Source organism: Triticum aestivum, chromosome 5A, assembly GCF_018294505.1.
Source record: "Triticum aestivum cultivar Chinese Spring chromosome 5A, IWGSC CS RefSeq v2.1, whole genome shotgun sequence".
NCBI lineage: Eukaryota > Viridiplantae > Streptophyta > Magnoliopsida > Poales > Poaceae > Triticum > Triticum aestivum.
In genome coordinates this window covers 4,318,341-4,390,124 of record NC_057806.1, presented here as the reverse complement: position 1 = coordinate 4,390,124, position 71,784 = coordinate 4,318,341, and the positions used below count along the sequence as shown (strand labels likewise).

The window sequence follows — 71,784 nt, the reverse complement described above, 5'->3', positions numbered from 1 at the left end:
AACGAAAGAAACAGAAGATCGTCATGAACATATATGCATACAGAGAGAAATGATATCGACCACCTCTCCTTCTCCGAGAGATTGGTCGAACAACAAGTTCTCGTATATCTATCTGACACTACCGGCTACATATATACAATAATTATCTCTTACAAATATAATCATACGGACTCAGGGTCCACATAGAATTCTCCGTTTTCAGGGATCACGTGGTCAAGAAAGAATGCCACCAATTCCTCTTGAATTGCTCGCATGCAAGCTGTTGCTAGGAGTTCATCCCGCTTCCGAAACATCTAATTTAAAGAAGGGGGTCAATACATATATATATGAATGAATGAAACTCAACACAAATGATGGTAATAAAATAAAATTGTGAATGTTGTTATTTATGTACTTCATATTTTTCGTCAGTGTAGCCCCGCTCACAGGTCGTGCGGCGGATGGACTCGCAAACGTAGTATCCACAGAAATCATTCCCTTGTTCCTGCCACAACCACTTTACAAGAAATAGAGGTTAATCAAACTGATAAGCAAGAATGCCAAATGGTATTGATGAAACTAGCGCTTGAATGACTAGTAGATGCGCTTAAAATGCTACTATAGTACTTACTTTTGGGTGTCTAAATTGCAGCTCCTTCGGCAGTCCCGGAGCTTTTCTGGTGAATTTTCTCCAAACCCTGCCGGACAAAGAAAACAATTACTTGATATATCAGGAAATGAACAAAGTTGCTGATATGGTGGATAATGATCGATTTAACTTACTTCTCGAGTATTTGAGTCATGTCTGCATAGTCCTGGGGATCTTTTCGTCTTGAGTCTAAGACGGTTACTAGTCCCTGGTTAAGCTTAATCTCTAGGAGAATATAGTGGAAACTGCACACGCATGCATAACTCATCAATTACATTACTATAACCTTGACTAATATATAAGGGAAACCGAATACGCACAAGACAGTAACACTCACTTGAAGTTGTAAGGAAAGAGTATTATATCTTTGTTTTCATTTATTACGAACGATCGTAGCAAGTTGGCCTCGGTAGCTGCGGCATGAAATTTAACCTGAGTTGCATCTATGAGATATGTGTTAATGAACCCAATATCACCAACTTGTCTTTTCTTCAATTCGGCGATCTTCAATCTGCATAATATAGTGAGGATGATTATAAATACATGCAATGAAAGAGCTAAGCTATATAGAGAAACTTAATGACAGAAGTAGTACTACTTACAGACAGTAGCAGGCGACCGTTGTTTTATCGAGGGCCAATTGATTGAAAAACTGATAGAACTCCTCAAATGGAACAGGCAACAGTTCAATTCCAATGAGGTCATGCTCCTTTTTAACTTTCACATACAAAGTACTCCTCCCCCCAGACTCTCTACAGATTTTCAAGTACCAATCATGCAATCTTCGCATCATCATTGATAGAGATCTTTCATCTTTGACGAGAGGCTTCCCGTACTCATATCTTTGTATCTGCACGTCCATGGGTTCATAATGTACATCGTCAGGCAGGTAATCTGCAAGATTGCTATAACCGGGCACCATCCTCGGATCATTAGCGATGTTGTGGCTAGGCACCTTGAGTGGGGGGCACGATTGCTTCGCTTGTTCGCCGAGCTGGGCAATTTGTTTCCCAGCTCGTCGTTCTTTCAGCCTTTGATCACTGACAGTACTTCCCGACCGCTCCGCTTCAGCAAATTCCTTTCCAATAATGCGCTCATAGTTTCCTTTCGGCGGAGACTTCGGTGGTTTTGTCAGGGCAGCTAGAGTGCGCTTCACTTTCACCGGATCTACCTTCTCCTCCGGAGGTGGATGTCTCTTTGCTCTCAACCCTTGAAACCAGTCATCCACTTTGGTTCGCGCGATCTCAGCGTTCTCCTCCGGGGTCCTCTCATATGGTAACTTCTCTGGAGTCTTCAGAGAAGGACCCAATCTGTATGTCCTCCCGCCTCTGGTTGTACTGCTAGACGCCGACCGAGCAGACGGAGCGGTTGTCTTCTTTACTTGCTTACGAGGCGGAGGAGAAGGACTACGACGCACCGGAGCAGCTGGAGCGGCGGCAGGTCTCTTCCGCCCTTGCTGACGAGGCGGAGAAGGAGGAGGCTGGCTGCTCGGGCGCGTCGGCGCAGACGGAGAAGGAGGCGGAGTGCTGCCACGCGCCGGAGAAGGAGCCGGCCGAGGGCCCTGATCATCACTCGCTGGAGGAGGAGGCGGTGGAGGAGGCGGAGTGCCCTGACTTGCCGGAGGAGGAGGAGGCGGAGGCGTCTAGTTTGGAAGGTTGATGAGCTCCTTCCGCCATAGGCATGGAGTCTTCAGAGCAGACCCCAGCCAAGTCTCCCCTTCACCGGTAGGGTGGTCAAGCTGGAGGTCCTCAAATCCCTCCGTTATTTCATCCACCATCACCCTAGCATATCCTTCTGGAATCGGCCGACAGTGAAAAGTTGCACCGGGTTCAGTAGGATAAACAGAGCCAACAACCGCCTTGACCTTCAAATTCATCCATTGCGTCATAAGGTGGCAATTTTGAGACTCCGTTATAGCATCCACGGGATAGCTGGCAGGAGCCATCAAGGCATGCTCCGGCTGAAGTAGCTCGGTGGAAGCCACACTGCTTCTGCGCTGAGATGGCGGGGTAGCTTCGGGGGAGGCTTCAACAGTACGTTTGCTGCGATTTGCTTCTCGTTCCTCTATCGCGTCTACCCTTGCTTGCAGCGCCTGCATTTGGGTCTACTGCACTTTTTTCCTCCTCTCATGGGATTTGTAACCGCCTGCGTCCGGAAACCCAACCTTCCACGGAATGGAGCTTGGCGTGCCTCGTGTCCGTCCAGGGTGCTCAGGATTCCTGAGGGCCATTGTGAGCTCGTCGTTCTCTCTGTCTGGAAAGAACTTCCCTTGCTGCGCTGCTTCGATATACTGCTTAAGCTTCCTGACTGGTATGTCCATTTGATCGTTTGTCCAAATGCACTTCCCTGTTACAGGGTCCAAGGTTCCGCCAGCCCCGAAGAACCAAGTCCGGCAACGGTCTGGCCAGCTAATTGTCTCTGGTTCGATCCCTTTATGAACCAGATCATTCTCAGTCTTGGCCCACTTAGGCCGGGCTACGAGGTAGCCACCTGACCCCGTGCGATGGTGAAGCATCTTCTTCGCAGCATTTTGCTTGTTTGTCGCCGACATCTTCTTACTCTTTTCCGATGTCTTATGGGCCACAAATGCGGGCCAGTGATCTCTGATCTTCTCATATCTGCCCTTGAATTCTGGTGTCTCATTATTTTCGACAAACTTATTCAGCTCTTTCTTCCACCTCCTGAATAGTTCTGCCATCCTCTTAAGAGCAAAAGACTTGATTAATTTCTCTTTAATTGGGTTCTCTAGATTATCCTCTGGCGGTAGGGTGAAATTTGACTTTAGCTCAGTCCAAAGATCATTTTTCTGCATATCATTGACATAAGACACCTCAGGGTCTTCTGTAGCCGGCTTAAACCATTGCTGGAAACTTATCGAGATCTTGTCCCTAACTAGAACCCCGCACTGAGCAACAAATGCGCTCTTTGTCCGGAGGGGTTCAATCGGTTGGCCGTCGGGCGCGATTGCTATGATCTCAAACTTTCCATCCGAGCTCAACTTTTTCTTCGGGTCTCGTCTCTTTACCGAAGTTGTGCTCGATCCGGAGGGCTAGAAAAAAGAACAAAGACTTAATTAATATGTGTACATACCAAAACAATGAATGTATCAATCAGCTAGTCAGCACAGGCTTAACTAATATATCACTACAAGAAATATGTCAACTTATGACCTTCTGTCAGTGACCCTCGAAGAATTGGTCATAAATTTATGACCATTTTAGACCAATTGGTCAAAAGCTGTTCAGGGGCTTCAAACCCTAAACCATTGCGACCATTTTGGTCAGAAAGGTCGTAATTTCCTTACACGAAATGGTCACAAAGCAAACAGTGCTAGTCCGCTGCCTTATTTCTAGTTGTTAATGACCAATATAGATGGTCATAGCCTTGTAGATTGTGGTGGGTTGTGATGACTAGGCGCCATCTCATCAGTTTTGCCTATGTGTCATGTCCATGTGGCAGTTTTTGCCCTAGGTTTATATTTCTATCATTCCCAAAATTCCCAGAAAAATCTCATAAATTCTTTGGGTCATATCTTCATCAAATATGTAAAAATCCTTCCTTGCCTAGTTCAAAACTAATTCAACAATATTCATTTTCCTATTATGTTCACAACAACACTTTATGAAGGAAGTGCTATTTATATATTCTTGATTGCCCTAGGAATTTTTGGGCACTCTTTCCTATCCAAATCATTACTGCATGACAAAATTCAGCTCCATTTGCCTAGCAAATCTTCCTCGGCAAATTTCCAAAGCTTTTGTCCACCTAGAAGCATTGTGAAGGAAGTACCTTTTTTATATCTCTAAATGACATGAAATTTATACAGTTTCTTCATATGCCCAAATTATCACCCTCCTCCAAATTGTAGCTCGGTCAAATCATCTATGTAAGCCCAGGTTCAATTTATATTTTATGGCCAAATTGGCACGTTGCAAAGCAAGTGTTATATAGACCCCTCCTATTACCCTCAAACTTTTCGGGCACTCTTCCATACCCAAATCATTGCCACATGATAATATTCAGCTCAATTTTCCAAGTAAATCTTTCTCGGGAAATTTCCAAAGTTTCTACCTCGAGAGAAGCTTTGTGAAGTAAGTACTAGCTAGGCTTACCCAAATGATCTGAAAATTGACCAGCGCATGACCATACCTAAGTAACTTACCTACACCAATTTTGAGCTCATTTCATTCATCCAATCTCTCTCACTAGTTTTCCCAAGTTTCTGTCCATAGAAGAGCATTGTGAAGGAAGTACTACTTTGGCATGTCCAAATGGTATCAATTTTCTACAATGCTTTCCTATGCCCAAATAACCACCCTCCACAAAATTTCACCTCAATCCATTCATTATTTTGAGCCCATCTTCAACAATCATATTTTTGTCCAGCGTGGTACTTTGTAAAGCAAGTACCACCTAGGATCCTCCTTTTGAGCTAAAAATTTGTGAAGACATTCTCCTTAGTAGATGATCATCCTCAGCCAAAACTCACGTCCATTGGCCATGTGCATTTCCTGTACCGCTAATCAAACACTTGGCTGCTAATTCATGTTTGAGCATCGATCGGTCTTCTCGTGAGAATCTTATGTTGTAATTTTCTTCCTAGCACCAACCTGGGGAGTGCCCAACCCACTAGACATGCCTAAGCCGCCCAGAACACATGGCAACATTACGGTCACGCGGTGACCACGCGACGGGCATGCGAGTTTACGCGCTCTAGAGTTGGGGCCCTCGGCCACCGCCCAAACCTCGACGTATCGCCACCAAACCATGTATTTATGATTAAATAGGTCCTTATGTAACTAGAAATGATTTTTGGAAAAAATAAATAGCAGACTATGAGGCAGCTGCAGTTCAAATTTGACCCGCTTCCACCTGAATCGACGGAAATTTGTCTTTTTCACGAGAGGTGGATCAAATTTTTTTACACCCAACCATTTTGTCAATTGTGCATTAAATATGGCCTAGTATTTTATAAAAATGATTTGGTCCAATTTTGCAACAATTATTTGGTAGTTCCTTCACAAAAAAACCTCCTTTCGGGCACTCGAAAAATGGAAAATGGTTTTTTCGTCCAACGAAAATGAAAACTTCCTTAGGCAACATTATTTGCCATTCCAATATTCACCCTTGTGCACAATATGAGATCATTTGAACAAACTATGCCATGAATGTGGCCATAAGATTGATCATTTGGTTTGAAAGCCATTGATCTCCACACATGATAGCTCGTTTCTGAGAACACTTTTTTAAAATAATTGCCATATTACAAGTTTGTTATTTTTCCTAGGAACTTGGCCACATATGATGAAACAATGCGAAGGTTTCCCAATTTTTTGATTTTTTTTGAATTTTTTATGCCCGTTTCAAAATGCGGTCAAAACGGCGGGAATGACCGTTCCTAGCTAGTGGTTGAATATTGGAATTTTGTTGGTGTTTATCTGATTAAATAGATACTTATGTACCTAGAAATGATTTTTGGAAAAAATAAATAGCAAACTATGAGGCAGCTGCAGTTCAAATTTGACCCGCTTCCAACTTAATCGGCGGAAATTTGTCTTTTTCACGAGAGGTGGATCAAAACTTCTGACACCCAACCATTTGGTCAATTTTGCATTAAATATGTCCTAGTATTTTACAAAATTGACTTGGTTCAATTTTGCAACAATTATTTTGGAGGTCCTTCACAAAAAAACCTCCTTTCGGGCACTCAAAAAATGGAAAATGGTTTTTTCGTCCAAAGAAAATGAAAACTTCCTTAGAAAACATTGTTTGCCATTCCAATATGCACCCTTGTGCACAATATGAGATCATTTGAACAAACTATGCCATGAATGTGGCCATAAGATTGATCATTTGGCTTGAAAGTCATTGATCTCCACACGTGATAGCTCGTTTCTGAGAACACTTTTTTAAAATAATTGCCGTATTACAAGTTTGTTATTTTTCTTGGGAACTTGGCCACATATAATGACACAATGCGAAGGTTTCCCAATTTTTTGATTTTTTTGAATTTTTTATGCCCGTTTCAAAATGCGGTCAAAACGGCGGGAATGACCGTTCCTAGCTAGTGGTTGAATCTTGGAATTTTTTGGTGTTTCTCTGATTAAATAGATACTTATGTACCTAGAAATGATTTTTGGAAAAAATAAATAGCAAACTATGAGGCAGCTGCAGTTCAAATTTGACCCGCTTCCACCTGAATCGGCAGAAATTTGTCTTTTTCACCAGAGGTGGATCAAAGCTTGTGACACCCAACTATTTGGTCAATTGTGCATTAAATATGGCCTAGTATTTTATAAAATTCATTTGGTCCAAAGTTGCAACAATTATTTGGTAGGTCCTTCACAAAAAAACTCATTTTGGGCACTCTGAAAATGAAAAATGATTTTTTCGTCCAAAATAAATGAAAAATTCCTTAGGCAACATCATATTACAAGTTTATTATTTTTATTGGAAACTTGGTCACATATAATGACACAATGCGAAGTTTTCCCAATTTTTTGAATTTTTCTGAATTTTTTATGCCCGTTTCAAAATGCGGTCAAAACGGCGGGCTTGACCGTTCCTAGGTAGTGGTTGAATCTTGGAATTTTTTTGGTATTTCTCTGATTAAATAGATACTTATGTACCTAGAAATGATTTTTGGAAAAAATAAATAGCAAACTACGAGGTAGCTACAGTTCAAATTTGACCCGCTTCCTACTGAATCAGCGGGAATTTGTCTTTTTCACCAGAGGTGGATCAAAACTTTTTACACCCGACCATTTGGTCAATTGTGCATTATATATGGCCTAGTATTTTATAAAATTGATTAGGTACAATTTTGCAACAAATATATGGTAGGCCCTTCACAAAAAAACTCATTTTGGGCAATCAAAAAAATGGAAAACTGATTTTTCGTCCAAAGAAAATAAAAGATTCCTTAGGCAAAATTGTTTGCCATTCCAGGATGCACCCTTGTGCACGATATGAGGTTATTTGAGTAGACTATGCCAAGAATGTGACCATAAGATTGACTATTTAAGTAGACTTTTTAAAAGTAATTATCGTGTTAGAAGTTTGTTTTTTCCTAGACACTAGATCACACAATGCAAAGGCTTTCCATTTTTTGATTTCTTTAATTCTTTATGCCAATTTCAAAACGCGATTAAAACCATGGGCATAACCGTTCGTAGCTGCGGATGGAATCTTACAAAACTTAAATGGCCAAAAAAGGCTAGAACGATTGGAAATGCATACAAGTTGGTTATCATCATCCATAAAATGTGGTGTAACTTGAGTGAAAATTTTAGTGGTTCCATTTTGCAAAATATTATTGGTAGTTGCTTCATAAACCCCTTTGTTTTTAGCACTTAAAGACTATATTTTAAATTACAGCCATAGTCTTCAACCAATCAGGACGTCTCTCCCGGATCACCCTACCGTAGGCGATCTGAACCGTCCGATTGTCCCTGATCTAACTGCAGACTTGACCCCCCACCGTCTCACCTAACTAGCCCTAACACAACCCGCACCACTCGTCCTCTCGCCCTCCTACGCACCCACAGCCGCCGCCCTCTCCCTCCCTCAGATCTCGATCCGATCCAGATCGATGCCGCCACCCCTCTCTAACCCTAGCTTCCCGTCGCCGGCGGCGACGCCCTCCCTCCCTCGCCTTCTCCTTCTTCCCTCCTCACGGCCGCCTCCACCACGTCACAAACCTCGGCGATGGCCTCGTGTAGATCCGATCCTCCCCTGGTCCCATCCCCAGCCCCGCCCGGATCCACCGTGCTTGTCCACAACCGCCGCCCCCACCCTGCCGTCGATCTCGCCCACGGCGGCCGCCACCACCCCGCCGTCATCCTCGCCCAAGGCGGCCGCACCACCCTGCCGTCGACCTCTCCTCGATCATTCCCAGATCCGCCCAGGGGCTGGACCTGGAGCTCATCTCCTCCATGGCATCGGCTTCCAGATCCGCCCATGGGTTAGACCTGGTGCTCCATCTCCATGGCGAGTTGGCTGCATCCCCACGTCTGCTTCCGCTCGATCAAGGACGCCATCCGCGCGTGCTTCTGCTGCTCGTATAGGTAAGGCAATATGTCGATTTGCTGTTCTCCCCTCGACTTCCCTTACTCTACCTTACGTGCTGTGTTATAACGCCCTCAATGCGGCTATATCTCCCACGTGTCGAAGCACGACTTAGAGGCATAACCGCATTGAAAGCAATGTCACAAGTGAGGTAATCTTCACACAACCCATGTAATACATAAGGGAAAGAGATACATAGTTGGCTTACAATTGCCACTTCACACAATTACATGAATAAAGCATTACATCATCCAGATACAATCAAGGTCCGACTACGGAACCAAAATAAAAGAAGAACCCCAAATGCGACAAAGGTCCCCGATTGACCCCAACTGGGCTCCACTACTGATCAACTAGAACGAAACAACACAAAGGGCAAGATCTTCATCGAGCTCCTCCTTGAGCTTGGTTGCGTCACCTGTTCGGTAACATAGGCACCTGCAAACTGGTTTTGGAAGTATCTGTGAGCCACGGGGACTCAGCAATCTCGCACCCGCGAGATCAAGACTATTTAAGCTTATAGGAAGGATGGAGTAATGAGGTGGAGCTGCAGCAAGCGACTAGCATATATGGTGGCTACAATCGCAAAAGAGAGCGGGAAGAGAAGCAAGGCACGGTCGTGAAGCTAGTAGCGATCAAGAAGTGATCCTGAAACTACTTACGTCAAACATAACTCCAACACCGTGTTCACTTCCCGGACTCCGCCGAGAAGAGACCATCACGGTTACACACACGGTTGATGTATTTTAATTAAGGTCAACTTCGGGTTTTCTACAACCGGACGTTAACAAATTCCCATCTGCCCATAACCGCGGGCACGACTTTCGAAAGATAATACCCTGCAGGGGTGTCCCAACTTAGCCCATGACAAGCTCTCGCGGTCAACGAAGGAATAGACCTCCACCTGGGACACTCCGATCAGACTCGGTATCCCGGTACAACAAGACATTTCGACAGGGTAAAACTAAACCAGCAACACCGCCCGAATGTGCCGACAAATCCCGATAGGAGCTGCACATATCTCTTTCTCAGGGCACACTCAGATGAGCGCTCCATACAACTAAAACCAAACCTCGAGTTTCCCCGAGGGGGCGCTGCACAGGACTCTAGTTCGGACCAACACTCAGAGGAGCACTGGCCCGGGGGGGTTAAAAAATGATGACCCTTGAGTCTGCAGAACCCAAGGGAAAGAAAAGGCTAGGTGGCAAATGGTAAAACCAATGTTGGGCATTGCTGGAGAAGCTTTACTTAAGGCGAACTGTCAAGGGGTTCCCATTATAGCCCAACCGCGTAAGGAACGCAAAATCCGGGAACATAACACCGATATGACGGAAACTAGGGCGGCAAGAGTGGAACAAAACACCAGGCATAAGGCCGAGCCTTCCACCCTTTACCAAGTATATAGATGCATTAATTAAGTAAGATATATTGTGATATCCCAACAAGTAAACATGTTCCAACAAGGAACAACATCTCCATGTTCCAACAAGGAACAAACTTCAATCTTCACCTGCAACTAACAATGCTATAAGAGGGGCTGAGCAAAGCGGTAACATAGCCAATCAACGGTTTGCTAGGACATGGTGGGTTAGAGGTTTGACATGTCAATTTGGGAGGCTGACAAGCAAATGGTAGGCATCGTAGCATTGGCATGGCAAAAGAGCGAGCAAACTAGCATAGCAAAGATAGTAGTGATTTCGAGGGTATGATCATCTTGCCTGAAATCCCGCAAGGAAGAAGAACGAGTCCATGAAGAAGACAAACGGACGTAGACGAACGGATCCTCATAACCTCGACGTTATCGGAACCAACCCGAAGAAGCAAACACCGGAAAAGAAGCACACAACATAGTAAACAACCACCACATGAACATGGCATGATGCGCAAACAAGTATGATGCATGTCCGGTTTAAATATGCATGGCATGGCATGGCAAAGTGCACAATCAATCCTACAAATTAAATGGAGCTCAATATGCGTCGGGATGCATATTGACAAAACACCACATCGATTATTTAGTTCTCTCTCGTTTATGTACCCCGACAATATTAAATGTTGTTAAACATGGCAAGAGAGTGAAGCAAAGCAAAACTACCTATCTAGTCAAGTTTAAATGAGGCCGGGAACAACAAACAACAATTCCGGTAAATCCCCATAGCATATTTTAGATTTGGTACTGTTCTGCCCTAAACATAATTTTAGAGTTGTTTAATATGCAAATAAAGGTCACCATGATAAACTAGGCAAAATTCTACCCCATTTACATATAAAGTTTATTAAATTCGGAGTTACGGTTATTTAGTTATGAATAAAATCATTTCAACATGGCATAGGGGCAAATTAATGCAAACAGCATTTTAAACATTATAAACATAGATGAAAGTTGGATATTCTTAATCTACACAAAATTCTGATCAAGTTTCATATATAAAACATTTTAATCCGATGCACGGTTAGTGAGTTATTAAATGCATGAACTAGGGGGACTAAACTGTAAAACTGGCAGTCTCAGGAATAATAGGAAAAAATTCAGGCGCTGAAAAAAAAACACATGACGGGCTGAATCTGGGGCAAGCCCAACAGTGGTAGGCGCTGGGAGGCAGCTCACCATGGGCTCGGCCCGGTTCGGTGGTAGAAGGGAGGCCGGCAGGGGGTGCTCAGCTGGGCCTCGCGGGCCGTTCGGTGGAGAGGCTGGCCGGAGCCAAGCCTGCGGGGCTGGACTGGCGAAGGGGAGGCAGGCTGGGCCTGCTGGATCTGGCTTGACGCCAGGGAGTGGGCGACGTGGAGAGGGGCCGGCTCGGGAGGAGCTGGGCCTCGGGCGAGAAGACCCAGGCGCGGGCGACGTGGATCTCGTACACGCTGGCGCTGGGACAAGTCAACGAAGGTGCGGCGCCGGTCTTCTCGTTCACGAAGCAGGGGATGCAGGCGGCTTGGGCAGCGAGGGCGCAGAGGAGCGGCGGCGCTGGCGGGGGCTCCTCCTGGATCCGCGCGACGAGGAGGAAGACGGGGCGCTCGTGCCCGAGCTAGCGAAGCAGGACGGCGGCGGGCTACGTCGATCCGGCCGGGGTCCAGGTCGAAGTGGCTCCATGGTGCGGCGGCCATGGCGTTCCCTGAGAAGAAGGAGAGCGGGCGGTTCCTGTCCAAGGCAGAGAGAGAGATCCCTGAGAGAGAGATGAATACAGAGGGAGGAGGAAGAACGAGGGAAGGAGGGTAGAGAGGGGACGCGGGGTTCCACTGGTAGCCGGCGATGGCTTGCTCCGGTGGCCTCGGCCATGGCCTCGTCGGCCGGCGGGGTTGAGGAGAAGCTCGGGAAGGCTCCTCTCCCAGGAACGAGAGGATACAGGGCTCCAGGAGCGCGAGGCCCTTGCTCGGGAGGAGCTGGAGGCGCGGCGGACGAGCGCTGCTCGCGAGGTGGATCGACAGGCAGATCTGGAGAGAAGCGGGCTGCGAGGTGATTTTTTTGGATTGGGAGGATCCCGATGAGGAGGAGACAGGAAGAGTGGCGGCGCTCGGGAGGATCCCTAGAAATTAGGGATTTGGTCTGATTATATAGGCAGGGGACTAGGTAGGGACTAATCCGGTCCGTCCGATTATAATCGGGCGGTCGTAAATAAATAGGTTAGATAGCCCGAATAATAAAATGAAGATATTTTGCAGATGTTTGGGGATGATCCGGACACAACGGTAACGACTGTCCGAGTCGGGTCCGGGACAGCTTTCGGGCGCTCGCGTGAGGGGTTCGATGCACTGTGCAGAGAGGGTTTCGGACCGCGCGATCGCATCGGGCAACTCCGGAAGCGAAGAGGGGAAGGGTGATGGACTAGGTGGGCTGTGCAGACGGTCTCGAGCTGGGATAAGAGAAGAGAGGGAGGCCCGGCGACTGTTTTCGGAGACCGAAAACGTCCGACGTTAGACCGGCTACTATTGCCGCTATATTTATCCGTTGGGACGTCAAACGGACTCCGAATGCGATGAAACTTGGCAGGCGGTCTACTGACAACAAAACGACACCGCATGCCAACTTTCAACCCATTTCGAGAACATTTTCCGGCCACTAATAAAATAATATTTCGGACGTGCCGCGGGCGCGTGCAAGTGTGGTTGGGCTCAGAACAGACAACGGAAGGAACGAGGAGACCGGGACGGATGCAAGTTTTTAAAACATGATGATGCAATGCACATGATGACATGATGAAATGCAACACGCAAGCCAATGACAAGACAACAACAACGAATAACTGAACGACACCTGGCACATCGGTCTTGGGGCGTTACATGTGTCTTCCCTCCTCATGTAGGTGCACGCACCACTAGCGCTCCCGGATCGAGCAGGTGACGCAGCGGCCCTCCCAGATCCACGACGAGCTGCATCTTGCTCGTCCTCGCGGCTGTCGGCCACGTCCTCGACAAGGGTCACATCTGGTCGTGACCAAGTGAGGCCCCGGATCTGCACTCACTAGGAGGGGGTGGCGGCACCGAGAGGATTCTCACGCAGCCTTCTTCCACCTTCTTCGTACGGTTCCAGGTACTGACATTCCCCCTCCCTGCACACATCCTCCACCTACTCTTGCTTTCTCTGATCCTCCCATTCCGCTTTTGGTTGGGGCGTTCCTGTACTGATCCATATGCATGCGTTAATTTGTAGCTGTGCACGCGACGTGGAGCCTCATCTTCGAGCTGCTTGACCTCAAGGGCGAGGTGGACAACGACACTCTGGTTCTTATGTGATGTTGCCAACAGCAAGATGTGACAGATAATTTGGTAATCATTACTCCAGTAGTGAATAGTTGATTAGTCGAGCCACTGCTAATCATCTGGTGGCCTTGGACTTGTGATTGTAAATCATCTGGTGGAGATGCTAATCATCTGGTGGCCTTGGACTTGTGATTGTAAATCGTCTGGTGGAGATGCTAATCATCTGGTGGCCTTGGACGTGGAGCCTCCTCTGTTTGTTATTTATTAGGTTTGTACTGGTAGCTTGTTAGTTTTCCCTCGTGTGCTTGAAAACATGCAAGCAGAGAGATAGAGAGGGATTCCTTGATGTAGCAGGCCAGTAGCTACTTTGTCTCAGCTTTTACCTGTCTTTATCCGTATCTCAGTTAGATGCACTACTGCTAGTTCAGCTGATGCCAATAATATCTTACTCATTTTTGTAGATCATCCTCATCCCAAGCAAAATAATAGGTTGACCGAGGCAGTCTTTTTCCTCTGCAACAGCCATGCACAGCTGGTTCTGCCCGGTGGATGCAGTTTCAGTTCCTCCAATTTCCACGTGCTTGCGTTCCAATGTCAAGTACTCCCTCCGTCCCGAAATAAGTGACTCAACTTTGTACTAGCTTTAGTACAAAGTTAGTACAAAGTTGAGTCACTTATTTTCGGACGGAGGGAGTATAATTCTTGAACTACATAAGCTAAACTCTGTTAGTTCCATTATCAACTTGTATATGCAGTCCAAGCCTTCTAAAATGATTGCCTTTACTGTCCATGTCTTGATGTGATTTGTTCTTAAAACGGTTTGCTAGATAGATCCAAACTTTGGTTTTGTGTACAATAGTTTTGCATTGTATGAGCTAAATTCTGTTGTCCATCAGCATGTTTGACTTGTCATTTATGTGGAAGTTTGATGGCAATATTATAAGTTGGGTATGCAATGGTACCTGGAAGGCTTCACCGCTTAACCAGCTTGCTGTTAGAATTGTTTCAGTCATTAATTTTTCCTTAACTCAGCTCGTTTAAGATCTATTCTAGTATGTGACCTGCGTGTAGATATGAGTTACATCCCCGCCATTTTAACTATGATTGGTTGTATTACTTCAGATTTGACGGTGAAAGTGCATTTGTTAACTGTATTCTAATGCTCTCATATGTAAGGAATGCATGGGTTAACTCATCCTTATTGATAGACCCTCTCTTTCAATTAATAATGTATGCATGCCTTGTATGTTCTGTGTTCTTTACTATACTGTTCTGGCCTCGGGCAATTAAACATGGGATAATTAGATTTATGCCCCTAGTTGTGTCCCACTCGTCTGTTTTACCCATAATTCCCAAAAGTCACCGGTTCTGCCCAAGTCACTTTGCTCCTCTTATGCTTTTGCCCTTTGACCGTTTGACCGTCAGTTTGAAAACTTCATAACTAATTCATACTGAATCAGAAAAATGCAAATAAGATACCAAAATGTTCAGAAAAACATCACCTATATGTCAGTGTCATTTGCATTCATGAAAAAAGTGTTAGAAAGTGCACATCCGAGTTTTAGCTCTTTTGATACCACCATGAATAGTGAACTCTAAAAAAATTCAAAAAAATTCAAAAAAATATGGTGGCGAAGAACAACAAATGTTCTAAGTGCTTGCCAAGTTTCATTAGGGAAAGACATTCGTGGAAGTCGTGGCAAAAAAGTAATCTATTTTGGAGTGTTGATTGTTTTTTTTGCCGCGGCACCCATGAATGTTATTCTGTGATGAAATTTGGCAGGCACTTAAAACATTTGTCATTCTTTGCCACCAATTTTTTTTTATTTTTTTGAACTTTTTTAGATTTTACTATTCATGGTGGTAGCATAAGAGCTAAAACTTGGATGGGCACTTTCCAACACTTTTTTCATGAATGAAAATGACACTAACATATAGGTGATGTTTTTCTGAACATTTTGGTATCTAATGCATTTTTCTGATTTGGTATGAATTAGTTATGAAGTTTTCAAACTGATGGTCAAACGGTCAAAGGGCAAAAGCATAATAGGAGCAAAGTGACTTGGACAGAACCAGTGACTTTTGGGAATTAGGGGTAAAACAGACGAGTGGAACACAACTAGGGGCATAAATCTAATTATCCCATTAAACATTGTATCTGTTTTTATTGTGATATGCAACTCTTCAAAAAAAAAAAAGAAACTGTATTATGGAATTACTCATTTGCATGGAATTTCTATGTATTCTAGTAGTTTATTTTTGATACTGTATTGCTGTATTCCCGATCTGCGTTGGAGCCGATGCTCGATTTGTTCCTGTTTCTGTTGCAGTACCAGTACAATGTAATGATTTCGTGCTTTCATGAAGTATTTTGCGCTGTTTTTATCTGTCGAGCAATTTAGAAGACCTATAGAGCATTTAACTAGACAGTTGAATTTGCATGTGCAACTATGCTTGCTTAGAGCAACCCTTGACTGGTTATATTATTTCTATGGCCTGTGTTGTTCTTAGTTGTGTTACAGTATGTGTTTCGTGTTGTTTGCACTTGTTAGCCAAATTATTGCACATGCAGTGTTAATGCGATGTTGCGGGTTTGTGACCTAGGATTTCAGCCGAATTCCTGCTTGTACAATGTATCTGCTACATGTTGTTTTCATCTTGATAGCTAGCAGCCTAGCACCATGACCGTTGATTGTGAAATCTCTATATGCTGTAAAATTAATTGGGTCAGTCTCGAACTTGTTGTGAATTGTAAGATGCTTTAAGTAAATGTTTTTTTGCCTTCTCGCGTGTAGGCGGTCAGGCGAGACAGCAAGTAGAGGTTCAGTCTGTTGGAGGAGTATGGCGAGCTGCTGATTCGGGCTAACCAGGGGCACACTATGGTAGTATGTTTTCTGCCTGAACTCCCCTGCACTAATGTATTCTGTTTTTACAAGTAAGATTTAAGATGTGTTTATACTCTTCATGATCATCTGCCATGTAGTAATCGTTATTTTTTGTAACTTCTAAAAGCATTGTACTAGCTGAATTTGTGTTATCATTCTAAAGAACTTGTCCTTTTTATTGAATGGTCTCTTCATAATATATTGGCTCCAGTTTTCTGATTCTTCTCTTCTAAAATCATTAACTCTGAGAAAATGTTATGTCTTTGCTGATTAGTGGCAGTACATCTTTGCTTTACTATTCCTACCAGTTGCAGTTCATCTACCATAAACATGCTGTGTACATTCTAAACCCCCAAACATGACACAAGTGATATGTATATGCAGCAGGGAATCGTCAACTTGTACAGTTTGTTTACTGGAATGTAACTTGTACAATTTTTTGCACAAGTGAAGTGTGAATCCATGTCCGAAGCTGTGAAGCATATCAGCAAAGAGTAGCATATTATGTGTTGTAGTTGTAGGCATATTTGGGTTGTAATATACTGTAACGATTGTAATAGATTAATGCAGTATTGTTTTGGACCAACTTGTATGTGCTTTTTGCTCTTTGGTCTGTTCGAAACAATGATTGTGTATGTGCTTTGAATACCCGTGAAATGGAAACCTGACAAGTTATAATGGTTGTTTGACAGATTTTGAAGTTTTTGATGTGTGGGATCAATTTTGTGATAAGCATGACAAGTGGGACCAATCTGATTGGTGGGACCAGTGGCAAAAAAAGGACGAAAATAAAAAACCAGTAGACTGTAAAAGGTTGCATCTTAGAAAAAAAGGCCGAATTAATGGCCCAAGCCCATGTAGCTAGTCAAAATTAACAAGAAAAAATACATTAAAAAGGCCGAATTGTTGGGCTAGGCCCATGTAGAAAACCGAATTGGACCGGGCTGAATCTTGTGCCACGTCAGATTGCCACGCTGGATTCCTACGTGGCCTGGGGAGGTTGCTAGTGACCAAAACGCCACAGTAGACGTATTTTGGTCATAAACGTCTACGACCATTCTAGAAGAAAGGTCGCTATAGTCAGTTTACGACGGCCAGCTTTTGACCTTATGTTTTTGGTCACAAAAAGGTCACAAATGGAAATTTGTGACCATTCAGTGACCAATAGTGGTGGTCACAAGTTGACATATTTCTTGTAGTGTATATACCTGGTCGGACTTGGTTCGGTCACCGGAGCCGTCATCATGGTCTCCTTCTTGCACCGGCATTGGGTCACCGGAGCCGTCCTCATGTTCTTCTTCTTGCACCGGCATTAGGTCACCATAGCCAAATTGTTCACCCTCTCCTTCCAGACCATCGGTGTCGTTGAGAAACAACGAGACGGCATCACTTCCTTCTGCGATTATGTCCCTCAACAACGCTTCTTTTGCTTCGTCTAGGGCGGTGTCCATAGTTTCTACAAATATTTACAACATGGCAATTATTATTCAAACATGACAGATGGATATATTAGTGCCAAACGTAGAACTAGCTACCTAATCATAGTAAGCTATCGGGAGGGGGTATATATCGACAACGACGACACTACATCTATGTCCCTCGACGACCCTCGTTCCCGATAAAAAAAGAGGAAGAAGAAGAAAAAAAGAGGAGAAGAAAGAATAGAGGAGAAGAACTCCTCTATTCTTTCTCCTCCTCTTTTTTTCTTCTTCCTCTTCTTTTTTTATCCTCTTCTTCCTCTCATGTTCGAGAGCATCGCCGAGGGGTCAGGAGGTTGCGTAGTGTCAAAGGATTCAACAAAACCATGTCTTCATCATTAGGCGAAAGTAACATGTGCATGATGGTACGAAGCTCTTCAAAGTTGTTCTAGAACGGAGTCCCAGATAAGATAATTCGCTTTTTGGTACGAAGTTTAGCAAGAGCCTTCCGAATATCGCTATTTGGAAGGCCTTTGCTGAATTCGTACCAAAAGGCGGATTATCCTATCCGGGACTCCATTCCAGAACAACTTTGCAGAACTTCGTACCAACATGCCCTGGTTACTTCCGGCTAATGATGAAGGCATGGATTTCTTCAATACTTTGACACTAGGAAACCTCTCTTGACCCCTCGGCGATCCTCGACCCCTTGAACCCTCGACGACCCTGGAACCCTCGACCCCTAGACGACCCTGGAACCCTCGACCCTCTTCTTCTCCACTATTCCTTTCTTCTTCTCCTCTTCTTTTTCTTCTTTTTTCTTCTTCTTATTTATTTCTCCTCTTCTTCCTCTCCTCTTCTTCTTCTTATTTAGTTCTCTCGACCCCTCGTCCCTCTCTCGACCCCTCGACGACCCTCGTCCCTGATAACATTTTTTTTCTCCCCTCGACACCTCTCGACCTCTCGTCCCACTCTCGACCCCTCATCATCATCTATCACCCCCCTTGTTTTCTTTAGCATATATCCATGAAGAAAAGAGAAGTCTTCCTCTTCTTATTTTCCTTTTTCCACTCCTTCCTTTTCTTCTTCTTCTTCTTCTTCTTCCTTCTTCCTTCTTCCTCTTTTCTTCCTTTTCCTTATTTTACTTTTTCCTCTACACTAACCTAAAATCGATATCTACTAATTAACAACCTAAATAAAAAAAATGAATACATATATGAAAAAAAACATCATATGAAAAAAACATCTAGCATTTCATCAAACACCTTCTATATGGACAAAAAAATTTAGAAGCTCCTCTATTCCTTCTTCTTCTCCTCTTTTTTTCTTCTTCTTCCTCTTCTTCCTCTCCTCGTCTTCTCCTTCTTCTTCTCCTTCTTTCTCTACTTATTTTCCTTTTCCTTATTTTACTTTTTCCTCTCCACTAACATGAAATGCACTAACCTAAAATGCAACAAACATAAAATGCACTAAATCGATCAACTAACCTAAAATCAGTGATAAAATGCACTAACCTAAAATCGATATCTACTAACAACTTAAAAAAATTAATACATATATGAAAAAAAAACATCATCATATCATCAACAGAAAAATAGTATTTTTTCTAAAAATCTATCTTTTGCATATATACATTAACATATATATACACTAACCTAAAATGCACAAAAATGCTATCGGAGAGGGGGTATATCGACCCCCCTCATGTATCCACATACATACATCTATACATACATACATTTCTCATATATACATACATACATTTCTCATATATAAGTTTTTCTTCTTTTTCCTTTCTTCCTTCTTCCTAGCTAGATATATAATTTTTTGCATATATAAAATACATATATACTTGCATATATGTATAAACTTTTGCATATATAAAGTTTTTCTAAAATCTAACTTTTGCATATATGAACATATATACACAGAGAACATATACATATATGCACATTTTTATAATAATGAAAAAAATAATAGGAAAGGGCGCGGGCGGCCGGACCGAAGGTGGCGGCGTGCGGTCGGGGCGACGGCGACGGGGTTGGGGTAGGGGCGGCGCGCGCGGCGACGGCGATAGGGTCGGGGAAGGGGCGGCGCGCGCGGCGACGGCGACAGGGTCGGGGAAGGGGCGGCGCGCGCGGCGACGACGACGGGGTCGGGGAACGGGTGACGCGCGCGGCGACGGCGACGGGGTCGGGGCAGGGGCGGCGCGCGCGGCGACGGCGATGGTGTCTGGGCCGGCAGGGGCGGCGGGCGCGGTGACGGTGTCGGGGCAGTGGCTCGGCGGCGGCGACGGCGAGGTGGACCAGCCTGACGGCGTCGGGGCAGGGCTCGGCGGCGACGGTGACGAGGAACAGAAGGCGTCGGGGCGAGAAGAAACAGATGGATTTTGGCGAAAATTGCAAAGTGCTGTATATATAGCAAGAGCATTGGTCCCGGTTCGTGGCACAAACCGGGACTAATGCCCCCCTTTAGTCCCGGTTGGTGCCACCAACCGGGACCAAAGGCCTCTTGTCCCGGTTGGTGGCACCAACCGGGACTAAAGGGGGGCATTAGTCCCGGATCGTAGCACCAACCGGGACTAATGCCCCCCTTTAGTCCCGGTTGGTGCCACCAACCGGGACCAAAGGCCTGTGCTGCCCCAAACCCAAATATTTAGTCCCACCTCGCTAGTTGAGAGGGAGGCACACCTGTTTATAAGGTGCGGTGCGCCTTCCCTCTCGAGCTCCTCTCTAAAACATAATTTCGGGCCTAACACTGCAATCTGTGCCTGTGGGCCTACTGGGCCTCCCGCGGGCCTGAATCCTGGCCCATGGTAGGGTTTCTAGTCGTATTCAGGCCGTGGGGGCCCAGTAGGTGGCACTTTTTTTGTTTTTTTGTTTTTTTGTTTCTACTTAGAACTAAATACTTATAGTTTTGTAGTGATTTCTTTTTGATTTTAGGTCACAAAAATTATAAACTTTCTGTTAGTGCCATTAGTTTTAAAATTTGAATAGTTTAAATTTGATTTTTTTTAAAATTTGTGTGAATCACTAGTTTATGAATAACTTTACTATAAAAATTGATTTTTGAGTCAATCTTTTTCCTGCTATTTAATATTACTGTGTTTTATCATTATACTCAATTTGGTAAGTTTAGTTAGTCATAACAAATATTATAGGGGTGAGCCCTATTTTTTTCTAGTTTTTTTGTTTTGTTTTCTGCATTATTTATTTCCTTTTGTTTTTTTGCTTTATTTTTTAATTCTTTTTGCTTTTAGTTTTAGAAAAATTATAAACTTTCTGTTAGTGCCATTAGTTTTCAAATTTGAAAACACTTTTTTAGTTTTTTAGTTTTCTTTGTTGCTTTATTTATTTTATTTTGTTTCTACTTACAACAAAATACTTATTGTTGCTATTTTTATTTTTTTTCCAGTTTTTTCGTTTTGTTTTCTGTATTATTTATTTTCTTTTGTTTTTTGCTTTATTTTTTAATTCTTTTTGCTTTTAGGTCAGCAAAATTATAAACTTTCTGTTAGTGCCATTAGTTTTAGAAAAAATATAAATTTTGTGTTAGTGCCATTAGTTTTCAAATTTGAATAGTTAAAATTTGAACATAGATGCACTTATAGAGAAAATTCGACCTAAATTCATAGTTTTCAAATGAACTCTGAAAAAGTTGGCATAGCATACTCGTCTGTTACAAATTTGGCATGGTATCATCATAATAGTTGCAGGAGAAAGTCTTCACTTTTTCTTCGCTTGTGTCATTTGCTTATTGCGCCGTAACCATGGATAATCTTCATTGTTTATCAGGGTGCTTGGGTCAGCCTTGACATTGAAGGGAGGAATTTTATGAAACTTTTCATAATCTTCAGACATGTCTGTCTTGCCGTCCACTCCCAGGATGTCCCTTTTTCCTGAAAGAACTATGTGGCGCTTTGGCTCATCGTATGATGTATTTTCTTCCTTATCTTTTCTTTTTCTCAGTTTGGTAGACATGTCCTTCACATAGATAACCTGTGCCACATCATTGGCTAGGACGAACGGTTCGTCAGTGTACCCAAGATTTTTCAGATCCACTATTGTCATTCCATACTGTGGGTCTACCTGTACCCCGCCGCCTAACAGATCGACCCATTGCACTTAAACAAAGGGACCTTAAAATTAGGTCCATAGTCAAGTTCCCATATATCCACTATGTAACTATAATATGTATCCTTTCCGCTCTCGGTTGCTGCATCAAAGCGGACACCGCTGTTTTGGTTGGTGCTCTTTTGATCTTGGGCGATCGTGTAAAATGTATTCCCATTTATCTCGTATCCTTTGTAAGTCAATACAGTCAAAGATGGTCCCCTGGACAACAAGTACAAATCATCACAAACAGTGTTGTCACCTCGTAGACGTGTTTCCAACCAACTGCTGAAAGTCCTGATGTGTTCACATGTAACCCAGTCGTCGCACTGCTCCGGGTGTTTGGAGCGCAGACTGTTCTTGTGTTCATCGACATACGGGGTCACCAAGGTAGAGTTCTGTAGAACTGTGTAGTGTGCTTGAGACCAAGAATATCCGTCCCTGCATATTATTGAGTCTCTTCCAAGAGTGCCTTTTCCAGTCAGTCTCCCCTCATACCGCGATTTAGGGAGACCTATCTTGTTAAGGCCAGGAATGAAGTCAACACAAAACCCGATAACATCCTCTGTTTGATGGCCCATGGAGATGCTTCCTTCTGGCCTAGCACGATTACAGACATATTTCTTTAGGACTCACATGAACCTCTCAAAGGGGAACATATTGTGTAGAAATACGGGCCCCAGGATGACAATCTCGTCGACTAGATGAACTAGGTCATGCGTCATGATATTGAAGAAGGATGGTGGGAACACCAGCTCGAAACTGACAAGACATTGCGCCACATCACTCCTTAGCCTTGGTACGATTTCTGGATCGATCACCTTCTGAGAGATTGCATTGAGGAATGCACATAGCTTCACAATGGCTAATCGGACGTTTTCCGGTAGAAGCCCCCTCAATGCAACCGGAAGCAGTTGCGTCATAATCACGTGGCAGTCATGAGACTTTAGGTTCTGAAACTTTTTCTCTGGCATATTTATTATTCCCTTTATATTCGACGAGAAGCCAGTCGTGACCTTCATACCGAGCAGGCATTCAAAAAAGATTTCTTTCTCTTCTTTCGTAAGAGCGTAGCTGGCAGGACCTTTATACTGCTTCGGAGGCATGCCGTCTTTTTCGTGCAAACGTTGCAGGTCCTCCCGTGCCTCAGGTGTATCTTTTGTCTTCCCATACACGCCCAAGAAGCCTAGCAGGTTCACGCAAAGGTTCTTCGTCACGTGCATCACGTCGATTGAGGAGCGGACCTCTAGGTCTTTCCAGTAGGGTAGGTCCCAAAATATAGATTTCTTCTTCCACATGGGTGCGTGTCCCTCAGCGTCATTCGGAACAGCTACTCCACCGGGACCCTTTCCAAAGATTACGTAGTGTAAATCATTGACCATAGCAAGCACGTGATCACCTGTGCGCATGGCGGGCTTCTTCCGGTGATCTGCCTCGCCTTTGAAATGCTTGCCTTTCTTTCGACATTGATGGTTGGTCGGAAGAAATCGACGATGGCCCAGGTACACATTCTTCCTGCATTTGTCCAGGTATATACTTTCAGTGTCATCTAAACAGTGCGTGCATGCGTGGTATCCTTTGTTTGTCTGTCCTGAAAGGTTACTGAGAGCGGTCCAATCATCGATGGTCACGAACAGCAACGCCTTAAGGTTAAATTCCTCCTGTCTGTGCTCATCCCATGTACGTACACCATTTTCATTCCACAGCTGTAAAAGTTCTTCAACTAATGGCCTTAGGTACACATCAATTTCATTGCCGGGTTGCTTAGGGCCTTGGATGAGAACTGGCATCATAATGAACTTCCGCTTCATGCACATCCAAGGAGGAAGGTTATACATACATAGAGTCACGGGCTAGGTGCTGTGATTGCTGCTCTGCTCCCCGAAAGGATTAATGCCATCCGTGCTTAAAGCAAACCATACATTCCTTGGGTCCTTTGCAAACTCATCCCAGTACTTTCTCTCGATTTTTCTCCACTGCGACCCGTCATCGGGTGCTCTCAACTTCCCATCTTTCTTTCAGTTCTCACTGTGCCATCACATCAACTTGGCATGCTCTTCGTTTTTGAACAGACGTTTCAACCGTGGTATTATAGGAGCATACCACATCACCTTCGCAGAAACCCTCTTCCTGGGGGGCTCGCCGTCAACATCACCAGGGTCATCTCGTCTGATCTTATACCGCAATGCACCACATACCGGGCATGCGTTCAGATCCTTGTATGCACCGCGGTAGAGGATGCAGTCATTAGGGCATGCATGTATCTTATCCACCTCCAATCCTAGAGGGCATACGACCTTCTTTGCTGCGTATGTACTGTCGGGCAATTCGTTATCCTTTGGAACCTTCTTCTTCAATATTTTTAGTAGCTTCTCAAATCCTTTGTCAGCCATAGCATTCTCTGCCTTCCACTGCAGCAATTCCAGTACGGTACCGAGCTTTGTGTTGCCATCTTCGCAATTGGGGTATAACCCTTTTTTGTGATCCTCTAACATGCAATTGAACTTCAGCTTCTCCTTTTGACTAATGCATTGCGTCCTTGCATCGAAAATGACCCGGCGGAGATCATCATCATCGGGCACATCATCTGGTTCCTCTTGATCTTCAGCAGCTTCACCCGTTGCAGCATCATTGGGCACATCGTCTGGTTCCTCTTAATCTTCACCAGCTCCCCCCGTTGCAGCATCACCGTATTCAGGGGGCACATAGTTGTCATCGTAGTCTTCTTCTTCGCCGTCTTCCATCATAACCCCTATTTCTCCGTGCCTCGTCCAAACATTATAGTGTGGCATGAAACCCTTGTAAAGCAGGTGGGAGTGAAGGATTTTTCGGTTAGAGTAAGACCTCGTATTCCCACATTCAGTGCATGGACAACACATAAAACCATTCTGCCTGTTTTCCTTAGCCGCATCGAGAAACTCATGCACGCCCTTAATGTATTCGCGGGTGTGTCTGTCACCGTACATCCATTGCCGGTTCATCTGCATGCATTATATATAATTAAGTGTCCAAATTAATAGAAGTTCATCATCACATTAAAACCAAAGTGCATACATAGTTCTCATCTAACAACATATAGCTCTCCAGAGCATCTAATTAATTAAACCATACATTGAAACTATGTAAAACATTTCAATGCGAAAAGAAATGCGATCATAATCGCAACCAAGGTAACAATTGATCCAACGGAATAATGATACCAAGCCTCGGTATGAATGGCATATTTTCTAATCTTTCTAATCTTCAAGCGCATTGCATCCATCTTGATCTTGTGATCATCGACGACATCCGCAACATGCAACTCCAATATCATCTTCTCCTCCTCAATTTTTTTATTTTTTCCTTCAACAAATTGTTTTCTTCTTCAACTAAATTTAACCTCTCGACAATAGGGTCGGTTGGCATTTCCGATTCACATACATCCTAGATAAATAAAATCTATGTCACGTTGGTCGGCATAATTTTCATAAACAATAAATGAACCAATAGTTATAAAAATAATATACATACCACATCCGAATCATTGACAGGACGAGGGCCGACGGGGGCGGATACCAAAACCATCGCACTATATAAGATGCAATAATAAATGTAAGAAAATGATACAAGTATCTATCTAAACATACAAGTAAGAATATTTTTCCTTTCAGAAAGAAGATAAGAACAAGAGGCTCACCACGGTGGTGTCGGTGATGAGATCGGCGCGGGTGATCGACGGTGGTGAAGACGGGGACGGGGCGTGACGGACCGCTAAATCTAGACAAATCTCGAGGAAAATGGAGCTTGGAGGTCGAGCTTCGAGAGGAGAAAGCTTAAGTAGTGTGGCTCGGGCATTCCATCGAACACCTCATGTGCATAGGAGGTGAGCTAGAGCACCACAAAGCCCTGTCCCCCTCGGCCAGAAAAAATAAAGCACTGTGCTCTGCTCTTGCGCGAGGGGGTATATATAGGCACCTCATTGGTCCCGGTTGGTGACATGAGCCGGGACTAAAGGGGAGCCTTTGGTCCCGGTTCAAGCCACCAACTGGGACCAATTGTGGTGGGCCAGGAGCGAGGCCCATTGGTCCCGGTTCATCCCACCAACCGGGACCAAAAGGTCCAGATGAACCGGGACCAATGGCCCACGTGGCCCGGCCGGCCCCCTGGGCTCATGAACCGGGACCAATGGTCCCGGTTCTAGACTGAACCGGGACTAATGGGCTGACCCGGCCTGGACCAAAGCCCTGTTTTCTACTAGTGTGTAGTTTCTAACTGTGCTATTATTTATTCCTATTAACTACTTTATTTTATTGGCTAGATACAATGGCGAAACCAGAAAAACTTAGGAGTTGGGACAAGAAGCACCAAGCAATGCTCAAGAACTATTAGGCTCACCAAACCATGCTAAGTTCAGCCAATAACTACATAAAGTCATAGCTATGTTTATATGGTAGCTTGCCGGCGAGCTCGGGCAGCCGCCCCAGGTCGTCGGGTATTGTCTCCATCACTGGCTAGATATATTAAAGGGAGTATGTTAGGAGGACCTGCATGTTGGGGAACGTTGCATGGGAAACAAAAAATTTCCTACGCTCATCAACATCAATCTAGGAGATGAACATCTACGACAGGAGAGATTGGATATACATACCCTTGTAAATCGCTAAGCGAAAGCGTTAAGAAACGCGGTTGATGTAGTCAACGTCTTCGCGACCCAATGACGATCAATCCACGGACTCCCGATCAAATGCCGAACGGATGGCACCTCCGAGTTTAGCACACGTGCGGCTCGGTGGCGTCCTCTCCTTCTTGATCCAGCAAGCGAGAGAGAAGGGGTAGATGAGATTGGGACCAACAAGACTGTATGTAGTGCGATCTATCTACTATTTAGCATGCCGTATGATGAACAATACTCCCTTCGTTCGAAAATACTTGTCATCAAAATGGATAAAAAGAGATGCATCTAGATGCATTTTAGTTCTAGATACATCCCTTTTCATCCATTTTGATGACAAGTATTTTCGGACGGAGAGAGTATCTTTTAAGCAGATAAGCGCATTCTGGCAATGATCAATGCTTGGCTGATGTGAGAATTGAGATGTGTTGTTTGGCTGGCTCAAGATAGATCATGCAGAGTGCTTCCTGGCTCTCAACCTGTGCTTTGTTGTTTCATACTTGTGGATTTTGTTTTCTTTGCCAGGTTGGGCTGCTCAAGTGTGGGTATTCAACTAGTGTTGAATTTGATGACAATTATCACTCCTGGTCTGCTTATGTGTTGTCCTCTCTGCTCCTGCAGGTCATTAGTCGCCTCATGCGCTCCCTGCTTTTCTGGACAACTCGGTGGCAAACTTTTGGCCGAAAAGCCGCCTGGTGGTTGTCTTCGTGGTTGCTGGGCGCCAGCCATGGCCTCCGACGTGTGTGTGGTCAGTCTAGTTGTCGGACTGGTTTGATTATTGAGTAGACAAGCAACAACCAAGCTAGGCGCTGCAAGTATGGTGGATCTATTGAGAATTGACCTAGCTAATAGCTAGTGAAGATTTTTGAGGACATGGTTGACTTGAGCAAGATGAAAGATGCTATGTGTCGGTCGACAAGTTAGCATGGAGCTTCCGTTCATTGTAGTGTGCTTTGTTAGTTTGTTGTTGCCGAATTGCTAATTGATCGACTGATTTTCGGTGGTGATATTATTGTTGTTGGCTAACTTTTGTTTGTGCCTTTGGTCTGTTGGATGCTGGATGTATATTGGACTCATGAATGAATGGTGTTGAAGTTACAACTGACTTGTTTATACATGTTGTCTCCAGCAAGTGTTTAATTCCATCAATCTCTCAAATGAAATATGATTCAAATTGAGCGCCCATGGTCAATATAAGAGTGTCTGCTCTTTTGCGTGTGCAAGAAAATCGATCTCGAATGCATTGCTTGTGAATCTATCTATCTGATGATTTTGGAGAAAATAAACTATGATTTATTTTGTGGTATATTATTTACTCTCATCATATATATTTTGTGAATCAGCTTCAGCAAAAACAAATGACCTGGCCTTGTAATAAAATGTGATTGGCATCCAGAGTTTTTACAATGATGGGAAAGGTGTGGCTGCTCCCGGGTGTAGGTGCACCCATATGAACATTACACTTGCAAAAAAATTAAAACAAAATCGAAAAAATCTGAATTTTTTTGACATCAAACTAGATGAAAACTTTTAGCTTTCTGCGAAATTTCGTGACCCAATAACATTTGAGGAGCCCTCAGGGATTTTTTTTAAAAAAAATCACACCTCAAAAGCAAACAAAACTTTGAACACAGATTTTGTTATTTTTGCCGAGGGCTTTATCTGGTCACGAAATTTTGCACGAAGCTAAGACTTTTGATCTAGTTTGATGTCCCAAAATTCCATATTTTTTCATTCTGTTTTGTATTTTTTTTTCAAATATGCTGTTCATGCGGTTGTATGTGCACCCGGGAGTAGAAAATCCAGTCTCATGAAGCTCAGCTGATCAAGGAGCCGATTAAATGAAACGAAACCAAACCATAGCCTAAACCTATTATGTCGGCTGCAGGCGAACAAGGAAAATTCGCCGAGGGAAAACAGCAACGCATTGGATGGTTTCTTTGACTTTTCTATTTTTTAAGGAGTGGATGGTCTCTTTGACGATTGTTTGGAGAAGAAAAATAAACTATTTTTTTGTCTAACTATTTTGATGGCAACTCAGTCGTCGTCCGGCCGGCCCATTCTATTCGTTTCATGTTGTTGTCCGAACAGCCCAACCCAGGTCTGGTTGGTTGACCGGCTGGCTTACACAGAGAGAGACGCAAGGACGCGATCCAAACACGCACGCAACAGGCTAGCCTGGTCAGGCAAAATTTTCCATCGGTCCAGGCACTATCCAGGCAGTTGATTTTCTCAAGCACATTATCCAGGCTTCGAACCAAACTGGCCCAAAATCCCAGGCCTAGGCCAGTCAACGGTCTGGTCCAGGCATGCAACCAAACTAGCTCTATATGGCCTAACTGCGTTAACGAGAAGCTGACAAGAAAAAATAGACGAGCCCAGTGAGTTCAGCCGTGACACTTCCCTCAAAAAAAAAAAAACAGCCGTGACACGCGGTGAGAGAGACGCCACCGCCCACCAGGTTCTTTGCCGCCACCGCAGCAACTGTCGACCAGGAGCCCAGATGCCATAAAACCCAATAACAGTCGCGCAAAGGGCGCACTCTCGGCTATGCCACGTCGGATTTTGGATGGTTGCGCGAGGAGCTGAGATAGGTAAATTCGACGATTTCAATCGAGATCTGTTTGTTCGTTATAGAAGCTGATTCAGCTGAGCCCTTATATTGCTGCTGCTGCTTCTATCCAAAAACTTGCAGAAGTAGATTGCACATCTCAGGGAAAGCATTCTCCAGTTGTTTTATTTGTGAACACCATTGCTCAGTGCTCCATATGCACATTCACAAACATTAGTCGCCAATGGAGCAGAGCGCCATTGCTGATGTAGCTTAAAATGGTGATCAGTGACCGACTGAGTGTGCTTGAAGTTTGAGGTGGAGTGCAAGGAGGAGGACACCCGGGTGGAGATCTACTGCGCCGCCAAGCCGGGCCTACTGCTGTTGATGGTGAGCACCCTGGACACACTGTCCCTCAACATCCAGCAGTGCGTCGTCGACTGCTTCAACGACTTCACCATGCACGCCTCCTGCTCCAAGGCACCAATGATTCCATCCATGGACTCGTCACTTCACCAGCAAACATGGATGAATTCATCTTCTTCTTCAGCTAGATCATCTGTTAAGTCACCAATTCCAGCTAATTGATTCGAGTTTTATATACAGATGCAGAGGGAGATGTGCTGCTGGATCTTATAAGGAGGTCACTCTGACAAGACTGGCTAGCTGTGATTCTCGTGGGAATAAAGAGGATGGGACCTGTGATTGTCGTGGATCTGGAGGTGACACTGATCAGGAAGGTAAGTTTACTACTGATCTGAAGTAATATTACTAGATTGTAAATCATGAATTTAGTAGTTACTGCAGAATATTGGTTAGTTGGTTCAGTTTACCTTTTATGTTTATATGGTCTAACGACATCTGACATAGCAAATGCTTGGTCCAGCTGGAGATAGCTTACATGGTTTTATTTCACCATAATATATTTCCAACAAGATCGTTCCCTATTGTTTCCTGAAGAAAACTAACGATCAAACTGTAGAAAAAACATTGTTTAGAGAGGAGTTAATATACAGTTTGTAGTCTTGCAATTGGCTTCTAAAATTTACAGCAGGAGTCCGCAATGAGTTTGAACAAATGAATGCAAAACCTACCAGATTTTGCGATGTTACTGTTTCTTGATATCTTCCTCATTTGTATTATGTGTATTCCTTAGTTGACAACTATTTTAATGTATACTCTCCCCTTATTTTGAGGAAACTTCATGGGGCAGAGGATCACTACAATTTTTTGTTTCAAATAGGGAATGAACAAAACATGATTTTGCCAACCTCTCATGTAGTATATAATGTACCTATTTCATAAAGTACATCAGTGCAAATCATTGATTACGAGTTGAGGGACTAGTCGAGACTAGTCGCTAGACTAGTCTATGAGTCGCATTCTGGGTGTCGACTAGAAATCTCGTGTAGACTAGTTCGCCGAGTCAAGGAGTCGAAGGACTAGTCATAGACTAGTCTAGACTAGTCATGCACCTTGAGTCATTCGACTCAATTTTTTTTTTATTTTTTAGGGATTGGGAGGGGATAAGTGAGCCAGCCACCCTGCCCCTTTCCCTCCATTGCTTATGCTCTTCATGGATCTGCACTCCTCTGCTCTGGCCCTTTCCCTCCATTGCTTCTGCTCTCCCTAGATCTGCCTTACGGTCTCCCTCTGCTGCCTTCTGGCTACTGGATCCGCTTGTCCCTCAGGTTGCAGTAAGCAAGCAAGCATACTAGCAAAGTAATTTCTCCCTTCTCTTCTTCCCTTCTTTGATTCAATTTTTACCCCCTGCCCTCTTCTTTATTTCGTTTTGTTTGCTTCAGTTTCAAGATCCTTAGGTCTAAAGTGCAATGCCTATGCCGGAAATATCTCAAGTATTGTATTCAGCAGCCGCAGCTCAGACCAATGAGCAATATGATCCATCGAAGGATCCTGCAAGAAGCCAGCTAGGAGCAAGGATCCAACATGGAAATATGCTTACTGGACTAATCTGCAGGACAAATTGACGTTCCAATGCACTTTCTATAGTATATATTACATATTAATACTAGGTTTTAGTAATTGATTACTGCAAGTTGTGAACTACAGTACCATGTCGACTAGTCCAGCAGTAGTCTAGACTAGTCACGACTAGTCTATGAGTCTCAACCTTCGAACGACTCATCGACTCGTAAACGTTGGTGCAAATACAAGTTTGCAACTCATGACGATGAGTCGAGGAGTGAAAGAAGTTTGGAACTCACACAAGTGTCATACTCGCATGACCAAATCAGGCTACGAAGACAAGTCTTCATGCACACATGTATGACCTTGTCTCTGTCGTTGTTATTCTTTTTTCTGAAGAAAAAAACTGCTGTCATTAGGCTCTAAATTTGCCAAGATTTTTTTTGTCTTGCAATTTTGTTTGCAGGATTGCTGATTTTAGTTACACAGTACCATTTAAAAAGCAGCTGCCATTTGATGAATTGCTGAAGGGTGGTGGCTGGACACCATGGGGGACAGTGTTCCAAGATGGTTAGACGTTAGCTACTGATTCGCAATCTATCAATCCTATCTTCATGTATCTGTGTGTGTTAGGTACATCTACTTGATTTCTTCTTCTGATTTAGGGAGGTCTTCAGAATCTGAGAGGAAATTGATGTAAAATTTATTTTCCTATTCTTGGAAACTATTGCTTAGGAAAATCATAATGTTCTTTTCATTGTACAAGCAGTACAAGGGCCAACATGGTTGTGCCGATGTCTAGGTTTCGGCTTCCTGGTGAGGTGCCCTCCTCTTGAGTATGCCAGTACTTCACGGTGGTGAGGTCTGTCTCGATGGTAGACCGGTTGATTGATTAAATGGCAATAGGAGTAGCTTAGTGAGCCAGTGATGCAACTGTGCATCGTCTCTTGACCCACCACTGTCAACCTCAGCTACTGCATGTACATATGATCCATGTATCGTGTTTAGTTTCTCACTAAGACTTGGTATGCTTGTGTTGTGATGATCCGAGGAACTCTACCTCTTTTGGAGATCGCCCACCTTTTGGAGACTGCTAAACCTTGACTTGAACAGTTGGATGTGTTTCTGTGATCAGTCATCCAACTATCCACTTGTAAGATTGTCACCTCTATTAATATAGATCTATTAGCATCGATGAAACTACTTCGCTTGCTTTGCTTTATGAATGAACACTCTTCTGCTGCAGTTCTATTCTATGTATTATATTTTTAACCACTGTTGCTTGTTTGGATTGTCAACACGTTAATAAGTGTGTCAGCTTGATTAGTGCGCACACTACCGCATAGGTGGCGCCACCAGGTGGCGCCCCAGCCACTAGTATATACCATCTCTCTCCCGACTACTACAAGGTCAGGTTAGTGCGCCATTCCTCCAGCTCGTTAATTTCTGTCCAGCAATGGAGATCGGAGGGCGAAACCCTAATATTTATTTTCCCCACTACATTTTTCTCAACGAACATACATATAGTACATACAAGGTCAGCAGGCCTAGCTAGGCAGCGCCGCGTGCATACGTGCTGCTGCGGATGATCTCATCGGCCAAAGCCCTATATGTTGTTATCACCGTGTGTTCTATAGATCACAATAATGGTTTTGATTTTGCTGCAGATAACTCCATGTGGCCATGTGTGTGTGTTTGTGTGTGTGTGTACAATGCTACTAAACAGTTATTTAAAAGTGTGTAAAATACAAAAAGGTACTTATAGTAGTTTCATAGACTGGCGTGCTTCTAATTATATATGAATGAATTATGTGATATAGGTTGTTACATAATCTTTGTGTTGTAAGCAGACCAACGATTATTGTTTTATTGATTACTAAAAAAGGCACCAACCTAAAAACGAAATCTCAGACAAAAGCTCCCCTGGGAAGCACGAGTTTCCCTTCTGTGCAATTTAATGTGCCACTCAGTCAGTGAAGTGTCCCGTACTCAAGCCTATTGTTAGAATTTTTATGTTTGGTTGTGAACTGAGTAGAATGATCTGCGTGAACGGAGTAGAATGCTCTACCTGGATGTTGTTTAACTGTTGCGAGGTAAAATGAAACACTTAGAGGAACACAAGAAATATTTTAATAACACCTAGAGGAACCCAACGAATATTGTAATAACTAAATCATCTGAAATAAATATAACAAGTTTGTAGATATGTTGGTAATGGTATCATGTATTTTTGGGAATAGGCACTCCATGCTCCATGGAGATGTGGAAAATTATGTGCACAAATTATCATCTAACAGTGTGTAACTCTCAACGGCTACATATACACCGCAGATTCTCCCTTTATGTTGTCAGGACCATTCTACGGTAGTACTCTCCAAGAGCCCAGATAGGGAAGATGTTCCTGTATTGGGCGTAAGTGAGTATAAGGTTGCGGTTGGCAACTCCAATAATGTCCTGTCAAGTGAGAAAACATGCCAAAGTTATTCCAAAGCACACGGTACTAGGAATTAACTTAGATCTTGTTGTTATATTTGTAATCACTAATTAACAACAAGTTGCAATAAATTAATTAATTGAAGTTTATATAGTTCAATCACTATTTTTTTCTATGGAGATATATTGCCGTACTATCGCTTTCCTTAATTACAAGCATAGCACATGATGCTCATAAAATAAAAGGGAATGACGTACTTGCTGAGGGAACTCTCCATCCTCCGACTGGAAGTTGATCAGAACCGTGGCTGCCCTATGTAGAGATGCAGGATCTCTTTGGCCCTGTTCACTCGAAAAAAATATGTACTACTGTCAGCATACAAACCAATCCAACACAGAATGATATATGATGATCGTACCTATGAACATCCCTCCCCTTAGCGCTATGACGGGCAGAGGGACGGGAGGGCCGCCGGCACCGGCGCCGAAACCCCAGATAGCCAGAGACAGGGCCGGGGCAGCCGGGCCGCCACCGCCGGGGGGTATTGGACGGGGAGCTGCTGCCGCTGGGCCTGGTGCGGCAGGTGCTGTTGTCGGAGCCGGGCGGGGCGCCGCTGTCTCTGCCATGGGGCGGCCAGGCGGCAACCTCAGGCCAAGGCCGCCTGTGCCTGTGGCTGCCAGACCGCCCGCGCGGCAGACGGGAAGAGATGCCCAGGCTAGGGGCGTCGTTGCAGCCGGCGCTGGCCGTGGCGCTGCCGCGGCGCACCGACCGACGGGGCCAATTCCTACAGTACCTACTGCTACGGGGAGGGGCGACGGGACTGGACAGACTACTGTGGTGCCGGCCCCGGGTAGTGGTCCGCCTCGGGGCGCTCCCCCGCCGCACTTCATAGCGAGACCGGCTCAGAACCGGTCGGGACCTGCGCAGACGAGGCAAACTTTGACAGCTACAGATTCCTTCGAGCCACCCCGAGGTCAGTGGGGGGATGACAGTGTTGATGCGTACGGAGAAGGGAAGCACCGTGGTTCCTCATCTACGGGTGGCGGTCGAGGCTACGCCTGCCAGGGTGACGGGTCGGCTGAGCGACCTTTTCTTGGGCCTCCGGGTGGCTTTGTCGAGGGGACATCCGGTCCGGAGCACCGCCAGAGAGGCGGCTACCATGGATATCGAGGTGGTCGGGGTGGTGGCCGTGGGAGGTTTCGTCGACAGCCTCCGCCCCCGGCTGCTGTTGACCATGAGGCGACAGCTATTGAGACAGATAACGCCCAGTCCACTGATCTTACTAGTCAGGCGATGGATGTGGTAACGGCACTGGCTAATGTTGAGGTTCCTGTGCCTGGGGCGGCGGCTGCGGCATCGGACAAGTCTGATTCTGAGAGGGCAGCCAAGTGGGCGCGCAAGAAGGAAAAGATGCTCTGTTATCGGTGTGGTGAGAAGGACATTTTATTGCAGAGTGCGTGGCCGAGTTGTGTGACTCATGTGGCAAGCCAGCACATGCTTCGGGAGAGTGCCCGGTTTTGCGTGACCAGGCTCCGGCTCTGACTATGTATGGATTATATTGCGCGGAGCTGTTATTCTTCGAGTCCCCGGTCGCGAGGGAGATCCCAGAGGAGCCACAAGGCCTGAATACCGGAATAGTGAAAGCAACCCAGGGCGAGGTGACTGAGGCGCAGATTATCCGGAGGCTTCAGGAGTTGGTACCGGGGGACTTTCAGTGGGAGCTGGTCAGCTTAGAAGCTAATGTCTTTAAGGTGGATTTTCCTTCTGTGGAGGATTTACAGAAACTGCTGAGTTTTGGCTTGTGTAGAGTTCCTGGTACTACGTGTATTTTGGAGTTTCACGAGTGGACGAAGGTGGAGCCTAAAGGAAAGCCGCTTACGCAGATCTGGTTGCGGTTTTCTGGGGCCCCATCTAAGCCTCTGCAGGACGTTCGAGTTGTAGCCAGTATGGGTATCATGGTTGGTAAGACGGAGAGAGTGGATATGGCTTTCACTCGGGCTCATGGAGTGGCTCGGATATTGGTGAGTGTTCTGAATGTTGATTTCGTGCCTGATGTGGTTCACTGGACATATAGGGGAGAGGTATTCCCGCTCGACATTGAGTTTGAGGACGTTGAGATGCTTGCTGAAGAAGTTGCTGGGGATGATGTTGATATGCACGAGAGTGATGGTGGTGCAGGAGCCAAGGGGGTGCCAGCTGAGTCTGCTCGAGAGGGGTTGACCGGGTCTCGCCCAGATGCTCAGTTGCCTGGGGAAGGGACCGGGGTTGAGCCGACACCGTCACCTTCGGTGTCCACGACGACACTGCGTTTTGGGTCCTTTGCGCCTGCTTCTGCGCCTCCCAGACTGTAGAGTGATAGGGTGGAGACTGATGATGTGTTTGAGCACACGCTTCCTGCATTGGACTTTGCGGGGTCTGCAGTTCGGGATGTAGAGCCGGAGGTCGCTCCTATGTCCCCTGCTTCACCGGTTGACGTGGTTCCGGCAATGGCATCTACGCCCGAGGTGGGCCTTGGGGGACGGGGGTCAGGGCAGGTGGTCTTCGCCTCTCCCCTTCCTATACTGACGCCGGTGAAGCCGGCCACGTCGGGGCCCGCCAGCGCTAGGAGTGGGAGCCCGAGGCAGGTGGCTTCGGCTCCTCCCCCTCAGGCCCTGGCTGTGGCACCCGCGTCTCCCGTGACGCTGGGGGAGGGGGGGCTGGGGCAGGTGGCCCTAGACATCCCGTCCTCGTCTGCGGTCAGGAGGACCGCACCATCGGCGACTTCGACACTTCGCTCTGAGCCGGTGGTCGGGGCAGGAGGAGGGAGTGGGCAGGTGGCCCCAGTTGTCCCGTCTCTTGTCCCACCCGCCGGGCACTTGTCCGAGGGCATTGGGAGCCCGCGGCCTCCTCATTCTCGAGAGGAGGTTATTGCCTTTGGCGGGATCCCAGACCCGGTCTCGACGGGGAGACGGATGAGTGCTCGCGTTCTGGACCTTCCGAAGGTGGATGATATGCAGCAGCGGTGCGCTATGAGGGCGACCAAGCTTCACGATGCTGCGATCTCTGCTGGTATGTCCGTTAACATATCTAATTCTTTATTGCATTTTGCTCCTGAGGAGATTATTAATAATTCAAACCAATTAGGAGTTTCAGTAGGCGCTACTGATAATGAAATTTCCAATTCGGTGAATGATATGTTAGATTTAGAGGCGGAGCGGGCCTTAGAGACTATTCGTAATCTTGCTGCGGTCAAACCCGTGAATGATGAGGAAATTGATGCGTTAGGGGTGAGAGTGCTAAATAATCTATGTGCGGATCTAGCACCTTCTAATCAGGAGTCTGAGGGCGATGATGCGCCCTTAGATGATGTAGCTGGCGGTTCCGTTCAACCCGGTTATGAGGACCGGGTGATGGAGCCCACTAAGCCAAAGCGTAAGTGGAAACGAAAGATTTATCCCGATTCTGCAGTTCGGAGGAGTGCTAGGTTTCGGACTGCTAAAAAATTCCATGATGAACTATGAAAGGAATCTTTTGGAATAGCAGAGGTCTGAAGGACTTGGCTAAAAGAAGGTTTCTTGCTGAAGCTTCTCTGGAACATCGGTTAGATTTCATTGCTTTATCGGAAACCGGTAGAGAGAATTTTGCGCCGTAGTTTCTTTCCTCTCTCGTGGGAGGTATTGATTTCGACTGGCATTGTCTCCCGCCACGAGGTAGATCGGGAGGTATCTTACTGGGTGTGAGATGCGATTCCCTTGAAGTCCGGAGTGTAGTAATGGGTGACTTCGCGGTAAAGTTTCGAGTTAGGTCTAAAGTTGATGGGTTCAACTGGGCTTTGGTAGCGGTCTATGGTGCCGCACAACCCGAGCTTAAACCAGAGTTTCTGGCGGACCTTGTTCGGATCTGTGGATCCGAACAGCTTCCGATTTTGGTCGGGGGTGATTTCAATATCATTAGGAGGAGAGAGGAGAAAAATAATGATAACTTTGATGGCAGGTGGTCGTTTATGTTCAATACCATTATTGAAAGCTTAGATCTAAGGGAGATAGAGCTTTCTGGTAGAAACTTTACCTGGGCTAATGCTCTGCCAAACCCGACGTATGAAAAGCTTGATCGGGTTCTCGCCAGCGTGGAATGGGAACAGAAGTTCCCTCTTGTTACGGTGCAAGCTCTCACGCGGGGAATCTCCGATCACACACCATTGTTCGTTGACTCAGGGGAGCCGAACCATATGGGAAACAAAAACACCTTCTCATTTGAGATGGCCTGGTTCGAACGCGAGGGGTTCTTAGACATCATAGCCAGGGAGTGGGCCAAGGGTGTTGGAGGGAGGACGGCGGTCGAGCGCTGGCAGAATAAGATTAGACATTTGAGAAGTTTCTTATGGGGTTGGGCTAAGCACCTCAGTGGGGTGTATAAAATTGAGAAGGATAGGCTCCTCTCTCTTGTATAGGCCTTGGACGTAAAAGCCGAATCCGTGATGTTGTTGCCCGCCGAGCTCCAGGTTAAAAATGAGGCGGAGAAGAGGCTGAAAGAACTTCTCCGCGAAGAAGAATTGAAGTGGGCTTTGCGTGCCAAGGTCCGCAAAGTAGTCCAAGGGGACGCGGACACTCAATTCTTTCACCTCATTGCTAATGGTAAGCACAGAAAGAAGCGGATCTTTCAGCTAGAGCAGGATGAGGGAACTATTTTAGGTCAGGATAATCTCAAAACCTATATTACCGAATACTATAGACAGTTATTTGGACCGCCGGAGGACAATTGTGTGTCCCTCGATGAGTCCAGGATCGAGGACGTGCCTCAGTTGTCTGCTGCTGATAATGATATCCTGGTTGCCCCGTTCTCAGAAAAGGAGGTGTTCGATGCTATTGCACAAATGAAGAACAATAAGGCTCCCGGTCCGGATGGGTTCCCGGCTGAGTTCTATAAAAAGTGCTGGCACATTGTTAAGGGGGATTTACTACCGATGTTTCATGATTTATTCTCTGGACAGCTTCAACTATTTCACTTGAATTTTGGAACTATCACATTGCTCCCGAAGAAAACGGATGCTGTGAGGATTGAGCAGTTCAGACCGATCTGCCTCCTCAATGTTAGTTTCAAAATCTTCACCAAGGTCGGGACTAATAGGCTCACACAGATTGCGCAGTCTGTGGTGCAGCAATCCCAAACTGCTTTCATGCCGGACAGGATGAAGGGGTGGTTGTTCTTCATGAAACGCTCCATGAAATCCATTCCAAGAAATTAGATGGAGTAATTTTTAAGGTGGATTTCGAAAAAGCGTACGATAAGGTTAAGTGGCCATTCCTCCAACAGGCATTGCGTATGAAAGGTTTTGATGAAGCCTGGCGCCGACAGGTCGACTCATTTAGGCAAAAAGGGAGTGTGGGAATTAAAGTGAATGACGACATAGGTCATTATTTCCAGACACATAAAGGCCTAAGACAAGGAGATCCGATGTCCCCTATCCTGTTTAACATTGTGGTGGATATGTTAGCAATTTTGATAGGAAGGGCTAAGGAGAATGGTCAAGTGGGTGGGTTGGTACCTCATCTTGTTGAGGGAGGTGTTTCCATCCTTCAGTACGTCGATGATACAATCATCTTTATGGAGCATGATTTGGCCAAGGCGAGAAATATGAAGCTAGTGTTATGCCTGTTTGAACAATTGACCGGGTTAAAGATTAACTTTCATAAGAGCGAGTTGTTCTGCTTTGGTAGAGCCAAAGACGACCAGGAGTCTTATAGGCAATTGTTTGGGTGCGAGTTGGGGAGTTTACCCTTCTCTTACCTTGTTATTCCGATTCACCATCGTAGGCTAACAAACAGAGAATGGAAATGCATCGAAGATCGATTTGAGAAAAAACTGAGCTGTTGGAAGGGTAAGCTCATGTTATACGGAGGCCGTTTGATTTTGATTAATTCGGTGCTCACGAGTATGCCTATGTTTCTCTTATCTTTCTTTGAGGTCCCAGTTGGTGTTAGGAAACGACTGGACTTCTATCGGTCGCATTTCTTTTGGCAGGGTGATGAACTTAAAAGAAAATACCGGCTTGCTAAATGGGACGTCATCTGTAGACCGAAAGACCAAGGGGGTCTTGGTATTGAAAATCTTGAAGTTAAGAACAAATGCCTTCTTAGTAAGTGGTTGTGGAAGCTGTCTTCCGGAACTGAGGCCATGTGGGCGCAGATCCTCCGCAACAAGTACCTCCAGACTAAAACATTGTCCCAGGTCGCAGTTAGGCCGACTGATTCGCCTTTCTGGAAAGGACTAATGAAAGTCAAACAATCTATGTTCAATAGGACGAGATTTGTTATTGGAAACGGTACAAGTACACGTTTCTGGGAGGATACTTGGCTTGGTGAATCACCTTTAGCCATTCAATATCCGTCTTTATATCGGATTGCTCAACGACGTGAGGTGTCCGTGGCAACGGTATTCCAATATGTCCCCCTTAATATTCAGTTTCGACGGTCGCTAGCGGGCAATCGTTGGGAAGAATGGCTCCATCTAGTTAGGAGACTGATGGAGATTCAACTTTCTCACCATCCCGATATATTGCGCTGGAAGTTGACTAGCTCTGGAGTATTTACAGTTAAATCAATGTATATTGATGTTATTAATTCGAATGCTATTCCAACTTCCAAGTATGTTTGGGCTGTCAAAGTTCCTTTAAAAATTAAAGTGTTTATGTGGTTTGTCCATAAACAAGTTATGTTAACAAAGGACAACTTGATTAAACGCAATTGGACAGGACCTACTAGGTGTAGTTTCTGTGATCGGGATGAGACGATTAAGCATTTATTCTTTGATTGCCCGTTGGCCAAAGTTCTTTGGCGGACGGTCCATATTGCTTTTAATATTACTCCACCGACCTCGGTCAATGCTTTATTTGGGACATGGCTTAATGGGGTTGAGCCTGAATTAGCAAGACATATTCGGGTTAGAGTTTGCGCTTTGTTATGGACTATCTAGAATTGCAGAAATGATTTGGTTTTTAGCAGAACATCACCGATTCATTTTTTGCAGGTTATTTTCCGAGCTACGGCACTGATCCGTTCGTGGTCGCTACTCACTCCGATGGAGGCCAGGGAGCATTTGGTTACTGGATCTATCCGCTGGGAGATGGTAGCTCGGGATATCTTCAACCGGTTTGGATGGCGGTCATGTAATAGGATAGGCAATTAGTTTCCCTATCTATTTTTAGCCAGCCGGTTGTGGCATCTTTTTCGGGCTAGTTTCTGTATCTAGCCGTCTGTCGCTCTGTGTGAGCTGCATTTATCCTTTGCTTTTTGTTTGGCTGGAGACTGTGGAACCTTGTTGGCACCTTTTGTTATTTGGTTAATAAGATGGCCGTATGCATCGTTCTGATGCAGAGGTCGGGGAGATCCCCCTTTTCGAGAAAAACCTATGAACTAATAATGGAGATGTCTATGCAGTTGTGTACAAGTTGCAGTTCACAAGTAGCGTAGCAAATGAATACTATAGGACATGCATGCACTAATTGGATTTAAGTACAAGGCAAGCTTCAAAGGAACAAAATCACATGTCCGGCATCAATTAGGGCCAACATGGCCCAACTAGTGTTGACTGCGTGAGCCCGGTTGCCTTCAAGATTGGTGTAAACCTGTGTTGTAAGTTTATTAAAGCATTCACCGGTCACGGTTAATTGGAGTAATTAAGACATAAGAGTAAAAAGAGGAAGGAGAAACTTTTACCATGTCTTGACCGGAGAGGTAACTTTCTCCCCACCCCCCTAATGGGAGAAGCTCCTTGGATAGCAGAAATTCACATGCTTTTCTGATTGCTTGGCTATTTTTGTACGTTCTGCCTGCAGCAATCAATCCTCTCACCCCAAACCATGTACCATAGGTAAAACAAATAGCCCAACAGCCGTACCTACAGTTGGAAATTAACTGGACAAGTTCAAATGATAAAGAGGCTGGGAGTTTAATCTTCGATTATTTAAGAATGAAGAAAGAGAGAAACTTCAAGTGAAAGTTTAATGAGAATTCAAACCATGATCCATCACTCCTTTGGATGCTCTCAATGTAGTCTGCAGCCTTTTGGATACAATTTTCTATCTCTTCCATGTGACAATGTTTGGGGTACATTTCTCTAAATAACACTAGACCCTGAATTACTGATGATGTACACTCAACGTACCTTTGTGAACAAAGATTGAAAATGCATCAAATAAACAAAAAATAGCAACGTAGATAAGCAAGCAAGAAACCAATGGTCAGAGTTGCTTACGAATGCTCGATCATTATGTCCCCAAAGCTCTCGGAAGGATTGAGCAACTGAAGTATATGAAAAACAAATGATCATCATTGCATAGAGGAAACTTATAGTCTTATCGGTTGATTTAACCAAGAATTGTTATACATGAACTTAATATGATAAATTCAAAAAAGTGTTTCTTCCCCCCACTTAGTAGATGAAAAGTGTTCCCTGTGAATTTTGTTTTAAGAAACAATAATATGTATCTAGAAGCTTATTCAAACTGACCTCAAGCCATTCATAAGATCTTGTTAGCTCATATGCACCAAAACTACCATCGTCGTTCTGCAGAAGGAGTATCGAGTAAGAATTTTAAAATGTACATTATTGTTTCATAAAAAAACATTCGAGAAATGAGACTATTGATTATAAAATGTGAGTAATGAGTTGAAACTAGCTATAAGAAAGAAAAAAAATGAAGAAAAGAATGGGTTCGAATTAGGAGGTACTAACCATCAAAGACAATAGAATATTGACTGCATCATCAAGCCGGCTTGTTTCCATAGGCTCGCCAACCAATTTACGAGGAAGCTTAATCAACAACAGTATAGCCTTAAGAGAAATGCAATATTAGCTTATTCATATCAATGCCTTAAGAGAAATGCAATATTAGCTTATTCATACCAATGCCTTAAGATAAATGCAATATTAGCTTATTCATATCAATGCGCCATTCATTTCATTTGCAAACCAACTGAGTTCGAGCGAGTTAGTCTAGGCTCGCTTAGCTCTTACTAAAATTTGAGTGAGCTTAAATTAAGTGAAGTTCAAGGTCGAGCGGTAGAGAGATTGCTCATACTCAGGTCCTAATGATATTGAGGTAAATAAGATTGTAAAAATACCATAATCTAAGACAAATTTCCCATCTATATAGGCCACCACAACATAAGAAAACATAAGGTGTTGGACTTCGGCCAAAATAACAAGATATTTAGCACATGACCATTCTTAGTTTAGAGGAGCCACTTGGTTTCAACATGGAGCACATGATGGGGGCCTTCGGCAAGCCTGATGTTGTGGTTGACTCACAGGTGGAGGTGATTAGTGTTGTATCTGAAGTGATACATGTTGATGCACAACCATTAACCGTGGACGATTTTTTCAACAAGGTTACTTGTGATGTCCCACACCCTCTGCTTGGGACCCCAACACATTCGCATATGGAGAAGGATGGGGGAGACGAAGTGGACATCTGAAAAAGAAGAACAAGGCATGCAACATCCCGGTGACTAAGCGTGCGGAGTATAGGTTGTTGGAGGTTTTGGTGAGTTTCTAGAGGTGAGAAAAGTGGAGGGCCCTTAGAAAAATATGAAAGCATACTTGGACATGCACTAAATACCACTTTTACCGCAAGTGACCGCGGCGTTAATCACTTTGGTAGGCATCACTGGGAAGTCAAAGGTGGACCTTGCAGGATGATTCCCACACACTAATGATGGCACATGATGCCTCCATGCTGATTCAAAGGCGTGATTTGATATGGATGAGTTCTCTTCGGCCAGTAGTGGTCAATTTCTTTGCACTTGAGCCACACCCAATTGCTTTGGACCTTGCTGCTCTAGTGTCGGGCTCAGACGATGTTCCTTGAGTGTGCATTTGTCTTGTCCCTATTCCTAGGCTCTAGTGTCTTTTTTTCTTCTTATTTTCTTATTTTTGGGTTTTCACTCGGTTTTCCCTGATTAGCCCTGAAAGTTTGGTTTTTTAGTCTGTTTTTTCTTATAAACTGGACCATCTCTCTTCTTCTTAATGAACACAGGAACCCTGCCCTCCTCAGGGATAACCATTTCAACCAAGTGGGCCAAAAGTATAAGCAGGGTGTCATGCGTATTTTGGCCGCTTTATGCGTAGATGGGGTATAATTTAAGTCAGGATGTTGCACATTTAATTTAACCTGGTTTGCGTGCATGCATGCCAACCAAGATAAAAGGGATTTTTGCCTTATGATACTGTTGACTACCATAGCTGAAAGACATGGACTTCCTGAATGGTATTACGTATTTGACTACATGAATCATATTACGCAAGGGTATTCTACTAATTTTGATTACATGAATGGTATTACACAAAGGTTTTGGATAATACAAAAATCAGGTGGGAGGACTACCTTCAATGCTTCTGCAGTACAATCTGATACTGGCCACCCATGGTCGGCAGTTGAATGTGTCCATCCACCTTTATATATATGACGATGCCACTTGGTTTGATCTCCAGGAAAATTCGCAGAAATCTACATGAATATTTAAACATAATTACTACTAAATTTTATTTAGTAATTAAACCTTATTGATTAGTGTCCAACAAATACATTATCATGTAGCATTTTGTATATTTACCTGTGAACGTTTTATATAGTCATGGGCAAGTTTTATTGTATGGGGGAACTCTTTTGTCAAGCCAGTAGCAAATATAGCTTGAACTGTCAAAACCGTGTCCCATAGTTGGCTGCCATTGTAAGACTACAAAGAAGGGTATGAGTAACATAAAAAGTACACATTATCCTTATTTCAATGTAAAAACAACTATTTTAGCAAGTGGATTGCAATGCATTTGAATTTCCTGCCAAACATATGAACTTATTCATCCCCACTCATACTAGCTATCATCCATGACCTTCCAAAACAACTACAAGAGAGTCTTGAGTTATCTACTCCCTATCATATCTTATATCTTCTATATGTAAACATCTAGCCCTCACAAACATATTTCTCTAAACATGCAAGCATGCCACCTCATCATTCAACATGCAACCCGTCACAACATGCCACCATGCATAAGTAAAGGGCTCATCAACATACAAAAATGCATGGTAATTTTTAATATAGTATGATGTTTACATTAATAATCATTTTGCAGCTATAAAATAATCAAACACATTATATCATTTGTATTTTAGTTTTAGTTCTCGTATTACTAGTCATATTCATGTTCCATACGACCAAATGTCCTTGAAATATATTGCAATATATTCTCACACAACCTCGTCGATTGAGGGGGCCAAGATGGGCGACCACACAGGGCCCCCAAATATTTGTGGCCCCCAAATCACCATGGTAGAGTATACAACATATACACATGTATAACTGGCTTAACGCTAAAAAAGTTGGTTTAATGCCTTAATCCAGCAGCAGAATCAACCAACCAAAGAAAAAGGACCGGCCCACCAGCAAATAAGCCCATGACACTGCAGGGACATCCACCAATACTAAATGATGCTTCCGCTAATTGTCCAGGTAGGTATCCTTTTTCACTGTTCCATAGGTTCACCACCGCAGCTCCACCGGCGGCTGATCGTCCAGCCGCCAGGACACTGCCTGCTTGCACCCGACCGACGATCGCCTACGATTCCATGACCTCTGCCTCTAGTCATACACTAGTAGGTATTGGTAATTTACCACTAGTACTTATTAATTTGAACCCCCCCAAAGGCTAAATTACGGCGGGGTTGTGGACAAGTTATTTATCCACGGGGCTAGGTGTTGGTAATTTATTTATTTGTCGACGGGGTTGGATCGATTGTACTTGATTTATTTATTTTCACACTAATTAGGCTATTTCATGTATGAATATGAATTAATTTTAAAGAACACTAGATGGTTGCTGCTTTTAGGTAGAACATGAGGTTAGTTTATTGTTCTAGTGCCCCTTTACTATTTTTAGCATTAATATTTGAAATATATCTAAACTTTGTGCAAAATAAGATAGATGCAAAATTATATAATAGAGTGACATTATGCATTTATTATATTAGTTTTTCCATTATATATATCTTTTAGAATTTTGGCCATGTTTTGATTTTCGCCCCCGGGCCTCAAATTTCTAGAAACGGCCCTGTTCCCACAATAATGTGCGAGGTATCAAATGGTATACCTAAGTAGTTAATTCTCACTACCTCTATTTATCTCAACATGCACACATACCATCTCATCAAAGGCTCACCACAACTTGCATGGGAAAAAGTTCCCATTATTATACTCAATACATATTTTCAACTACACAATAATTAATAAATATATAATATATATTACCCTCAAATGATATAATATTAATTTATATTTTAGTTCATATATTATGAATCTAAATATTCATATTCATGTTTCATACAACCAAATTTCGTTGAAATTGCTAGCACCTTAATCTTTGCTTCAAAATACATTCTATATGAAAAAGCAAAGTGAGTAAGTGACCAATAAATAGTTTTTTCTAACTAGTAGCAGAAACTATTTGTATTTTACAGAGGAAAAATACGCACTAAAATTCAAGAAGAGAGGACTTGAACATGGTTGTAATCTGCATACACTCCCTCGCCCAGCTGAGTGGGGCCAATTCATAGTATAATTAAGGTTGTTGAGAATTAATGTGTTGTCGTATATATGGATATATTTGAAGTAAAAGAGACATCATAGATATTATTTGATTCAAATTATGTACAACGTGTCTTAAATATTTTGCCACCGCCTTAGTTAAATCTATAAATAAATGCCCCTATGAGTTTTTTTAATTAAATGCACAAGAACTCGTAAACACCTTCAGCTTCATGCCATCTTCGGCGACCCATAAGAAATCATATATTCTTTCAACATGGAGTTTGAATGCCTCTGAGTTTGGATCTTCTACCCAGCAACAAATCATATTCAACATCTGCTTACAAATTACTAGTAGTCAATTGAGAAACAAAGTATAAAAGAAATAAATTAATTGACAAATAGTGAATGAATTTAATAAAGTTAAATCGACTATAGGAACCATTTGGAGTTTGGACCTATCTAGGGAAAATAATGATGCAAAAATTTCTCAAAGTAACCCATGCTTTACCTTATTTAGAGGACCAATGCATAAGTATTGAGTAGTTTCATCCTCGTACTTTATATGTTTCATGACATTGTCTAGAGCTCTCTTCCGCAAATTGCTGCCAGGCCAGTGCAGAAATATTGGTTCACCAATTTTCTTGAGAGTAGCCCATACGATATCTTGCAGTGGTGAATGGGAATAATATAGATCTTCCTGCAATGCAACCAAAATCAACATTTCAGTTCACAAGATTTCTGAAAGCTATGGTCATGGTTATAGAAATCCTTTGGTTTCATACTTCTATCCCTTAATCTGAAGTTTAATAATGGTCATAATGTTCCATTAACCACACCAAAACTAAATTGCCTCCTTTCGATGTGATGGACGCCATTGATAGAGAATATTGCTTATGGAGGGGAGCTATATGTTGGATCTCTTGCGGAAGACTCACTGATGGTGTAGTAATGGTTGGATAAGAAAATGTTTGGTTAAGATTAGTTCCCTATTTTATGCTTCCTAATCGCAAAAAATGGAGAAAACCATGAAAATAGAATACATTATTTTGTTGAAACAATCTTTCCACATCATTGAAAGGAAAACATGAAAAGTTATAACTTAAGAAATTTTACTTTGATTTCTGTTTCGTCAGAAAATCACAGGAATTCTACAAACTACTTAGATCTCGTCGTACAATTTCTATTCACGAAGAGTGAGGCTAGGGTTTCTTGACTATGATTTTACTATGGTTATTAGGAGTCTACGTTAGAATAGGACATGTATTCCTGGAAAAATGAGAGGATTGTAAAACATTATGATTTTAAGACATTAGGATTTTACTACGGTTATTAGGAGTCTGTGTTTATCATTTTTCACGAATACATGTCCTATTCTTACCTTTTGGCTGCTACTACATTTTTAGAATCTGGTGGATCAAAGAGTTTAATAGTTTGCTACCATAAACCTATAAGCTTAAGATTCGAGTGTGTGTTGCAAGAGGGAAAGGGTACAATGATGTGTTTATTCTAAGGATGATCGGAGGTTGGCATTTCGAACACATCTACAATAAGTACATGATGTCTTTCCTGTGCCCTTTCTGGCCTCTTGGGGCCATCTCCTACCTGCCGATTAGACCATGACCATATACAGGCTAATTGGTGAGATTGAGGTCACTCGGGCATGATGAAGACGTCTTTGAAGGTGATGTGATGTTGACGATTGGTGGCTGCTATCAACGTTCTATCTTCTCGAAATAGGAGCGACCCAATTATGCCCTTCTTTGCAGAGATGGTTTCTCACTTCCTGTGCCCAAGGTTTTAGTAGGCAATGAGTGTCATTAGTTTATGTTTGGATGGCATCAAGGACGGTGGTTGTTAGTTAATTTGGAATTAGTTGTAAAGTTTGTCCAGTGATTGTGGGTCTTTACATGTCGTAGATGTTCAGTCTTAATGGTCTTTTAATCAATGTATCAAGGCACAATCTTTGCATTTACTAAAAACAAAACTACCGGAATGTACGTGATGGTATGGTAGTTTTCTCTAGTTCACCAATTCAGCCTCGTGCACCTACATTAGCATTTCCCATGTTGTCCTTTTGTCAAATGTTAATTTTAAGATTTTTTTTCATGCAGCGTATTCCAGACTATATCCAACATAATGATTCCACAACCAACTGAAATACATAGAGTTTGTACAAATTACCTCAAATAATAAGTGGAGTAAAGAGTTGATAGAGTAGTTGAAGTGAGTATTAGTGATACCTTGGCACACCCATTGCGGGCCTTGTCCCAGTCAATCTCATTGTACGGTACGGTGTAGAGCTCGTTCCTCAAGTCTTGTACAATTGATGTTGTAGTTCCAACAAACCTCTTCCCGTATAGGTATGACATGGGCAAGTATACCAAACGAGAATGACACCACATGCGCCCTGATTAAATAACAAGGATGAGTCTAGTATATGTATTTGGTACTCCATGCATTATTTTATATTCCCATATTTGTACATAGTTAACATCGGTAATTGCTGACTATATCCTATAAAATTCTATGAAATACATGTAAGATGGTTGCAGTACTTCCACCAAAAAAGATTTAAGTGGTACGTTTTCTAAAAATTCCAATAGAACATAGTTCGTGCATATGCATGGCTATTTGGCTGGTTATAAGATAATTCATAACAATAGACAAGAGTGTGGGGTGGAGAGAATTTTGTGACAAAATTCAGTTGTTTATCTGTTGCCCTTACCTCACTAATGAGATATACTCATCCTGAATATTTCATTTATCAGCAAGAATTATCTGATACTTTTCTGAAAGTTTTACATCCGAGTTTTTCGACTTTGCAATTATGTATGGGCCACTTATCATCTTGAGTACCCTTAATTTGTAGGCAACATAAATATGGTGGATTGAGCATGGTTGTGTGCGGCGAAATGAATGGAGATTCCATTTCCACGATCCATTGATTTGGCACAACTTTAAATATTGTTCACTAGTTCACTATGAAACTAAGAATGGTTGCATGCATTATTATTCTGGTAGAACCAATCTAGGGAGCTAATTTTGAGGAAAAAACAGCATATTAAGACATTATGTAAAAAGTATGAGATGGACTATTAAGAAAGTGTGATGCTAGATGACAAAATTTAAATGATGAATTCAGCTACATATTACATATACTATGCTCCCTAATTTTTAATGCCTCACAATCAAATGAGGTCTTCAATTTGAAATTGGGTCATCCGGTTTTGATTGGGTCAACAATTTCTCAAGGAGCTCTCTCATTCAATTCTTTTACTTCACCATGCTTCTTAATTTTGGAGCTCCCACTCGATTGAGGCATACAATTTTGGATTTGGTCCACATTTTGACCGTGTCAACCATTTTTTAAATTAATTGGCAGCAACCGGCCTATTAAAACATATCAATCCCGCGCACCCTCACACCACCTAGAAACAAGTAGCGTCAACATGTGATACTGTAGCATCAATATAGTGCATGCACTCATGGACGCATAAAATCCAACCACATAAGTATGGGTTGATTATCATATAACATAGAATCTCACCGCGAAAGGCCAATCGGAACACCATATTTTAAATAAAGGAAACACACCCCATCATCTCCCCTACTTGTAAACCTCAGTACGTAGAAGAAGATAAGGTGTACTCCCTCCGTTCCTAAATATAAGTCTTTTTAGAGATTTCACTATGGACTACATACCGAGCAAAATGAGTGAATCTATACTCTATAATATGTCTATATACATTCGTATGTAGTTTGTAGTGGAATCTCTAAAAAGACTTATATTTAAGAACGGAGGGAATATCAGTTTTTTGAAAAGTAATCTTTCTTTTACTTTGGCCACCACAATACTAAATAGATAAAATATGAAAAATCATTTCATGATGAATCTAATGACACCGATATGAGATTATGGATGTTGATATATTTCTCTATAATTTTGATTGAACTTAAAAGGTTTGACTTTTCAACAAACTAATTCACGTTAGATTTTGAAACAGAGAGAGTATTTTTTTTATGAAAGGCCAACAACACCAACAGCGTAGCAAAGCACACCCAACCCTTCGAGTAAATGAAGAAACTGAAGTTGGAGGCCCAGACCTGGATGAATCGGCAAGAAATAGGGCACCATCCATAGTTCTGGTGGCAATGGATTGTTCCCCGACCAATCATATACTCCAAGGACCTTAAGCAAGAAGTCAGGAAATATCAGACAAGAAATCCCTCTAGGTTGAAAATCCAACAACATATGTACTCCATTCCCTTTTGGGATGAAGGATATGAGGCTGCCCAAATATATGTATTCCATTCCCTTTCGAGATCAACTGCAAAAAATAAGTGTGTATATATGTACATATGTACTTTGGACATCCTATTATGTTCTCTACGTACCGAAAGAAAGAATTTTCCCCAAGATGGTGTTAAAGTTGCTCCTCCATGGTCCAAGATCCAACTCCGAGCTTGCAGCATGGATCCATGTGAATCCAGCCCCTCCCATAGCAATCTCAAAGCGACATAGTTCATGACAGAACAGAACATTGTGCTTGTCCCCTCGATGTGCAGTCCCCAGCCCCCATCTTCATTCTGCACTCTTAATAATGAATATTAGGAAATACAGGTATATTTAATTATAGATTTAATCAAAGTTGTCATTAGGCATTCATACGTGCCTGGTGATTGTAGAGATATCGCCGAATCTCTTTTTGATGTTCAGATGTCAACACGGTAGTCAGTGATCTAGTCACATGCAATGCTACAATCTGAAAAAATAAACAGTCGATGGGAGTCAAAACAGGAAAATAACATCTACTCCCTCTGTAAAGAAATATAAAAGCGTTTCAAAATGCTCTTATATTTCTTTACGGAAGGAGGATTTATGTATGAAGATGATAATAGATAAGAAAAAGATTGTTCTTGGTAAGTGAGAAAGAGAAAGTACTACCAAGCTGGGCAAGAGAAATAAAGTGCCAGCGAACTCCCCAGGCCAGTGGCCGTCATCTGCCTGGAGCATGGAATAGCGGCTGACGGCCCTCTTTAAAGATATCAAGACGGCCTCTTTTGTGGCATAGCCATGCTGCTCAAGCTTGATGGGATCAGGAAGGTTCGTCTTGAGGCCGTTTGACTTGGACAACTGCATGACACAAAATGGCTAGTCAATTAAAGTTGCGGTCAAGTTTTCAGCTAAACAGAATGAGCAATGGTACTCCTAGCTATTATATATTCGTAGGAAGCACATATACACATTTATTTGGACTGTACATATACTACTACTACCCGCAAAAAGAAGCATATACTACTATTTCATTGCGACCTTCTCTCTCTCTCTCTCTCTCTCTCTCTCTCTCTCTCTCTCTCTCTCTCTCTCTCTCTCTCTCTCTCTCTCTGATTAATTGGTTTGGTAGCTCGCATCCCTTAGAGAGTATATATAGATATTGGAGACTCGCCTTAGCAGGAGGCCTGCTAGTTTGACTACTATCAAGCTTGTGGCGAGAGGCTTGCTGGAGCAGAGAAGGGAAGAGCCGGTGGTGGTGGTTGACACACATCTAGATGAGATGAGGGCGTCGTATCTGGTGAATCCGGTCATATCTTTGCTACCCTGTATCCCATGCATCGTATCTGGTGAATCCGATCATATCTTTGCATCCCTGTATCCCATCAGCGCTGACCATCCATCGTAAATCCTACGATTAATGAAACTTGGCCCTTATTTTTACAGAAACAAGCCCGCCTCCGTCCCTGCTAATCGTGTGATTTTTCCAAAAGCCCCCCAGCCGTGGGCACCTCTACCAATTCCCTTCTCCCTTCCGTGATCTCGATCACGATTTACAACCTACATCCAGCGGAGGCTGAGGACAGAGTGGACTTGCTCGATCGGGCGATTGCCGGTCTCAAATGACCGGGCGCCTCAAACGGTTCTTAAATGCCTGGACTGTCCGGCACTCCCTCATATCCAGCTTAAATATGGGGCGACCGGACATGCCCGTCACGTCGGCCCGGCCCACTCCTTCCCAGTCCGTCTTCACAAATATCCCCAATCCGAAAACCCTAGCTCACTCCAGTCTTGACCCGTCTTTTCTTCTTCCCTCCGATTTCTTCGATTCGATCCACTCCGACCACTCCTGTGAATGCGGCCACCATGTCGAGCGCCTGCAGCCGCTCATCCTCTGACTCCGACGAGGATCTAGCTCTCCGCATGGCCCTCGACAGGTCCAAGGTGGACACGGGTGGCAGTTCCGGATCGGCCTCGCCTCTTCCCCGCCGCAGCAGCGAGGAAGCCAGCACTGGCTCCTCCCGGCCTGTGCTTGGCTCCGCGCGGGCTACGCAGTCCACGCCTCTCCCACGCGTCCCCTTGCCCCGCCGCCTGCTGCTTCCCCGGACGGGCAGCAATGGGTGCTTGTGCCCGCCGCCGCGGCGCCGACCCGGACACACATGCCGGAGTCAGAGGCACGAGCCGCCGGCCGCGAGAGGCAGCAAGCAAGGGAGATGGACGCGTCGGAGAGCTTTCTCCGCCACCGCCGCGGGTTACCCGCGGAGCCCGTCGAGGACGAGTGGCTCCTCGCGTGGGTCTACCGCCGGTCACTTACGATGGCGGAGACAAATGCTCGGCGGTTCCGCCGGAAGAATGCGAAGGCTCTTCGGTTAGCTATCGAGCACTCCGAGCGCGTGGCCAAGGAGAAGGCGATGGAGGCGGCTCGGCTGGCCAAGCTGAAGCGGCAGCAGGACCAAGCCGTTCGGTCCCTCAAGGGCCTCATCATCGTCTCCTCCTTGTCCGACGAGTCGAACGATCCTCCACCATCCGCCGACGGCTACAGCTGCGCCGGCGACTAGAAGGGGAAGGGGCCGACCCGAAAGTGGTGATGATCCGCTTTGCTTCAATTTAATTTCGAGTTTTAGATGTAGTTTCAAGTTGTCCGTCATTTTAACTTTGGTGGTCATTTGAAGTACGATCTTTTAGTGAAAGTATTGTGCTTGCCAGTGTCCGTTTGCTGATCTATGTACTTTTTTTAGGGAAACAACAGGTCTCTACAACGTATTTTTATTAATTTTTGAAAAAATAATACAAAGTCTTCATGAAAGAAAAGAAAGAAATAAAAACAAATACAAAAGAATAAAGAATAAATCTAGTATACTAGATTACAACAATTACATGATCTACGTGCTTTGATCGACTTTCATGGTTTAATATGGATATAGGGGATCGAATATGAGATACATGGATGTGAACGAGGCAATTTAAGGAGTGCGGGGTCACTACCTGCGGACATTTAAGGGGTTATCTTTGTCCTCTGCGGCGGTAGATGCTCTTACATCCCTATACGTATCCCTTCGTATCCCAGCCGTTTTGCAATTTTTTTTCCTTTTTCTTAATCCAGAAAAAGTGGATACTTGGGGATACGTGTATCCCCTAGGTATCCATGCGTATCCCCGTTCTGGCCACGTTTTTGCACCGATTCCCTCCTCTCTTCTCTGATCTCAATCACGATTTACAAGTTACAACCTACATCCAGCGGAAGCGAGGATAGCGTGGACTTGCTCGGGCGATTGCCAGGAGGTAACGCATCTGCTCGTACGATCGCTGCGACGGCGATGATCACATGTAAGTATCTCCCAACTCCCGATTAACATGGCGGACAAATCCTGTTGATACGCCCCAACCGATCAGCATGGCGGCAGTTTGGGATGATGCATCTGATTCAACAGCAGTGGATGGAACAACGATGGATGGCTCTCCCTCCCTCATCTCACTTCCACTTATTGGCCTCTCGATTCGGGGCCTTACATATACTCCTCCATCCATCCAACTCATATAGCCAGGCATAGTTCAACATCAGAAGAAGATGCTCCTGCTCCTGCTCCTGCTCCTGCTGGTTCCTGCCATACTACTCTACATTTCCCACCGCATCGTGCGGCCTACTCTGACTCTGGCAAAGAAGAAGAAGCCGAGCAGCCATGGCCTCCGGAGCCACCCGCTGCTTGGCCATCTCCACGCGTTCCTCAAGAACCGCCACCGCTTCCTCGACTGGTCGACCGAGCTCATCGTCGGCAGCCCGGAGCGGAGGATGGGCTTCTGGATTCCCGGGATGATCACCTGCTTCATCACCGGCAACCCGGCCGACGTCGAGCACGTCCTGCGCACCAACTTCGCCAACTACCCCAAGGGCGACAGCACCATCCCCGTCATGGCCGACTTCCTCGGCCACGGCATCTTCAACTCCGACGGGGAGCAGTGGCTCTGGCAGCGCAAGAGCGCCAGCCGTGAGTTCACCACGCACTCGCTCCGGGGTTTCGTCATCGATTCCGTGCAGTCCGAGGTCAGAAACAGGCTTCTGCCCTTGCTGTGACGCGCGGCGGCCGGCGGCGGCCACATGGTTCTCGACATGCAGGACGTGCTCGAGCGCTTCGCGTTCGACACCGTCTGCATGATCTCCTTCGGCCACGACCCGTGCTCCCTCGCCGACGACGGGGTCTTGCCAGACGGCAAGTCAGACTTCATGCGCGCCTTCGTCGAGGCGCAGGACCTCACCGTTAAACGCTGGCTCGAGGTCACCTGGAAGATCAAGAGGTGGCTCGACATCGGCAAAGAGCGCCGCCTGAGGAAGGCCATCGCCGATGTACACGGGTTCGCCATGGACATCGTCCGCACCCGCCGTCAAAGCTCGTCTGGGAATAACAGAGATGACCTTCTTTCAAGGCTCGTGGCGAGCGGCGATCACGGCGATGAGGCGCTCCGGGACATCGTCCTCAGCTTCCTGCTAGCCGGCCGCGAGACGACGTCCTCGGCTCTGACGTGGTTCTTCTGGCTCGTCTCTTCCCGGCCGGACGTTGTCGCGCGCATCGCCGACGAGGTCCGCTCGGTTCGGTCCACAACGGGCACCCGCCCTGGCGATCCGTTCACGTTCGACGCACTCCGGAGCATGCAGTACCTGCACGCCGCGCTCACCGAGTCGATGAGGCTCTACCCACCGGTGGCGATCGACTCCTCCGAGACATGTGCGGCGGATGACACGCTCCCCGATGGCACGCACGTCGGTGCAGGATGGTCCATCACATACAGCGCATACGCCATGGGGCGGCTCGCCACGATATGGGGCACGGACTGCGCCGAGTTCAAGCCCGAGCGGTGGCTCGACGACCATGGGGCTTTCCGGCCGGTGAGCCCGTTCCTATACGCGGTGTTCCACGCCGGACCCAGGACGCGCCTTGGGAAGGAGATGGCATACGTGCAGATGAAGTCCATTGTCGCCGGTGTTCTCGAAGAATTCGTGGTCGACGTCACCGGCAGTGGCGTGCCGGAGCACGCGCTTTCGATAACCCTGAGGATGAAGGGTGGCTTGCCTGTCCAAATAAGCACATGGCTGGAAGTCTAGGACGACCAGCAAGCTGCCCCGCTGCCCGGCTGGAAGCGAGCGGCCACCGATTCATTTCAGTCGTGAGAATGGCAACAACGGAGACAACACAAACCCAATGGTGCCCTTGCAAAAAAAAAAGAAAAAAAAGTCTGTAATGCATGTGTTTTAAGGCCAATTTGAAAGGAGCTTTGCTACACTTCACTCACGGACCGCTTTTATGGATTGCAATCTACAGGGTTACATTATATTTTGTAAACCCTTCTTGAACATTGTTAATGCTAAAATAGATTGCAAGAAGGATGTTGTTACTATTGGTTTGGATGATATGTTTCATGAGTTTAATTTTTCTAAATTTCGTAGACAATCCCATGATAAAGAATCGCCTAGTAAAGATGAAATTATTGGTCTTACTTTTATTGTTGTGCCTCCTACTGATCCATTAAAACAATATTTGCTAGACCATGAGAATGATATATTTATGAATGAAAGAAGGGAAATAGATGAAGTATTCTTTAAACAGGGACCTATTCTGAAACACAATTTGCCTGTGGAAATCCTAGGAGATCCTCCTCCACCCAAGAGTGATCCGGTTGAGTTTAAACCATTACCTGATACTATTAAATATGTTTATCTTGATGAAAAGAAAATATATCCTGTTATTATTAGTACTAACCTTTCAGAGAAGTAGGAAGAGAAATTATTGAAAACTCTGAAGAAGCACCGTGCTGCTATTGGATATACTCTTGATGATCTTAAGGGTATTAGTCCCACTCTATGTCACCACAAAATCAATTTGGAGGAAGACGCCAAACCAGTTATTGATCACCAACGACGGCTGAATCCTAAGATGAAAGAAGTGGTAAGAAAAGAAATATTGAAGCTCCTTGAGGCAGGTATAGTTTATCCCGTTGCTGATAGTAAGTAGATAAGTCATGTTCATTGTGTCCCTAAGAAGGGAGCTATTACTGTTGTTCCCAATGATAAAAATGAATTGATTCTGCAAAGAATTATTACAGGTTATAGGATGGTAATTGATTTTCGCAAATTAAATAAGGCTACTAAAAAAGATCATTACCCTTTGCCTTTTATTGATCAAATGCTAGAAAAATTATCCAAACATACACATTTTTGTTTTCTTGATGGTTACTCTGACTTCTCTCAAATACCTGTGTCAGCTGATGATCAATTAAAGACCACTTTTACTTGCCCTTTCGGTACTTTTGCTTATAGACGTATGCATTTTGGTTTATGTAATGCACCTGCTACCTTTCAAAAATGCATGATGGCTATATTCTCTGACTTTTGTGAAAAGATATGTGAGGTTTTCATGGACGATTTCTCCGTTTATGGATCCTCTTTTGATGATTGCTTAAGCAACCTTGATCGAGTTTTGTAGAGATGTGAAGAGACTAATCTTGTCTTGATTTGGGAGAAATGCCACTTTATGGTTAATGAAGGTATTGTCTTGGGGCATAAAATTTCTGAAAAATGTATTGAAGTTGACAAAGCTAAAGTTGATGCTATTGAAAAGATGCCATGTCCCAAGGATATTAAAGGTATAAGAAGCTTTCTCGGTCATGCCATTTTTTATAGGAGGTTCATTAAGGACTTCTCAAAAATTTCTCGGCCTCTGACTAACCTATTACAAAAAGATATTCCTTTTATTTTTTATGATGATTGCGTAGAAGCATTTGAAATACTTAAGAAAGCATTTATTTTTGCACCTATTGTTCAGCCACCTGATTGGATTTTACCCTTTGAAATTATGTGTGATGCTAGTGATTATGCTGTTGGTGCTGTTCAAGGGCAAAGAGTTGATAAGAAATTAAATGTTATTCAATATGCTAGTAAAACTCTAGACAATGCCCAGAGAAATTATGCTACTACTGAAAAAGAATTTTTAGCAGTTGTTTTTGCTTGTGATAAGTTCAGACCTTATATTGTTGATTCTAAAGTAACTATTCACACTGATCATGCTGCTATTAAATACCTTATGGAAAAGAAAGATGCTAAACCTAGACTTATTAGATGGGTTTTCCTACTACAAGAATTTGATTTGCATATTATTGATAGAAAGGAAGCTGAGAACCCCGTTGCAGACAACTTGTCTAGGTTAGAGAATGTTCTTGATGACCCACTACCTATTGATGATAGCTTTCCTGATGAACAATTAAATGTCATAAATGCTTCTCGTACTGCTCCATGGTATGCTGATTATGCTAATTATATTGTTGCTAAATTTATACCACCTAGTTTCACATAACAGCAAAAGAAAAAGTTCTTCTATTATTTGAGACATTACTTTTGGGATGACCCACATCTTTATAAAGAAGGAGTAGATGGTATTATTAGACGTTGTGTACCTGAGCATGAACATGAACAGATCCTACGCAAGTGTCACTCCGAGGCTTATGGAGGACACCATGATGGAGATAGAACTGCACATAAGGTATTGCAATCCGGTTTTTATTGGCCTACTTTCTTCAAGGATGCCCGTAAGTTTGTCTTGTCTTGTGATGAATGTCAAAGAATTGGTAATATTAGTAGACATCAAGAAATGCCTATGAATTATTCACTTGTTATTGAACCATTTGATGTTTGGGGCTTTGATTATATGGGACATTTTCCTACCTCTAATGGGTATACACATATTTTAGTCATTGTTGATTACGTTACTAAGTGGGTAGAAAATATTCCAACTAGTAGTGCTGATCATAACACCTCTATTAAGATGCTTAAAGAAGTTATTTTCATGGGGTTTGGATAGATATTTAATGACTGATGGTGGTTTACATTTTATTCATGGTGCCTTTCGTAAAATGCTTGATAATTATGACATTAATCATAGAATTGCATCTCCTTATCAACACAGTCTAGTGGTCAAGTAGAATTGAGTAACAGAGAGCTCAAATTAATTTTGCAAAAGACTGTTAATTGATCTAGAAAGAATTGGTCCAAGAAACTTGATGATGCATTATGGGCCTGTAGAACTGCATATAAAAATCCTATGGGTATGTCTCCGTATAAAACGGTTTATGGAAAAGCATGTCACTTACCTCTTGAACTAGAACATAAGGCTTATTGGGCTATTAAAGAGCTCAATTATGATTTCAAACTTGCCGGTGAGAAAAGGTTATTTGACATTAGCTCACTTGATGAATGGAGAATCGAAGCCTATGAGAATGCCAAATTGTTTAAAGAAAAGGTTAAAATATGGCATGACAAAAGGATACAAAAGCATGAGTTTAATGTAGGTGATTATGTATTGCTATACAACTCTCATTTAAGATTTTTTGCAGGAAAGCTTCTCTCTAAATGGGAAGGTCCTTACGTTATCGAGGAGGTCTATCGTTCCGGTGCCATAAAAATCAACAACTTCGAAGGCACAAATCTGAAGGTGGTGAACGGTCAAAGAATCAAACATTATATCTCAGGTAATCCTATAAATGTTGAAACCAATATTATTGAAACCGTAACCCCGGAGGAATACATAAGGGACACTTTTCGGAACATTTCAGACTCTAAAAAGGAATAGGTATGTGGTACGGTAAGTAAAATGACTCCAAAACAGTTCTAATGGCAATTTTATGGTATGTCTCTGTATAAAATGGTTTATGGTAAGGTGATACGTCTCCGTCATATCTACTTTATGAATGTCATGCAACAATATGATGCATGAATGTGACATGGCAATATGTTGTTGATTGGCCTAATGCAACTAGCAACAAGTTAAATGGAGTTGGTTTAAACACTAGGTTCAAATTCAAACTCCATATGTGCTTTCTTAAATGCCATTTAATTGAATTGTCCTAAACAGAGGACATAAGTTGCTCTAACATGCATGCAAATGCCATAAACAGATTCTTTGGATTTTTCTGATCATTTTTCATATATAAATTATTTCCATTGGAGTTATAGATTATTTTCTATGGATTTTTTAAGTTTAAGTCATTTTCTGGAATTTCTGGTTATTTCAAAAATAAACTAATTCCAGAAAAGATTAACTACGTCAGCATGACGTTAGCAAGTCAACAGGCTGGTCCAGGTCAAACCTGACCAGTGGTCCCACTGGTCAGTCTCATAGTGTTGGCTCGTGTCACAGACAGGTGGGACCGGTCCACGGACACATCAGCAAGGTCCATGCTGGCGTGTGGGCCCCCCGTGTTTGATTAAATCTAATTAAACTTAACCCGAGGTTATTTAGTCGGTGGGTCCCTATTGTCAGTGGCTGAGGTGGTTGAACTAAATGTGATTAGGCCATAATTATGACGCCACATTCAGCACCACCGGAGTGTAAACGCCGACGACCAAATCCGCGGTGGAGGGCATCGAGAAAGCGCTATGGGCGGGGGTTTGGCGCGCTGAGGGCACCAGGGCATAGCCCGGACTCGTCCGCATCCAGGGGAGCAAGCGGGAAGCTGCGCGGACGCCGGAGCTCGCCGGAAACGAGCTCAGGGCAGCGACTGAAGCACGGCCAGGTGCGTGCACGGGGCTGCAGTGCATGGCAGGAGCTGCGGGCGGCGGCCAAAGCACGGCCAGGTGCGCGCGCGGGGCTGCAGTGCATGGCAGGAGCTGCGGGCGGCGGCGTTGGCCTTCTGGGAGGCTGCTGAGCGCGGGAACACGCGCGGGCGCGAGGTGCGGTGGCCCTGGCCATGGTGGCGACATGAAACGGTGGCGAGGAGCTACGGCCATGGCGGGGAACGGAGCTAGAGCACGCATAAACGAGGGGGAGAAGAGAGGTTCGAAGCAGGATCTCATAGCGGATCCAGCGGCGTGTTCTGTGGGCTCGTGGAAGGACGTGTGGCGACGGGGCGTTGACAGCGATCTCGGGCGGCCGGCGATGAAGAAGACGGCGGTGACGGGTCCGCGGGGCGTCCGGCGTCTCGTGGCTTGACGGAGAGGTAGCAAGCGACGTGGCGGAGCTTCTGGGCGCATTGGCGAGGCGTGGGGTGGCCGGTGGCCGCAGTGGTGCTCGGCGGCGCGCTGCGGTGCGCTCGGGCGTGAGAGAGAGGAATCCAGGGAAGGGGGTGAGAGCGAGGAAGAGTGAGAGAGAGAGGCAGGGAGGTGCGTGGCGCCATATGGGGTCGTCCAGGGCGTCGACAGAAGCAGGAGGTGGCCGTCAGTGGCCGCGGGCGTGCTAGTGCACCGTGGGCACACGCCCTCGTGCCCACTGGCACGAGGTTGAGGACGACTGGCGCCAGCAAGTGGACTGGGCCGGCACAGTGCCAGGCCGGCTGGGCTGGACAAGTAAGCCAGGTGAGTTTCTAACCCTTTTCTATTTTTGTTTCTTTTTCTATTTCTGTAATTTGTTTTGGCTTTAATAAAAATGCCAGAGCATTATCAAAAACCCTGAAAATATTTGTAGGCTCTGTTTGGATTATTTCCAACAGCCATCATTTACTTTCAAGATCATTTGGACATTTAAAATTATTTATAGCATTTAAATGTCCAAGAACAAATAATATATGATTTAATTTAATAACCCAGAATGTCCTAAAAAAGTGTGCATCATTTTTGGCAGAGGTTCTGGACCAAAACAAAAATGATGAACATTTATGAGGGGCATTTTGGGTTCATTGAAAAGATTTAACTTGGCCCTAGTTGAAATTCATTTGGTGCTAGGGTTTCAACAATCTCCATTTCAACTTTCAAAGAAATTTAGACATGATGCATGGATGCTTGTGCAACTATTTGCAGTCAAATTCTAGGGTTGTGACATAACATTAATTAACCTAATTAATTGCTATGGTGTATTAAGTCATAGGTATGTTTTTATGGCAGCTCGCTGGCGAACGCGGGCAGCTGCCCCAAGTTGTTGGGTATTGTCACTGGCTTGATATATTAGGCTGGTCGTAATGGGAATATCATAAGCAATATCATGCATGCCAAGTAGACTTTTTGAATGATGTGGCACACAATTAAATTAGGAAAAAGAGGATGTGGTACCATATCATGATACCATATCATATTAAATGTTGTACTATCTTGTGTTATGCATGACAATTAATAAGGCAATCTATAAGATACTAAATTATGATACTATGCATTACGGAGGTAGTACCATATTATTTTGTTTTTCTTTTATTTTTTTATGCATGATACTAGTATATGATACTTTTCATTACAACCAGCCTTAAATGAAGTATGTTAGTGCGGCCTGCATTGCACGGTCCAGATGTGTGTGTGTCTATTAGAAAAAAAACATTATCATAATGGTGAATAAGTATTAAAAAATGTTGAACAAGAATTTTAAAAAATATTAAACAAGTATTTGGAAATGTTGAATAAGTATTATAAATGTTAAACAAATATTTAAAAATGTTGAACAAGTATTTTAAAATATTGAGTAAGTATTATGATGTTGAACAAGTATTTGAAAAATGTGAATATTCGTTCGGACAATGTTGAATGTGTATACGAAAACATGTTGATCACTTGTTAATCATTTTTGACATATACGAAAATGTTGAGTGAAAAAAACATAAGAAAAAAAAGAAAAAGAAAAATAGAGAAGAAAAAAGAAATCCAAAAAATGGACAAGATAAATAAAAACCAAACAAGATAAATAGTCGCAGAGCGAATCAACCTATGGTTGAGTTGGTTAGGTGGACAGTGGTTCAAATCCTGGTGCTCGCATTATTCCTGGATTTATTTCAGGATTTCCGGCGATACGCTTTCAGTGGGAGGAGACGTTCCCGTCGACGACGAGGCGCCTACGGTGACTTCGTAAATCTCAAGATGATATGTCGGCTCAGTCTTTCGGAGGTGCTCATAAGGGTAGGGTGTGCGTGTGTGCGTTCATAGGGGTGAGTGTATGCGCGTGTATATGAGCGCTTGTGTCTGATGCTCAAAAAAAAAGATAAATAGTCGCAGCAGGTTTTCAACGGGTCGGCTTTCCATTAGACGTTGATTTTGCTTAATGGTCTGCCACCAAACCGGGCCTAACTATTACAACAGAAAGCAGTCGGTCCAGTTGCTCAGCAGGAAAAACAAGACGAGCCGACGCACAGCATGAGAGAGCGAGACGCCGCCGGTTGCTTCGCACGGCCGCGTCGCCGCCGACGACGCTGCCGGCGACCAGGAGGCAGGACGCCGTACCGCCTCGCTACCGGCTACTACAAGGCAAGGTCAGCGCGCCATTCCTCCAGCTAGTTAGTTTCTTTCTCACAATACGTACGGAGATCGATCGGAGGGCGAAACCCTAGCACTATATCTCTTTTCCCCACCCAACTGTAAGTAAATCCCAGTACATATCCGTACATGCGTGCTTCGGATGATTCCATCGGTCAAAGCCCTAGGTTGCTATATACTACCCCCTCAGTCCCACAATATAAGATGTTTTTACAAGTCATGTTAGCTTTGCCTGTAGAGCACCATCTTTTTCCTCTTGCTGCTCATCAACATCAAGCACAGCGTTTCTTGACCACCACATATGTATTTTCCGTTTTTCTTTCTCTACTTTTCTTTTTCCTTCTTTTTTCTGGAAATCGATGTAAGTGTAACCAAACTGCTCAATGACGGTAATCCTTTTTGATACTCCCTCCGGTCCTTTTTAGTTCGCATATAAGATTTGACTGAAGTCAAGCCTCGTAAAGTTTGACCAGTTTTGTCGAAAAAAGTGTCAACATTCACAATCTGAAATCAATACCACTAGATGTGTCATGACTTCAAGTTTCATATTATATAATTTTAGCATGGCAGATGTTGATATTTTTTCATATAAAAATGACTTCAGAGAATTCTAATAAGCAGAGTAAAAAGGACCGGAGGGAGTATCTTAAGACTTGCTGGATTCCTGAATAGGCCTAGATCGTGTTTGGGTGTCCTTGGGTTTTCGCCCCATGGTAAGCTGCTCGATGACGAGTGCTTGCAGTGGGTTTTCCAAGGATGCGTTGAACTCGCGTTCCCCTTTCTAGTCTCCTTAGTAGTTTCAGTATGAGAACTTTGTATTTTCGTTATGTCAAAGTAATGGAAAGGGGTTACGCCCGGTTCAAAAAAAGTGTAACCAAACTGAGTTTCTTAGTTTGGTGCTGTACGAGGTTAATTTTATTAAGGTGGTCATCTTATTTCTGGAGTCTACTCTAAACTGGTAGGCAAGTCTGTTTAATAGTCCCTCCGTCCCATATAATATAAGAAGTGTAAAACACATTCTTATATTATGGGACGGAGGGAGTAATTTGTACCATGCTAGCTATCCGGTCCCATCAAATAAACTTCCTTTTTTTTCTTGAAGAGCGAAAGGATTCATAGAATTCCTTGTACTGTTTTAAGGATTATTCATGATTTTTTAGCCCACAAAATAAAGGTGACGAGTTTGTAGATACGTGGTATTCATATCATGTTTTTGGATAAATCGTCCCATGAATGGAACCGGGTCATCTCTCTTTGTGTTTGTAACTTCTAACATGTCTCTGCGGAGTGTACATCTGTGATTTTGACTATTGATTTATTGCCCTGTGCTGGATACATGCAGCTGGCTGTTTGATGAGATGTCGGAACTAGCTTCAATCCCCTGCACTTCCAAGAGGGCGCGAGGCACCAGTGACGGTGTCGACAGGCTCAGCAGCCTTCCAGACGAGCTGCTACACTGCGTGATGTCCTTCCTGCCGATGCCGGAGGCCGTGCGCACAAGTCTGCTCTCGCCAAGGTGGCGTAATCTCTGGGCCTCTGCGCCATACATCCGCATCGACCACCAGGACTTTATGGATGACGACAAGCTGGAGAAATTCGGGGACCGCCTGCTGCTCACTACTTCCTTGGATAAAGCCTGGATCTCTGTGCACCATGTTGTTGACACGACCTTGTGTTGTGACTGGATTCGTCATGCCATCATGCATAAAGTTCGTCTCCTTCATGTTTCTGCATCTGCCCTTTTGGATAGCACAGCCATGTTTCCTTCACAGCACCTCAAAACAGTCAGGCTCCAATATAACTTGTTGAGACATGGGTTCTTTAGGCCACTGAACTGTGACTGCCCAGTGCTTGAGCATTTAGAGCTGGAGCATTGTGGTTTGTGGGACCTGAAGGAGATATCATCGAGGTCACTCAAGGTTCTACGTATCATTGGTTGCCATATCTTTGGTGGTCTCGTGATTTGTGCTAGCAACCTTACCCATGTCTCTATCGTTGACCCAAGGTGTGATCCTGGTGCTATAGTAATTAGGGATCTGTCTTCTCTTGTAACAGCCTCGGTTAGTCTAACATCTAGGTTTCATTATTATAAGCGAAACACAATAGCGGATCATCGTCTACTTGATGGCCTCTCACATGCCACCACCTTGGAGTTGCATGCACCATTACCTGAGGTACAAACTAGTTCTTCTTTTCATCATATTTGCTTCCTTAGTTAGATTCTGTTATATAGTTGCTTCTCGGATTTAAATTCAGAGGATCTTTGCGTTTTGAGCTTACTTGTTTCTGTCTTATGTGCTGGTCTTATTTTAACAAGCTAGCATGGAAATATCGAGTAATCAAACTATTAACCTCACTGTCTTTGATCATTTCGATTTTACCTCTGATATATATGAAGGTCTCATTCGAGAGGAGTTTGAGGACATGCGCTATGTTCAGCAACCTGACAAGCCTGGTGCTGGGTGAGTGGTGCATGGCTGCTGACTTCTACCCGCTGCTTCGCATTCTCCAGCGCTCGTGCAAGCTGAAGGAACTAAAACTTAAGCTCACAATGGTATACTTGCTCAAAACTATGTATGTACAGTTATACACCAGTTGATCTGCTAGGGTAGTAGAACCTCTGACCAATAATATGTTGCGATTATGCAGGAGGAATTTAGTACATGCAAGGATTCTGAATCTGCTCTGTCGTCAACCAGGGGAGCACCGCTGTCGGGCTCAGGCAGACACCCTTGCATCCAGAGGGTCAAAATCTACTGCCATGAAGATGATCCAAGGGCCAGCTCGTTGGTGCAGGTGTTGCAGCCGGTTGTTGGCGATGTGAAAATCAGCATCGAGCATCACTGATCTATGGTAACCAAGACCTTGTTTTTGTTTGGGGGACCTGCAACCCTTGGCCAGTGCTGAGTTAATGTGTGGAGACAAGATTGCTTTGGAGACGCTGGCGTTAATGACACAAGGGCATGCTTTAGACAATGGGTGTGAATGTGGTCGAATTTTGCTATAATCCACATGTGATGGTTAATCTGAGTAGTGTCATTTGCATGATGGATTATGAGCTAGTTCTTTGAAAACGCTATGTAATGTTTTAGATAATGGGTGTGAATGTGTGATCGAATTTCGCTATCCACATGTGATGATTGATCCGAGCTAATTCGTTATCGTAGACTAGTTGTGTCATTTGCATGATGGATTTCGAGCTAATTCTTTGAAAATGTTATGTGTATTTGTACATATAGCAGTGTTTTAGCTAAATACTGGATTGCTATCTTTGTTTGCGTGCTGAGAAAGTGGGAAGGTCACAGAAGCCGATGAAAATGCGGTTGGTGAACTGCAGTGGCATCACAGCCTTTCTCATGATTTGCTTTCTATTTGTGATGTTGGCACAACTCATTTGTTTCAAAGTAGATTGTGTGAAGAATCATTTAGGAAACTGTGTGAAGGATCTAGATGCACTGTGTTCTCGTTGTTTCATTCAGCTCAAGACCAATTTTAACATGACTCTCTTCTTCAAACCCCTAGCTGCTGCTGCTGCTGTTTCGGATATTTGGAACCAAGGAATGCAAAGACCTTTGATAATGTTTCACCTAGCAAGGCTTCTTGGTTTGGCAATTTTTCAAAAGAGATCTCTTGTCTTTTCTTTCGGGTTGCCGTGCGCCCCTTTCTTTTGCACTTATTGGTTTTAATATTTTTATAGGGAGACTACACGATAATAGTATAATAATAACTAATAAGATAGGTTAGGTTCACCTTATCCAGACTCTTGTAAGCTTTTAGAAGACAAGCCACATACCATTGTCAAGTTTCTTTCTTCCTACATATGTATATATAAATAACAAAAGAAGAGAATGTTTGGCCATGCATGAACACTAGCCACTAGGGGTGGGTATATATCAGCGCCAGCATCTGGTTCTTGACGATACCCATGCACATCTCAATCTCTCTGAAGATGGGGACGTTCTGCGAGCTGCACGGTTGCAGCCGCGACAGCGCCGAGTCGAGGATGTGCGCCACTTCCGCAGGGTGATACTGCTTCTCGGTGCAATTCTGATGCATCAAAAAAGATGGCCCGTTACATTACAACTCGTAAGATGACCCCGGAAACATTGTGACTGAAGAAAGAATTCGTAAGATCTCTAAAGATTGATCTACTTGCCTGTATCATCAGGATGGTCGCTAAACAGGACGAAATCGGCTCCGATGGGAACTGGGCTTCGGAGTCGCTGCCGTTGGGCAATACTCTTGGACTGAAATGTTATTAGTTGCTGCAGCAGGGTCAAAGCGGCCCGAGGCGCTGTTATCTGAATTCGCCTGCCCCGAATCGGGTGGTATCCGTCTTATGCCTAGTATGCTACAACCAGTGCCGGTGCCACGGAGGTTCAGATTGTCTAGTGCTTCCCCTATTTTGGCAAAAGCATTCTCTCCTTCACTTACTTTGCACGTTGCCTAGTTAAACAAAAAAGAGGCACAAAGCAAACATGTATATACATTAAAACAAAAGAGGCAGAAATTGCAGTAAAAGTACTTATCTTTGATCAATAGTCCTTTTATGACAATTTAGAATGCACATACGGATATAAATATCTGTATATTATTGTCTAAAAAGATACACTTGCCATGCTTCTTTTATTTAGCAAATATAATACAGTACAAACTTGTGGTCAAAACTGTGTTCTGGACACTATGTTGGTGTCCAAACCAACACTTCTTTGTGAATGGAGGACTAAGCAATTGGTAAAGATTGAAGATTCCCAGCAAGAAAAAATTTGACAGCACCAAAAGTCAGAGGTGTACTTGGTCTAAGCATACTCAAATGTAAAGAGTAAAACATAAGGAACGAAAACATAACATAAATGTATTCTCCTAGTTTCTCAGTTCAGCACTAAAATAATGATTCTCCTAGCTTTTTGGTTCATCCACACGGACATACCATCACTAACAAATGAAGAGGATCGGTTTAGTGAAACCATGCATTGCGGAGTAGAATCCAAGAAATCAAAACAATCAGCAGGAAACGTTTTAAACCAGAAGAGATAAAATAAAATATGCCAACAAAATGGTCTAAAAAGAAGCTAGATAGATATTGGTTACCATCACAAACTCAATACCCAGCTCCGGCCAATCAAATTGAACCCGACGGCGATTGCGGTCGACAGTCAAAACACTCCCATCATGAAGTTCTCTTGTTTTGAGATGACAGGCTATAACACGCTGCCCAACTGCTAAGGGCCAAGCAAGAACAGTTGGTAGACCTTCTCGAACACCACACTGAAGTCCAGCATAGTGTTGTCTGACTGACTCACGATACTGAGAAAGCTTTTCCCTCTCCTCTTGTGAAAACTGCTTTGACAATCGACGTACCTTTCCAAGAGAACTGCAAAACTGTAGACTCCGAAAAACAAACGAAGCAAAAGCAAACAAAGCAATTGCAAAACGAGTCCCGCTCCGGTACCCCCCCCCCCCCCCCCCCCTCACAAAACGTATAAAGGATAGTATGGACATTTCACACATTGTACCCACTTTCATACGTAGAACGTATAGGCCGTAGGGTCGTACAATTCCCTCATGGGCTCAGCCTGTTTAATTTCTTGCCCCTCCCTCATGGGCTCAGCCTGTTTAGCTTCTTTAAAGTTTAAACTCAAAAAAATGGATGTCCGACCAGCTGGGATTGAACTTCAGTCCTCATGCACTGTGTTTAAGCGACCAACAATCTGGGATAGCTAATCTGGTGTGCCCACTAGCTTTGTTTTCTACTTCTTGTTCGAGATAAATAACGCAGAGGAAAAAATACAGCACCTTCACTCATTGGTTTTTCTTTCGTTTTTTCTGCACATTTTTCACTCAGGTTTTTCTTTATCCATTTTTGTTCAAAATACAAACATTGGTATTTTACCAAAATTTACAGAAATTTTAAAAAAATGTTTATGTCTTTCAAACTTGCTCAGAATGTCAAAAGATGAACTTTTCTTAATAGAGCGAACAAAATTTTAAACATGATTTTTTTCTGAAAAACAGTAAGAAATTTTGAATTCCACAAGATGTCAGGAAAATACGAAAAAAATGAATTCTGGAAATTTTTAATTTATGAGAAATAGAAACAATAAACTGAAAAACGAAAAGTGAAAGAAGACAAAAAAGAAAAAAAAGAAACAGAAAAAAAGAGGAGAGAAGATAAAAAGAAAAGGAAAAAGTGTGGTTCCTGACCTCCAAGAATGTTCCCAAAACCGGCAAAAATGACTGGGAAGCCGATGTTCCCAAAACTGGGAACGCTTTTTGTAACTTTTTTTAGTGATTTGTTTTTGAAATTTTGCAGAAATATTCAAATCCTTGATTTTTTTAAAGTGATGAAAATTTTCCAAATCAACGAGCTATTGGGCACCAAGGCCTAATCGTTTTATTTTATTTTCCATTTTTTATTTTTTCTATTTTTCGTTAATTCATTTTTCTCCTTTTGAATACCAAAATACAAGTTTTCACTACCTTTTTAAATAATGATTTCAAATACTTTTCTGTTTAAAATATTTATTAAATGCTTTAAAGGTCACTTATGGTTTTCAATTTTACCTCTTTGTATTTATTACTTATGTTAAAAACTCAAAATAGTAATTTTAAGTACTTGTTCAAATTAAGTTTCTAAATATATATTTTGTGCTTCAAATCTGGAATGGATGCCTACCATGGGCATGTCCGCCGACTTGCAAAAGTTGGGATGATTTCAAGAATGTAAAAAGGACACGATGTTCAAGTTGGGTGGGTTAGAAGGCTCCATTTAAGACCATGTTGTTCTCAACATCCGTCAAATGACCCTAATTTTTTTTATTTACTTGTATGACCATCTCAAGGCACCATGCCAAGTTGTTTTGGTTTTCTTCAATGTTTGCATCTTCTGGAGTTTTCTTGGTCAAAAAGAGCGATAAATGGTCGAACCCGTCGTAACTTACATATGGTGTCGACATCACTCAAATCTGGCATGGATGCCTAACATCGGCATGCAAAAGTTGGAGTAATTTCAAGGATGTCCATAAAAACACCATGTTCAACGAAGAGTGTTTGGGTAAGGTCAGAAGGGTCTGTCTGTGAGCAGGTTTTTCAACATCCTTGAAATTACCCCAATTTTTCCCATGGCATTTTATGGCAAATTGAAGGCACCATGCCAAGTTGATTTGGTTTTCGATAAAATTTGCATTTCTGGAGTTTTCTCAGTAAAAATAGGCCGATAAATGGTCAGATGTGTCACAACTTACATACAATATCAGAAATTCTTGTTGTGAAGTTGGAATCATGTCTGACACCATGTGCAGTTGCAACGCATTCGAACATTTATCGGGCTTTTTTGACCGTGAAAAGTCCAGAAAATGCAAAAAAGATTCGAAAACCAAAATAGCTTTGGCATTGTGCCTCGAATTGGCTGTACTGGGCCATGAAAAAAATTAGTGCCATTTCAAGGATGTCAAAAATCAACTTGCTCTCAACGGAGCCTTCTGGGCTTCTGGCCAAACTGAACACCCTTTGTTGGACATGATCTATATATGGACATCCTTCAAATGACATCAGGTTTTGCAAATGGGACGGCATGCCCATGGTAGGCATCCATGTCATGTTTGAACGATTTTTGACACCGTATGCAAGTTTTGACACGTCCGGTCATGTATCGGTCTTTTTTTTATCGAGAAATCTTCAGAAAATGCAAAATTTGTCAGAAACCAAAAAAAAAAAAACTTGACATGTTGCCTTGAATTGGTCATACAAGGCCATGGAAAAAAAATTAAGGTCATTTCAAGGATGTTAGAAAACAACATGCTCTCAGGCGAAGCCTTCTGGCCGAACATCCTCTGTTGAACATGATATCTTTTCGGACATTCGTGAAATGACCTCAACTTATGGCAGGTGGGTATGCACATGGTATAAATCCATGTCAGGTTTGACGGAAAAAATATTTAAAATCATAACTTAAACAGGTACTTAAAACTGTTATTTTATTTTATTTCTATGTTTCCACGCGCGACAGTGAACCGGCCCAGACGGCGGCCTCCTGTGAATAAAGTATTCATTTGTGAACTTTTATTTTTCAAATTTATTTGTTTTCAAATCGATGAACTTTTTTCAATTTTGCTACCTTTTTTAGAATCGATGAACGTTTTTCCTCCTTAGAGCTGGGGGTGTTCGTTTGTTCCCTGGCCGGTCCATAAAATTCAAGGTCCCTGTGTCAAAATCTAAGATGGCCCTGTCTTGTAAGATGGCCAGTGGTATTCATATCAATTGTAACCAATATGTGGTTAGCGATTATGTAGATAAAAATGCTAGAACTGAAGATAGAACAGTAGTTTGGTTGGGCTCTGGTCCCATGGAAATTGTGGACCTGTGTAAGCTGGATTGTAATACAAGTCTTACTCGCCAAAGAAAAATGTCTGACTGGATTAAGTTGTCATCTATGGCAGGATGCGTGCAAAAAAGAAAGTATTTTGACGTGTTCTTTTTAATTGCCTTCATATAGATTTTTTTGGCATTTTGATGAAACGTCTAGAAAAAGCAAAGGTGTTTCCCCACTTGCCTCAAGTGAATGGAGGCGTTTTGGCAGTTTAGAAAGTATCTCCACAAACGGCACGAAGTCTACAGTTGATAATTTATATACTTATAGAAAGTTGAAGTCATAAATGCTATTTCCCTTCCTCTAGCCATAAAACCTTCACTGTCTAGCTGGTCGCCTTGAGTTTTTTACAAGCTTTATTTTTCCAGATGTTGAGCGATCGAGTCCTCATAAGTGCGAATAAAACGCACAACTTTTCCTTGAGAGGAACCGGCCTAGTGTGTTATTATATATCTTGTGCTATTTCTATCACCAAAGGACAGCATGGTGGATTGGCATGCTGTGTGGCTTGGAGGACAAGGTGATGAGTTTGATTCCTCAACTAGCTCCTTATTTCAGCTCTCGGTAGACAATGTACTTTCAAAAAAGACTATCATGCCCTTTATTACGAAGGGGTATATGATAATCACAGCCATTGATGTGTTAAAGGGGGGTGTACGGAAGCGGATTTATTGCAAAACACCATGCAGTTTACTTGATAGGCTTCCATGTTGTATCATCCAAGCATTGACCTCATCATTTTATTGGATATGTTCATGATTTTGTATAGCAGGCTTAATTATGCAGTCACCCTTTGTTAGCGCACCCTCTTAATTAGTTTATGTGCCCCCCCCCCCCCCCCCATGTTATAGCCATGTGTACACGCCACACCCTTATTTGACTTTGTACTACATCTATTATTTATTTTTTTGTACACCTGCTGCACGTCAATGCTCAACGACCTCATTATAAGTGTGTACACTAAGGCCTCCTTTGGTTTGGAGGAATTTTGTAGGATTTTCA

The 71,784-nt window shown here is 43.6% G+C and overlaps 4 protein-coding genes and 1 pseudogene across 4 annotated transcripts; 3 read left to right on the top strand and 2 right to left on the bottom strand.

Annotated features, from left to right (window-relative positions):
- Window positions 1-33,273: 33,273 nt before the first annotated feature.
- Window positions 33,274-51,070, bottom strand: LOC123106228 (cycloartenol synthase-like). Its single transcript, XM_044528451.1, has 17 exons — window positions 50,876-51,070; window positions 50,604-50,693; window positions 50,326-50,517; window positions 50,035-50,119; window positions 48,171-48,337; window positions 46,439-46,627; window positions 46,151-46,264; window positions 43,960-44,082; window positions 43,731-43,853; window positions 42,080-42,178; window positions 41,855-41,911; window positions 41,600-41,646; window positions 41,363-41,509; window positions 41,062-41,242; window positions 40,890-40,970; window positions 33,625-33,708; window positions 33,274-33,387 (listed from the first exon to the last, which is right to left on the bottom strand). Exons 1-17 carry the CDS (start codon window positions 51,068-51,070, stop codon window positions 33,274-33,276), a joined length of 2,088 nt encoding a protein of 695 aa, XP_044384386.1.
- Window positions 51,071-53,771: 2,701 nt separating this feature from the next.
- LOC123106227 (cytochrome P450 94B3-like) lies at window positions 53,772-54,275 on the top strand. Its single transcript, XM_044528450.1, has one exon. It carries the CDS (start codon window positions 53,772-53,774, stop codon window positions 54,273-54,275), a length of 504 nt encoding a protein of 167 aa, XP_044384385.1.
- A 24-nt stretch (window positions 54,276-54,299) lies between these two features.
- On the top strand, window positions 54,300-55,488 carry LOC123106274 (cytochrome P450 94A2-like). Its single transcript, XM_044528480.1, has one exon. It carries the CDS (start codon window positions 54,300-54,302, stop codon window positions 55,299-55,301), a length of 1,002 nt encoding a protein of 333 aa, XP_044384415.1. The 3' UTR covers window positions 55,302-55,488.
- An 8,284-nt stretch (window positions 55,489-63,772) lies between these two features.
- Window positions 63,773-65,582, top strand: LOC123106273 (MEIOTIC F-BOX protein MOF-like). The gene is made up of 3 exons (XM_044528479.1): window positions 63,773-64,588; window positions 64,813-64,968; window positions 65,064-65,582. Exons 1-3 carry the CDS (start codon window positions 63,773-63,775, stop codon window positions 65,259-65,261), a joined length of 1,170 nt encoding a protein of 389 aa, XP_044384414.1. The 3' UTR covers window positions 65,262-65,582.
- Window positions 65,583-66,283: 701 nt separating this feature from the next.
- LOC123106226 (protein ALWAYS EARLY 2-like) lies at window positions 66,284-68,017 on the bottom strand (annotated as a pseudogene).
- Window positions 68,018-71,784: the final 3,767 nt, after the last annotated feature.

What these genes read in the sequence shown, in the direction of transcription:
- LOC123106228 (XM_044528451.1), bottom strand. Translation starts at nt 51,070, where the DNA reads ATGCAGTTGTCCAAGTCAAACGGCCTCAAGACGAACCTTCCTGATCCC. An exon ending in GATCTTATGAATGGCTTGAG is followed by an intron (nt 41,647 to 41,854) that starts GTCAGTTTGAAT and finishes CATATACTTCAG; the next exon opens with TTGCTCAATCCTTCCGAGAG. An exon ending in CCCTAATTGATGCCGGACAT is followed by an intron (nt 33,709 to 40,889) that starts GTGATTTTGTTC and finishes TCGAGTGAACAG; the next exon opens with GGCCAAAGAGATCCTGCATC.
- LOC123106227 (XM_044528450.1), top strand. Translation starts at nt 53,772, where the DNA reads ATGCTCCTGCTCCTGCTCCTGCTCCTGCTGGTTCCTGCCATACTACTC.
- LOC123106274 (XM_044528480.1), top strand. Translation starts at nt 54,300, where the DNA reads ATGGTTCTCGACATGCAGGACGTGCTCGAGCGCTTCGCGTTCGACACC.
- LOC123106273 (XM_044528479.1), top strand. Translation starts at nt 63,773, where the DNA reads ATGTCGGAACTAGCTTCAATCCCCTGCACTTCCAAGAGGGCGCGAGGC. An exon ending in TGCATGCACCATTACCTGAG is followed by an intron (nt 64,589 to 64,812) that starts GTACAAACTAGT and finishes ATATATATGAAG; the next exon opens with GTCTCATTCGAGAGGAGTTT. An exon ending in TAAAACTTAAGCTCACAATG is followed by an intron (nt 64,969 to 65,063) that starts GTATACTTGCTC and finishes GCGATTATGCAG; the next exon opens with GAGGAATTTAGTACATGCAA.